This window comes from Barbus barbus, assembly GCF_936440315.1.
Source record: "Barbus barbus genome assembly, chromosome: 35".
Classification (NCBI taxonomy): Eukaryota; Metazoa; Chordata; class Actinopteri; order Cypriniformes; family Cyprinidae; genus Barbus; species Barbus barbus.
Window position 1 is genome coordinate 15,148,937 of NC_136763.1, and position 72,089 is coordinate 15,221,025.

General features: G+C 40.6%; 3 protein-coding genes and 1 pseudogene across 20 annotated transcripts in view; 2 read left to right on the forward strand and 2 right to left on the reverse strand.

Annotated features, from left to right (window-relative positions):
- The first annotated feature begins 4,546 nt into the window (after positions 1 to 4,546).
- LOC306855089 (opioid growth factor receptor-like) lies at positions 4,547 to 35,832 on the forward strand. 4 transcript variants are annotated; one of them, XR_013782898.1, is made up of 14 exons: positions 4,547 to 4,860; positions 5,059 to 5,136; positions 17,947 to 17,994; positions 18,192 to 18,246; positions 18,349 to 18,427; positions 18,535 to 18,601; positions 18,774 to 18,922; positions 24,471 to 24,614; positions 24,757 to 26,564; positions 34,355 to 34,390; positions 34,730 to 34,810; positions 34,909 to 34,975; positions 35,205 to 35,353; positions 35,463 to 35,832. XR_013782898.1 is itself a non-coding variant. In XM_079393537.1 (9 exons), exons 1-9 carry the CDS (start codon positions 4,678 to 4,680, stop codon positions 24,864 to 24,866), a joined length of 891 nt encoding a protein of 296 aa, XP_079249663.1. In that variant the 5' UTR covers positions 4,547 to 4,677; the 3' UTR covers positions 24,867 to 26,578. The 4 variants fall into 4 exon arrangements, 2 of the variants coding, with proteins under 2 accessions (XP_079249663.1, XP_079249662.1); XR_013782899.1 differs by having other exon boundaries at positions 24,471 to 24,592; positions 35,463 to 35,831; XM_079393537.1 differs by lacking the exons at positions 34,355 to 34,390; positions 34,730 to 34,810; positions 34,909 to 34,975; positions 35,205 to 35,353; positions 35,463 to 35,832 and having other exon boundaries at positions 24,471 to 24,592; positions 24,757 to 26,578.
- A 983-nt stretch (positions 35,833 to 36,815) lies between these two features.
- Positions 36,816 to 41,650, forward strand: LOC306854788 (centrosomal protein 15-like; annotated as a pseudogene). Its single transcript has 4 exons — positions 36,816 to 36,868; positions 36,981 to 37,104; positions 40,739 to 40,929; positions 41,637 to 41,650. The product of its transcript is annotated as a centrosomal protein 15-like (transcript).
- Positions 41,651 to 47,051: 5,401 nt separating this feature from the next.
- Positions 47,052 to 49,800, reverse strand: LOC306854816 (fez family zinc finger protein 2-like; the record flags this gene model as incomplete). Of its 3 annotated transcripts, none has more annotated exons than XM_079393045.1 (5): positions 47,052 to 47,619; positions 47,985 to 48,117; positions 48,229 to 48,363; positions 48,468 to 49,305; positions 49,703 to 49,800. In XM_079393045.1, the coding sequence occupies 5 exons, from the start codon at positions 49,798 to 49,800 to the stop codon at positions 47,366 to 47,368; spliced, it is 1,458 nt and encodes a 485-aa protein (XP_079249171.1). In that variant the 3' UTR covers positions 47,052 to 47,365. The 3 variants fall into 3 exon arrangements, with proteins under 3 accessions (XP_079249171.1, XP_079249169.1, XP_079249170.1); XM_079393043.1 differs by having other exon boundaries at positions 48,468 to 49,308; positions 49,579 to 49,744; XM_079393044.1 differs by having other exon boundaries at positions 48,468 to 49,308; positions 49,555 to 49,744.
- Positions 49,801 to 59,626: 9,826 nt separating this feature from the next.
- The window catches only part of LOC306854824 (calcium-dependent secretion activator 1-like), a gene marked incomplete at its 5' end in the record, with an annotated part of 117,350 nt that continues 104,887 nt past the window's right edge, over positions 59,627 to 72,089 (reverse strand). For 11 of the 12 annotated variants that reach the window (XM_079393058.1, XM_079393056.1, XM_079393060.1 and 8 more), the window contains 2 exons: positions 59,627 to 60,828; positions 62,422 to 62,526. In XM_079393058.1, the coding sequence (XP_079249184.1) occupies positions 60,661 to 60,828; positions 62,422 to 62,526 (273 nt within the window). In that variant the 3' untranslated portion in view covers positions 59,627 to 60,660. Of the gene's footprint in view, positions 60,829 to 62,421; positions 62,581 to 72,089 lie in introns of all 12 variants that reach the window. The other variant, XM_079393055.1, reaches the window with a different exon arrangement.

Consider the following 72,089-nt stretch of genomic DNA (forward strand, 5'->3'; position numbering starts at 1 on the left):
TTTTAGGAGTCATTCTTGTCTACATCTGCTCCGGTGGTGAAACAACTGATGACAGCTCACTCAGGCCGGGTCTGATGTAAGACACCAGTGCAGTCTGTGCTGAAACACTACTGTCAATCAAACTATTGTGAGAGGGCCTTTGTCCGTGTGAAAATTTTAAACATTTTAGTTGATTAAAAAAAAAAAAACACTGAGTGGATTTTTTTCATTATAGGGTGGTTGTGTACACACACTGCCAACACACATTTCAGTTCAAACAACTTGTAAAAGTGCATGTAGCATTATATGACCCCTTTAAGTAATCATGGGGCCCCCTTGGAAGTTTACTGAGCCACCTAGTGGGATCCGGCCCCCTGATTTAGAACCACTGCTATAGAAGTACATGCATGGAAGACTATCAAAAATAATAATTTTGCTCCCTCATTTGCTCTAAAAGTAAAAACACAAGTACAAATCTATGCACTTTTACTGCACAAAAGCGAGAGAAAAAAATTCTCACTCCGTCATATTTTTTATGAGTGTGTGTATATATATATATATATATATAGATATAGATATAGATATATATATAGATGGATCCCTGGAGAGGATTGTGAAACAAAACCCATTAAAAAATGTGGGGGAGATTCACAAAGAGTGGACTGCAGCTGGAGTCAGTGCTTCAAGAACCACCACACACAGACGTATGCAAGGCATGGGTTTCAACTGTCGCATTCCTTGTGTCAAGCCACTCTTGAACAAGAGACAGCATCAGAAGCGTCTTGCCTGGGCTAAAGACAAAAAGGACTGGACTACTGCTGAGTGGTCCAAAGTTATGTTCTCTGATGAAAGTAAATTTTGCATTTCCTTTGGAAATCAAGGTCCCAGAGTCTGGAGGAAGAGAGGAGAGGCACGTAATCCACGTTGCTTGAGGTCCAGTGTAAAGTTTCCACAGTCATTGATGGTTTGGGGTGCCATGTCATCTGCTGGTGTTGGTCCATTGTGTTTTCTGAGGTCCAAGGTCAACGCAGCCGTCTACCAGGAAGTTTTAGAGCACTTCATGCTTCCTGCTGCTGACCAACTTTATGGAGATTCCATTTTCCAACAGGACTTGGCACCTGCACACACTGCCAAAGCTACCAGTACCTGGTTTAAGGACCATGGTATCCCTGTTCTTGACTGGCCAGCAAACTCGCCTGACCTTAACCCCATAGAAAACCTATGGGGCATTGTGAAGAGGAAGATGCAATACGCCAGACCCAACAATTCAGAAGCGCTGAAGGCCACTATCAGAGCAACATGGGCTCTCATAACACCTGAGCAGTGCCACAGACTGATCGACTCCATGCCACGCCGCATTGCTGCAGTAATCCAGGCCAAAGGAGCCCCAACTAAATATTGAGTGCTGTATGCTCATACTTTTCATGTTCATACTTTTCAGTTGGCCAACATTTCTAAAAATCATTTTTTTTTGCATTGGTCTTAACTGATATTCTAATTTTCTGAGATACTGAATTTGGGACTTTCATTTGTTGTCAGTTATAATCATCAAAATGAAAGGAAATAAACATTTGAAATATATCAGTCTGTGTGTAATGAATGATTGTAATATACAAGTTTCACTTTTTGAATGGTACTGAAATCAACTTTCATGATATTCTAATTTTATGACCAGCACCTGTGTGTGTGTATATATATATATATATATATATATATATATATATATATGGCTGGATAGCTGCAAAGCCCTGTCTTGTGACTTTATTGCTTTTATTGCTCAGACTTTGCATAGAATCAAATGCACCATGAGATAGGAGATGAAAGCAATAGAGTACATGGTCAGGTTAGATAAAAGCAGAAGAGGTCTGACGGTTTCCTTTAGTGAACACAGTGTCGCTGTTAAACGACCACAGCTGAACGTTTCAAAATTTTAATCTGTGTCTTATATTGCTGATCAATTTAATGCAGTTAAACTGCTTTAACATGAATGCTGTTGGCCCTGGTATTTGGTGTTTAGCTTTTAAATAACAAAACTGGTAAAACACCACTCCTGTGCTGTATTAATTATTTCCAATTCAGCATGTGTTATTAAGCCAGCAAAACAGCTTGGAAAAGGTTTATAAAAATGGTAATGTTGTTTTGATGTCTAATTAAATATTTTAGTACACATTATTTTTTGATGAATATAAGAGGAAAACACTGTGTTAGAAATTTTATTAGTGCACATGTATTTACTTATAGCATTCTGGAATCTCATTGTCCAGCAGTGTAACGTGCCTCATACAAAATTAAAGAGCTAAAGATTTTTTTGGGAGCTGAAAACAATAACACTACACTAAGGTTGAACCTGCGTTCATGCTTTTCCGGTCTTCTACAGAGAAAAAAACATTGAAAATGCTCTGCTGTATGGACGTCTCTGAAGATATAACTGTTCAAAATCAAGCAAATTAATTATTAACACACCCACAAGGGACATGCTGTTACATAAAGCTGTCAAGAATAATCCATTACTACACATTAACTCAAAGGGAAAATTCTTCTGCATATGTGGACATGACTACAGAAATTAAGTATGGCAGCTAGTACGCATACTGTGTGCAGTGTATTCCTGATATACAAAAGATGGCTTTTGCCTGCAGAAAATGTGACTTGTTTTGAAATGCTGCATACCTTAGCTCAAAATGTGGCATATTTTTGTCTAGCACTTCTTGTAGTAAGCATATTTACTTCAAATGATACTGAAAACAGCTTTTTAAAATATTCACATAGCCTCTTTTTTGGGTGACAGACTTGATTAACTAACTAGCATTCGTAAACTGAGATAATATTTCATTCAGGTTTAATCCTGGTGTGAAATGGTTTTATATAAATTATGTTTTATCTGATTCCAAATGTGACGTTTGACAAGTGTATCAGCAGCAGTACTGAATAGCATAGAGAATGATGAGCCATAGGGATATTAGCTCTTAGGCAGAGACTGCTTTGAGAAAAGCTTTATGACACAGAGCCATCTGCTGTTCATACCACGCAATTGCAGCAAAATATATAATTCCCAATCATGACGTCCACAAAAAAAAAAAAAAAAAATCAAAACCTGCAGAACACGCGAGTCACCTGCGAGAACACGTATCGAGAAATTGGAAGGTTTTGAGAACGGAAAAATTAAAAACAAATGGCTTAATTTTAAATTAGCCATCCAATCATAATGAAAAACAAAAAGCAGGGAGTCGGGTAGGCTACTAACACAACATCATTTACTTTCCCTCTGGAACCAGGTTATCTTAAATGGCTATGTGTAGGCTACTGTAATTACATTAAGTGACTTTACTGACCTTTAATATGATGGCAGTGGCTCATGTTCTGATGTTCTAGGTAAGAGGAAAGGATTCAGTCTGCAGCGTGTCAAATTGCCTGAAACATCAATTTTAAATTGTTTGTATCAGGGTTGGATCAAATTGACTGATTCCAAAAAAATTCTGAATTTGAAAAAAAAAAAAAAAAAAATCAACAGTCACACACAAGTTTTGTGACAAAACCATAATAATTACATAGTCTACTACTAATGACCAAAAATAGGCATGATTAGTCATAATTAATTAGGCTAAGTAGTAGACATTTTCTCCAAAAATAACTTTTTTCTGTCTGCCGTTTCATCTGAAATGATGTGTATATAATAATAAGTAGGCCTAACTGATAAAACTGATGAAAAATGTAACAATTAAAAACTACAATAACAATAGTCAAGAATATGAAATTTTCTACATTTCAGTCAATTGTAGTTTTTGGTATTATACACCCCTGCATGGATTGAAGTTTAATAAGCATTCTCAATTTAATTCTGGAAGTTCTACTAAGCTGTAATCAACACTGGATTGTTACCACTTTAGATTGTTAATTTAATGACTACGCTATTTACTGAAGACATATATTTTGAGCAGAGGCTCTCACCTGCAATGCTTCTATCCCAGCATGTGGACTGAGGGGTTTTCTGGATTACGTTTTCCTGTAAACAATCGTTAAAATACATTTTACATAGTAAATAGGCATATTGTCCTGATTGTATGTTTGACTGATTATCTTAACCTCTTGTATACATGTCCTAAAACTATAAGTACAACACTAAAACGACAAGCTCGACAAGTTTGAATGGAAACCTAGCGTTGTTCCCAAATACATCCACTAGATGTCACTAAACATATTGACAGGCGCTCATAAAAATTAGCTGTAGGCCTATCAAAGAGTATAAGCCCTGAAAGGTCTTTTATAGCCTACTTTTTGCCTATATGAAACATCAAAGTATTAAACGTAAATTTGGTCGTTGCATAAAGTTTCACAAATAGTAGAAATTAATAGAATAATATTTTATAAATCGATACATCAGTGGAAGTGACTCCAATGGACACTAGTACACAAAAGCATTCAAGCTTCACCCCAGACAAGTTCTGAATCAATTAACAGAGAGAACAGCTCAGTGTTTAGAACACTGCACTGATATAAAGGCAATTTATTGTAAATGACTAACTCAGTGGTGTAGAACCTAGAAAATAAACAAGACCTGGCAACCCTTGAGTCAACTCGAGTCCTGTTTTTCCTTGAGCTAGAAATGCTTTCGGTTCACCACGAACGTTAACTTTCGTTTTCTCCTTTTCAACTAGTTATTCAGGTGCAACTAGTTATTTATGCTTGACGAGCTACAAAATGGCTCTGAGGGTTTTGTTCTTTGGGCTGTTAAGATTTTTTCGTACTTTGACTACTTTGGGTTGGCGTGCTCTTAGTAAACTTCGTTTGAGATACACTCCTCAGATTAACATGTCAGGAGATGAGTGTGAGTTTGACTCCACATGGGAGGATGGAGACGAAAAAAACACATACAGAAAGAAGGTAAGTTTGAACTACAAATATTTATTTTCCCCCGGTGTGGACTATGAAACATTTTATTCACTGAATCTTGTTTCACGTTAGGTAGGCTGTAGCCTATGGTATTATGTTATTTACTATCCTTTCCGCTTTCTATTTCTATGAATGTGAAACGATTTTACAAACAATTGTCTCATTTGGGATTTCTGTGTGTGTTTACAGGTGCTTTACAGCCACGGAAGGAGTCGCAGGAACATGTGTGCTGCAATGGACATGCAAGCCTTTCGACATAGTTGCCGAGTGAGTTTCATGGTCGCCGTGATTTTGCCAAGTAACATATGTTCCTGGATCAACATTACTGTCCAACATAGACTTAACTCAATTCTTACCCCTAAACCTAACCCTACCCATAATTTATTCCTAAAATAAATGGGAAATGATAGCTGCGTCATTCCATGAAACCGGTACGATTTGGACTTATACATTTTTTTTATTTTTTTTTACCAAAATGTATTACTTTTATGAACACCCCACAGCATTGATGAGACATTTAACTTCCTCAGAAACACATTTTCCAACCTCAGGCATCAAATCCCTATTATTATTGGTCATTATTTTAAGATATGAGCACTATTCATCTTCAACCCCGTTATGGACACTATGGGAGCTCTCTGAATATGATCATAAAATGTATTTGCAATGAATTCAACATTTTCTTATTAATCAGATGACCCTCACACTAATTCAGTATTTGCAAATGTAAAAGTTACATAAAATCTCACACTTTTGCTATACTAAAGCCTGAAATGGAACTTTTTGTGACAGCAACCTCATCATTTGGGTTAACTTCAGAATTTGAACTAAAATCAGTATTCTTATGATTGCTCTGAAAATTTCAGACTGAGTTCAACAAAAATGTAATTACTTTCATAAACTTAAAAAAATAATTCATAAAAATGTAGGTGTGACGGGGTTGAAGATGGTAACAGGGTTGAAGAGACAAATACAGCTTAACATATCAATAGTAGTATTTTACACAAATTCACTAAGATTTTCTATAAGAGCTGTATTTCATTATGTGACCAAGAAAGACAACAGATATAAATTGCAATTGAACTGAGTTTTATTAACCCAACTGAAGGAAAAACAACGATAGCATAGTATACATTAGAACATTTATAAACTGACTGAATAGGTCATCAAAATAAAATGTAAAACTTGTGTGGCAGCTTCGTGGCATTCAATATCTGGCCCACACATCTTTCAAGATCTCCACATGGAGATGGTGCTGAAGCATACAGGCTCTGGTTTTCCACCAACATACAACTCCCCTGTACAGTGCATCCGGAATGTATTCACAGCGCTTCACTTTTTCCACATTTTGTTATGTTACAGCCTTATTCCAAAACGGATTAAATTAATTATTTTCCACAAAATTCCAAAAACAATACCCCATAATGACAATGTGAAATAAGTTTGTTTGAAATCTTTGCTAATTTATAAAAAAAAAATTAAAATAAAAATGGGAAAAAAAATCACATGCACATAAGTATTCACAGCCTTTGCCATGACACTCAAAATTGAGCTCAGATGCATCCTGTTTCCACTGATCATCCTTGAGATGTTTCTAAAACTTGATTGGAGTCCACCTGTGGTAAATTGAGTTGATTGGACATGATTTGGACACCTGCCTATATAAGGTCACACGGTTAACAGTGCATGTCAGAGTCACAAACCAAGCCGTGAAGTCGAAGGAATTGTCTGTAGACCTCCGAGACAGGATTGTATCGAGGCACAGATCTGGGGAAGGGAACAGAAAAAATTCTGCAGCATTTCACAGAAGCATGTAGTCTCTGTTAACCTTAATGGAAGAAGTTTGAAACAACCAGGACTCTTCCTAGAGCTGGCCTCCTGGCCAAACTGAGCAACTGATGGAGAAGGGCCTTGGTTTGACTGGTGACCAAGAACCTGATCATCCTCCACCTCCATGATCATATGTGGAGATAGGAGAAACCTACAGATGAACAAACATCACTGCAACACTCCACCGATCTGGGCTTTATGACAATGTGGCAAGACTCAATCCTCTACTCAGTGAAGACACATGAAAACACACTTGGCATTTGCAAAAAAGCACCTAAAGAGCCCTCAGACTATGAGAAGCAAGATTCTCTGGTCTGATAAACCTCAATTTCAAGCATCATGCTTGAAGGAAACCAGGCACTGCTCATCACCTGCAAAGTACCATCCCAAAAGTAAAGTGTGCTGATAGCAGCCTTATGCTCGTATTTTTCAGCAGCAGGGACTGAGGGACTCGTCAGAGTAGAAAAAAAGCTCAGTGCACCAAAATATTGAGATAGCATTAATGATAATGATTCAGAATCTCAGACTGGGCAGAAGCTTCCAACAGGACAACAACCCTAAGCACACAGCCAAGATAACAAAGGAGTGGCTACAGGACAACTCTGTGAATGTCCTTGAGTGGCCCAGCCAGAGCCCAAACTTGAACCCGACTGAACAAATCTGGAGAGACCTGAAAACCGACGCTCCCCATCCAACCTGATGGAGCTTGAGAGGTCTTGCAAAGGAGAATGGGAGAAATCCTCTAAAAATAGATGTGCCAAGCTTGTAGCATCATACTCAAAAAGACTTGAGGCTGTAATTGCTGCCAAAGGTGCTTCAACAAAGTATTGAGCAAAGACTGTGAATACATGTGTACATGTGATTTTTTTTTTTTTTTCATAAATTTGCAAAGATTTTAAACAAACTTTATACACGTTGCCATTATGGGGTATTGTTTGTAGAATTTACTTAACACTGAGATGTGAAAATCAAGGCAGAACACACGTGTGCACCATAGACTGTAAAAAAAAAAAGATGAACGCGTCTCCGCTTCCACTATAGAAAAGTGAAGTGACTGCATCTCAGTATGGCTGTTGCCATCTTGAGAAAATTACGTAATTTGGAGCCAGAGTCTGCACAGTAGAGATTTGTTTGGAGCCCGAGTCTGCGCAGTAGTGTCGTGAGGTGGAGCCGTGGAATCAAACTCCCGCAGACCCAATCAACCATTACAACACGCCCCGTTTTTATAGCATCAAATTATTAGCTAAAATCAAACTTATCACAAAAACGAACAATTGAATGTATTATCAGCGTGATAACAACTACCTTAAATGACCAAAACCATATTTCGGAAAATTGTATTGAAAGTGTAATTTGTTTTATTTTGACTCAAGTCCCATTCGTTTACATCGGGAGGGCGGGGTTTATGACCTGTACTGCAGCCAGCCATCAGGGGGAGATCAAAGAGCATGCAGCTTCACTTTTCAGGACGAGTGAGACACACCCAGTGTGCACACACACACACAGCTTTAACAAGGACATTACTACATTCAACATATGCATGTGGTATAAGACTCTTGATCAAATATTATAATTCATGTAATTTACTGGTTAACTTCAGAACCAAAGTGATAAAACACAACCCCATCACAATCTCACAACCCTGTTATGATCAAATAAATAATCGGGTTGAGTGTGACGGGGTTGTGATTTTTTTTTTTTTTTTTTTTTTTGCTCCAAATAGCCATGGTATAACATGGTATGCATGATATTAAGAAATCATGTATATTGTTAAAATAACAAAGATCATTTTTGTAAGAAATAGTTTTCTATCTTTATTTGATGTAACGGGGTTGAGTTGTTAAGCTTCACAATCACCATGTCACAATATTAATAAGTTATAGTTATAAAAGAAGGTTGTAACTTGCCTATGTCTGCTCACAATGTTGTTCAGAAGAGTTATATGATGTCACTTTCTGTTAATGATGTCACACAAGGATCAGTTCTTTAGTTTTATGGGGTGGGGGAATGTTTTGTGTAACGGGGTTGAGGGGTTACTGAGGTACGGAACTAAATAATATGATTTTAATGAATAATCATGAATTACTTACAAAAAAAACATTACCAGCAAAAAAGCACAGATAGATATTTATGAGTATAGCAAAATGTATGGACTTTTTCTAATTTTATTATTCATATCCCAAGTACACTTTTTATTAATTTAATAATTATTTAATTAATACAAAAATATTTAAAAAATAGATTTTGGTGACCCAATAGATAAAATACACTTAAAAAGGTCAGAGGGACTCAAATCTTACCGGTTTCGTGGAATGACTCAGCTGATTAACAAGGGTGTAGAAGCACCTAACCCTGATCATAAGCCTAAAAAAGATATTTCCTGAAAAGTTATCCCTCAATTCTGATTGGTTGCTTGGAATTGTTGAACATGTTGTACTTGGTGAAATCACGTTCACTGAGTTTCATTACCTTCAAATAAGAAAGTGGGGTAAACTGAACCACTCTTTAATGCAGTTGTCCTTTTCTAGGCAAGGAGAAAGGAAGCAGGAATAAACCGAATACACCATATTATTTGTATCTCTAACCTAAAGTAGAAGAAAGCATGCAGTTATAGAAATTTAACTTCTCAAAAAGAAAGCTTCTAAATAGTGTCATGGCAACCCTTACATAAATTAACCACGGTTTTGCTACACTAACCATTGTTTAACCATGTTGTTTGTAGTAAAAGTGTGGTAGTAGAAATGGTACTCAATGGTACGCAAAATAAAAAAACATGGTAACTACACTTTTGCTATAATAAAACCGTGGTTAATTTTCATAATGGAAAATTGTGTGTTCAATTTCCTATATTAACCCACTGTCTTACCCATAGATATGTACAGAATATCTATGGTTCCCTTTCAGTCGGTCACTCAGAGTCACTTCGGTGACCAACGAATTGGGATCTCGCCAGAGAGACCAATCCACTTCGAGTGTAAATAAACTCTGCTGCGATCCAGTGTTCTTCCCGGCACCCGGGGCGGTGCTGTGTCCGGTGGAGTCAGAGGTGATTTGAGGATCACAGTGAGGGCTTCCCCAAGTGGAGTTCCTCACCCTTCAAGCACTCCGCAGATGGTGGAGCTGCCGACAGAGCGTGCTGGGCCCTCTGCTGGACAGAGTGCATCATGCGTTTCCTTCGTTGCCCCCTCTGACGACCAGATGTCGATCGCTGCATCGGAGGGCAAGCCCTCTCTCTCCGGGGATGACGACCCAGCTGCGTTGCCCCCTGCGTTGCGTTCCATCCTGTTCACTTCAGTCAAGGCCATCGATGCCCCTGTCTTGCGTTTGGGCTGTCCCTGTCGCCTCGTGCCTTCACCAAAGTAGTAGAGGCATCCCTTGTTCTCGACGACTGGCTCATAGTTGTGTGCACACAGGGACCTGGTGCTTAGACACCTCAGCCAGTTGGGTCTTCGGGTCAACTGGGAAAAGAGCAAGCTTGTGTCAACGCAGAGGATCTCTTTTCTCGGCATGGAGTTGGATTATGTCAGCCAGACAGCACGCCTCACCCAGGAACGTGCTCAGTCGGTGCTGAACTGCTTCAAGACTTTATCAGGCAGGATGGCAGTCCCACTGAAAATTTTTCAGAGGCTCCTGGGGCATATGGCGGTAGCTGCGGCAGTAGTTCAGAGGGCGCCTTTGGGGCAGGGACGTTCTGGTCCACACGGACAACACTACGATCGTTGCGTATATCAACCGGCAAGGCAGTTTACGCTCCCGTCGCATGTCGCAACTTGCCCGCCACCACCTCCTCTGGAGTCAGAAGCATCTGAGGTCCCTTCGTGCCATCCACATCCCAGGAGTGTTCAATCGGGCAGCCGATGAGCTGTCTCCAGCAGCACTTCCAGGGGAGTGGAGACTCCATCCATAGACGGTTCAACTGATTTGGAAGCGGTTCAGAGTAGCTCAGGTAGACCTGTTTGCATCTCCAGAAACCACCCACTGCCAGTGGTTCTACTCCCTAAGCGAAGCAACGCTTGGCACGGATTCACTGGCACACAGCTGGCCCGGCGGCCTGCACAAATATGTGTTCCCCCCCCAGTGAGCCTACTAGCACAGACACTGTGCAAAATCAGGGAGGACGAGGAGCAGGTCCTGTTAGTGGCTCCACGTTGTCCCAACAGGACCTGGTTCCTGGAACTCATGCTCCTCATGACAGCCCCTCTCTGGCTGATTCCTCTGAGGAAGGATCTGCTTCCTCAGAGACGGGGCACCCTCTGGCACCTGCGTCTAGACCCGTGGAAACTCCTCTTGTGGTCCCTGGACAAGACGCAGAGGTTCTAGGTGACCTACCCCAAGAGGTAGCACTTACTATCGCTTCAGCACGAGCACGGTCCGCTAGACGGGCCTATGCTCTGAAAGTGGAACCTGTTCGTCGAATGGTGTTCCTCTCACCATGAGGACCCCCGGGGATACAATACAATACAATTTTATTTATATAGCACATTTTAAAAACATCCGGAGTTGACCAAAGTTCTTTACAACACTATACAAACAATAGGCAAATTTAAAAAATGGCAACAGAGAGAGAGCGAGCGAGAGAGAGAGAGAAAAAAAACTTTTAAAACTAAATAATACTTACATTTTCACAGATTATGCACAAGCTGTAAAAATGTGTGGTGTTCCTAAGAACAAGGTCAGAGACAATTTGTCATGGGATATCAAATGCCATTGAGGAAAAAATAGGTCTTTAGAGTGGATTTAAAAACAGACAAGGTTGAGGGAGTTCTGATGTGAGGTGGGGAGACTATTCCAAAGTTTTGGGCCGACAACAGAAAAGGCACGGTCACGTCTCATTTTTAGCCTTGTCCTAGGAACATGCAGCAGGTCAGAATTAGTATCTGAGTGATCTCGACAAAGTACGAGGCTGTAACAACTCTGTTAAATACAGTGGGGCCAGATTGTGAAGAGATTTAAAAACAAGCAGTAGAATTTTAAAATCAATTCTGTACTTTACTGGAAGCCAATGAAGTGAGATTAAAACCGGTGTAATACTCTCATATTTGCGCTTTCCAGTAAGAAGCCGAGCTGCTGCATACTGGACTAACTGCAGACGAGAGACACGAGACCGAGAAACACCAACATATAGAGAATTACAGTAGCCAGCCTGGATGTAACACATGCGTGTATTGCGATTTCAAGCTTCTTTTCACTTTGGAGAGAAGCCGGATATAATAAAAACAGGTCTTAACAACGGTACTCATCTGCTTATCAAATTTGAGGATATTGTCAAACCAAACACCCAAGTTTCTGACACAAGTGGTACTGTAGGGTGACAGAGATATAGTTTCGAAATCATTTATACTTTGGTCATTGGGACCAAACATAATTAATTCAGTTTTACTCTCATTGAGGCATAAAAAAATTGTTGCAAGCCAAAGTATCACTTCCTCCAGGCAATCCAAAATGGGCTTAATGTCATGCTTATTACCACGCTTTAAGGGGATGTAAATTTGGGTGTCATCTGCATACAAATGGAAAGAGACCCCATGCCTGTTAAAAATAAACCCTAAAGGAAGCATATAAAGTGAGAATAATACTGGACCAAGAATCGATCCTTGAGGTACACCAGATCTTAAATGCATCTCAGAGGAGGAAAGATGCCCAATGTTGACGACATATCTCCTATTAGTAAGATATGACCTAAACCACTGTAATACTGTGCCACGTAAACGGAGGGACGGATCCCTCAGGAAAAATGTTGACAGTTGGATGGAGTGCAGACTCAATAGTGGAAAATAAAATATTTGGCTTATGGCTTTTTGTGTGATTAATTCTGAGAAGTATCTACAATTTGCAGCCTTGGCATCTCGCTGAAAGGCAGAGAGAGAGTCTCGTAACATTTCATATGAGCCTATCTTTTTTCCACTTACGTTCTGCCCTTCTACAAGTCTGCCAATGAGTGTTATCATTATGCCAAGGTATTGGATTATGCTTATGGTTTTTTTCATCTTTATTGGTGCAATAGAGCAATTATTGTTGAAAATACTAAGATGCTCATTAATACCTTGGTAAGAGTGTTCATATCCTGAGTGGCACCTAATAATTCATACTTGAGCAGTCTGTAAATTTACGAGTCCAGCGTGGCAGTGATGATTGACATGGAGTATTTCCATCAAGAGACACGGAGAACAATATGGGCAGATGATCGGATATGCCAGCATCCTCAATTTTTATATCCAGCACTGACACGCCATGAGATAAAATCAAGTCCAAAGTATGTCCCTGAGCATGAGTAGGTCCAGTTACCCATTGCACAAAGTCAAAAGAATCAAGTTGGCTAAGAAAGTCTTTGGATAGTGGTTTGGAATCACAACACGCATGGATGTTAAAGTCTCCCAGTATTAAAATCCTATCGTAACTCAAGTCAAGTCAAGTCAGCTTTATTGTCAATTCTTCCACATGTACGGCACATACATACAGAGAATTGAAATTGCATTACTCTCAGACCCTTGGTGCATACAGTTAACATTAAACACGTTCAGATACAGATAAATACAGTTTAAACATATGTACATACAACTATACAAATATACAAATGAGGATATTGTAGAAAAAAATAAGAATTAGATCGATAAGTGGCATAAGGCGCATGGCAGATAGAGTGCAAAACCAGTTAAATAAAAACAACACTGTGTAGATATATTTGTAGTGCAAAAGAGCTTATCAGTCTGAGGACATTGTAGAAAATAAAAAAAGAGAGATAGATAAAGTGCATAAGGCACATGGCAGAATAGATGGAGTGGAAACCAGTTGAATGTACAAAAACAAAACTGTGCAGATTTGTTTTGTTTTGTTATGAGTGTAGTGCAAGAAGAGCTTATCAGTCTGTTAAAGTGACAAGTTCGGATAGCTTTTTGTCAGACTATCCGAAGAGGTAATTTGCAGTCAATGTTGGATAGGTAGTGATCAGCCAATGCTGCACAAGTGACAGGTGCCGGTCACAGGTGCGGGTGAGACTGGTGCTGTAGATGTCCTGGAGGGAGGGGAGAGAGACACCAACGATCTTCTCAGCTGCTCTCACTATTCGTTGAAGTGACTTGCGGCAGGATGCGTTGCAAGCGCCATACCACACAGTGATGCAGCTGGTTAGGATGCTCTCGATGGTGCCTCTGTAGAAGGTGCACATGATGGGGGTCGGGGCTCTGGCTCTTCTGAGTTTGCGGAGGAAGTAGAGACGCTGCTGTGCTTTCTTGGCCAGTGCTACAGTGTTGTTAGTCCAGGAGAGGTCCTCTGTGATGTGCACACCCAGGAACTTGGTGCTGCTCACTCTCTCCACAGTCGCACCGTTGATGGTCAGAGGGGCATGCTGAGTGTGTACTCTCCTGAAGTCAACAACAATCTCCTTCGTCTTCACATTCAGAGAGAGATTGTTGTCACTGCACCACCCGGCCAGGCGGCTCACCTCGCTCCTGTAGTTTGTCTCATCTCTGTTGCTGATGAGACCCACCACAGTCGTGTCATCCGCAAACTTAATGAAAATGTTGGAGTTGTGTGATGGTGTGCAGTCGTGGGTCAGCAGAGTGAAGAGGAGGGGGCTCAGCACACATCCTTGGGGGGCCCCAGTGTTCAGTGTGATGGTGCTTGATGTGTTACTGCCGACCCGTACTGCTTGAGGTCTCCCGGTCAGGAAGTCCAACAGCCAGTTGCACAGAGAGGTATTGAGCCCCAGCTGGGCCAGTTTGTGAGTGAGCTGTTGAGGGATGATTGTGTTGAATGCTGAACTGAAGTCTATGAACAGCATCCTGACATATAAGTCTTTTTTCTCCAGATGTGTGAGGGCTGGGTGGAGGGCAGTGGTGATGGCATCATCGGTCGAGCGGTTGGACCTATATGCAAACTGGAAGGGGTCCAGGGAGGGGGGGAGGACAGACTTGATGTGCAAGACTAGCCGTTCAAAGCACTTCATGAGGATGGGAGTGAGTGCTATTGGACGGTAGTCATTGAAGCAGGATGGAGATGACTTCTTAGGGACTGGAATGATGGTGGTAGCTTTGAAGCATGTGGGGACAACAGCCTGATTTAGTGAGATGTTGAAGATGTCTGTGAAGACCTCAGTGAGTTCCACTGCACAGTCTCTCAGTACACGCCCAGGAATGTTGTCAGGACCCGGAGCTTTGCGTGCATTGATCCTGCTGAGGGATCTCCTCACACTGTCCGGGGAGGAGGTGGAGTCTTCTGTGCAGTGGTGCTGTTTTGTGCCTCAAAGCGAGCAAAGAAGGCATTCAGCTCGTTCAGCAGGGGGATGGTGTTGTCACAGGTCTGTGGTGGGGGCTTGTAATCCGTAATGGTCTGTATCCCCTGCCACAGGCTCCGCGTGTCTCTGCTGTCGCTGAAACGATGGGCTATCCTCCTGGAGTACTGTCTCTTGGCCTCTTTGATGCCGCGGGATAGGTTGGCCCTAGCTGTCTTCAGGCCCTCCTCATCTCCAGCTCTAAAGGCAGCGTTCCGAGCCTTCAGCAGTCTGTAGACCTCCCCTGTCATCCACGGCTTCTGGTTGGCCCGGACAGTGATGGACTTTGTGACTGTTACATCATCAATGCACTTGGAGATGTAGGCAGTAACAGTCTCTGAGTACTCTTGGAGGTCTGTAGTATTGTTGTATTTGGCAGCCTGTTTAAACATGTTCCAGTCAGTGGTGTCAAAGCAGTCTTGAAGTGCCTCTGACGACCCTTCCGGCCACACTTGAATCTGTTTGTGAACTGGTTTGGTGACTTTAACGAGCAGTCTGTATGCAGGCATTAGCATGACAGTGATGTGGTCTGAGGCTCCGAGGTGGGGGAGGGGGAGGGCCTTGTAAGCTCCTCTCTGGGTGGTGTAAACAAAGTCCAGGGTGTTTTTTCCCCTTGTTGGAAAGTCTATGTGTTGGTGAATTTTTGGGAACACACTCTTTAAGTCTGCGTGATTGAAATCCCCAGCCAAGATAAGAAAGGCATCTGGGTGGGCTGTCTGCTGCTCACTGGTGTGCTGGTACAGTTCATTTAGCGCCTCACTCCTGATGTTGTTGTTGGAGCTGGGAGGGATGTATACAGCAACAAGCAGTATGGCTGTATATTCCCTCGGTAGATAGAACAGCCGGCACTTAATAATCATAAACTCCACCAGGGGTGAGCAGTGTTTGCAGACCACAACAGGGTCGCGACACCACGCATCATTGATGTAAACACAAAGCCCGCCGCCGCGGATCTTACCTCCCTCGACGAGAGCTCTGTCAGCTCGATAGCATGTTAGCTGGTCGAGCTGTATGGCGCAGTCCGGTACGCTGTTGTTAAGCCATGTTTCCGTAAACACAAAAACACAACAGTCTCTTACAGTCCTCTGAGTAGAGCGGAGTAGTCGGATGTAGTCCAGTTTATTGTCCAAAGAGCGTACGTTCGCCAGTACGATGGTGGGGATAGCTGGCTTGTGTGGGTTGGCCGCTAGCCTAGCTCGGATACCTCCGCGCTTACCCCTCTTCTGCTTCCTCTCACGCCGCTTGTTGCGCCTCCGCTGTGGGCGAGATACAGTAGTGGGGGTCGGTGATGGAGAAGGCCTTCGGAGCAGACCGAGGTCCCGCAGCTCTTCAGCGTGCGCGGAGTTTAACTCTAAAAATGTGGTTCTGCCGACATCGAGCAGAAACTCACGACTGTATGCGCGCTTAAAGACAGATAGACGAGACGAAGATGTGCAAAAACATTGCGACTTACAAAACAAAAAACACGAAAACACCGGTTTGTCGGGAGAGAGAGAAGCTGCTGCGACTGCGCGCGCCGCCATCTTCACTCATAAATTGAGCAAATTCATTTTAGAAATTCCTTATTTACATTAGGTGGTCGATATATGACTTCCAAAAAAAAAACGTAGGGTTGACTAGTGAAAATTGAAACAGCAGAACTTCAAAACGACTATGAGTCCCAGTTGATAGCCAAGCCCCCACCACAGCCAAATAACCAAGGGGAATTTAAGAAGGTACAGCCCTGAGGCACCAGCTCAGTAAATGGCCTTAGATCTCCAGGTTTAATCCAAGTTTTAGTGATACATAGGGCGCCCAGAGCGTGCAGAGTAAAAAATTGTTTAATATAAATGTCTTATTTACCAGAGAGCGCGCGTTGATCAAAGCCACATAGAATGGTGACACCTCTCCCTGGGGTTGCGTAGATCTCTGGATCAGTCGAAGGTTGGAAGTGTCCACCACGGCGAACACACGGAAGGGGGCAGCGTGGAGAGACAGGGCCAGGGACAACAGGTCGAAGCCATCGATACGATGAGTCCAGCGAACACCAGGGAAGACGTAATCCGCGTATCATCCCAGGCCCTGTAGACAAGATGGCCTAAGCCAGCAGAGGATCTCAGCCGGACTGCAACTCCAGCACGCTTTCCTCTTTTTCTCCGACACTTCTTTTTCCAGGGCAAGTCTGTAACATGCCAGTACTGATATGAAGGGGAGTAGGAATAGGTAGGGACAAAAGTAAGAATAGAGAGGGACAAAACGTACAGGTGTCAATCCTGGCTGTTTCAAAAGCCACTCGAATGTCCATAAGTGTTTGGCGATAATACACCAACGCCATTTTACAGCCAGTGATAAAAACAGACGTAGATAAAAACAAATACTAAGAGAAGCAGAGGCAGAAACGGGGAGAACAGCAGGCGGCGTGCCAGACACAAAGGCGCCATCTTGACAATTTATAATTGTTCGATCAGAGCTGTGCTTTCCTTCTTGCAGCAAGGGTTGGAACATAGGCTGTCCCCCTCCACCCTTAAGGTTTAAGTTGCTGCTATTTTCACCCACCACGACCTCATAGACGGGAGGTCGGTGGGGAAGCACGATCTGGTCGTCAGGTTCCTCAGGGGGGCCAGGAGGTTAAATCCTCCTAGGCCCTCCCTCCCTACCCTCTTGGGATTTGGCATTGGTTCTAAGAGACCTTCAAACTTCAAACCAGATGCGATAAACCGAAGTGGAGTTCGTCTCTCTGGCGAGATCCCAATTCGTCGGTCACTGACGTGACGTCTCCTTTCCCTCCTTCAGGGAACAAGGGTTATATACGTAACAGAGATGTTTTACCCCTCTCTACTTACTCTACAAATTAACATGCCGACTCACATTACTCCATTGAAACAAATGTGAAAAACACATAGATGAGTATCTAAAGCACACAACAGGAAATGCCTAAATGTTGACCGAGCCTGCTGTAGGCTAAAATCTTTATGGATTGTGTTTGTTTCTGACTCAAGGGCTTGGATAATACTGGTGATGATGATGATGCTGATGAACAAGACAAAGTAAGTAATCTAATTATAAAATACGTTTCTACCATTACTCTCATAATTAGCCACTTCAAGCATGTAATTGTACAGTATTAGAGTATTATTTACACAAAACTTGTTTGATAGCTCACTAAGCAGTCTTGATTTGGAGAAGATACTTGATAATGGGTTTGTGTAGTGTTATTATTAATGTTGTTGTTATTGTTTCAAAGGGCTACTTCTATAACCTAGAATTTTACCGTGGTAAATTAAGATCTTCACCCGATGGTATGGCATTGCACTCATTCTATAGTAAAATCACACTATAAATGATTTTCATTTACCTGTTATTCAAGGAAGTGCTTTAACATATTACCTTTGTTTGTGCAGGACTTTCCATCAATGATTTTCACCAGACGTGGTTGGGTAAATATGACTGGCTGGAAGATGTTCACTCCTACATTCAATGGTTAGATACTGTTTCACTTCATCCATGAGTTCTAGTTAACACTGTTTTAATTATGATTTAAGTGTTTGAATGGCCATCATTCAACTAACCATTTTAAAACTTTGCAGGTTGTTTCCAATACAAGAGCCGGGGGTGAATTGGAGAGCACATGTGCTCTCAAAAAAGGAAATAAAGGTCAGTTTCAAACATTCACTTAGCTGGGTTTTTCAACTTTATTAATCAATCATCTTAAAAATTATTTGTTTGACAGGATTTCTCAGGAAATATTAGTCTCCGTTCAGAAGCTGGTTACAGCATATTGAAAAATAGAGATTGCTTAAATTAATCTGCTCCATTTTTTTTCCAGCTTTTCCGTAAAGATAAAGAAGCAAAGAGAAAATTGGTGCAATCATATAAGCTGATGTTGGATTTCTATGGTATATATTTGGTCGATGAATCAACAGGAGAGGTGGCTCGTGCTTCTAACTGGAAGGACCGCTTTAGAAACCTGAACAGGTTTTTACTGTCATATTTTATTCTATTTGTTGTATTTCAGTTGTTGTTGTTTCAAGACTTTTAGGCTTTTCCCATAGCTAGATTGTTTTTCCTTTGATTTTGCAGGCATACACATAACAACTTGCGCATCACACGCATCGTGAAGTGTTTGGGGACTCTAGGATTGAAGCACTACCAGGCCCCACTGGTCAAGTTTTTCCTCAATGAAACTCTTTTCATGGGACAGCTTCAAAATGTGAAGCAAAGTGCACTAGATTACTTTATGTTTGCTGTATTGGACAAGTCAGAGAGAAGGGAGCTGGTTAAATTTGCCTATAAGCATTTCAAGCCCCAAGAACACTTTGTCTGGGGCCCAAGGAAGATTCTGTCAGGTCAGGCGGCTCACTGCAAAAACAAAAACGTGGACCAGCCAACAGATAATAATAGTAGTAGTGCAGAAGGTCAGCAGAACAGGGTGAATCTTCATGAAAGCAAACATAAAATGAACAAAATAGATGCCAGTCATCCTCCTAAAGATGAGCTAGTAACTCCAAACAAGTTCACAGAAACAAACAGTGAAAATGAAAATGAGGTTGTAGTAAAAAAAAAAAACAATATTTGAGTGCTGGTGTCAGTGATGGTGATGATAATGAAAACATAGCACCAGCAAACAAGTCTCATGGTCATGGTTCTGTTAGTGGTTCTCACCAAACTGAAGAGAAGAGAAAAAAAGATCACCAAAATAAGGATGAGCCAGTTATTCCAAACAAATTGACAGCAAAAAAAATATGACTTATTAAAGAGCAAATGACAGCACTTAGTGCAGCTCAAAAAATGAAAGTGTAGTAAAGCAACATCAAGAGATGAGTGATTGTGATGATATCACCAGCAAACATGTCTCATGGTGACGATGTTAGTGGTCCTCGCCAAACTAAAGAGTCTTCATGTGAGATGTCTGACACCTCATGGTGATGATTAGGGTTGTCTTCTTCACCAGTTTAAAGAAGGGGCTTTTTCTGACATAAAAATGAGGGAGATCAATGAAACGTAATAGGAAAACTAACAAGCACTGTAAATGATAGTCTCATGAGTTTACATATTTGTTTCTCTAAATTAAATTACAGAAAATATATTGGGATGTTCTTTATGGTTTAAGTTAAAGCACTATCGTTAAAGAATAATATTTGTTTTTTATTGTTTAGCAGATTGTCAGAAGGAAAAAGAAATAGCATCATAAAATAATTTCTTTGATTTTTCTTTTTTTTTTAATTGTACTGATGAATTGTTAATGTACTCATAAATTGTTCATTGTTAACTGCTAAAAAAGCTTCACTGTCAAAACATCTTTGACTAAAGCCTGGCTGCTGTACAGGAAATGGAGTAATGAAATTGTGAAAATTTTCACTGGAAATTGGAAATATTTAAAATTTCTTTATGCCTCAAGTTGAAGTGTGAGCTTTGAAAAGTTAAATAGTTTATCGCATAATTTACCTGATTGATAACTTGTGATTAGAAACTACTATTAAATTAAATGTGTATGTTTTGCATTAATGTAATACAGTGGTAGGTGATTCTGTTGAAGTATGTAAAAACTATGCTGTTTTGGTTTATTGAGGTTTATACTGTTAAAGCAAATAAATGTCTTCCCACTGATACAATTATTCCTTTACAAATAAAATGCTAATATAAAGCCTGTTAAACTACAATAAACATATAATGGAAATCAAATTAATATTAAAGCTGTTTAAAAAGTTTTGTTTAAGAATATTGTTGTCAAGATCATTATTACAGTTTAGAGTTAAAGATAATTAAGAGTAGCACTGCAGAAGAGCAGAAAAGGGTGGATTTCCATGAGAGCAAACATGAAATGAACAAAATAGTTGCAAGTCATCCTCCCAAGGAGATGCAACTTCATAACTTTTAAGTTGAGATTTTATTCTTAAAATCTTTTTTTTTTGAGCTGCAGTCTGTAACGGTTTTTTTTGGGGGGGGGGGGTAAAAATGATAACCAGCCAGTGTTCAAAACTATTGCCCGATTCACAACGGTTAGCTTATAATAATGTTTTCTAATATGAGTGGTACGGGTAGGTTTTCGTGGGAAATTCGAGCATGGCACTGGGTCTTTACATCACGTCTATAAACATAGAGAAGTTTTCCCAGCTAGTAGGCTATCGCATGTGCGGATCCTGCAGGTGACGGATCGTTTATAGCCTTTTCTCACAGCAGCTAGAATCATTAAACATATCATTTTGATGGCGGATTGTATTCTGTGTTTATGAAATGCATGAATTAAATTATATTCCAGTTTTAAACAGCCTGGGATTACACAAGATTTGTATTCTAAAGAAAACCATTTGGAAGGTTGCATAGTTTGCTTTTGGGGTTAAAAGAATTTCTTAATATGCAAGTCGAATGGTATGACAATTAGAGATTAGACTGTACAGAAATTTAAATCTACACGTTAATACACTATACACAGTCACGCAATGCTGATGTTGTTAACATTAATAATTTGAGAATAAACAATAATTTGCACGGTTTAATGTGATATGAGCTAACCGATCATTAGCTTTAATCACCGTTGGTAGCGTGATTTATTGTAATGCTTTTTTCCTCAGTTGGGCAGAATAAATGTGGTAGACTTGTTACTTCCCTGCTGGAAAAACCAGCATAAACCAGCATGGGAATTATGCTGGTCTATGCTGGTTTTTCCAGCAGGGTTACTTGTTCAGATGACAATATCCGGTGAAAATTCTGATTTGGGTCATATATTCCAAGACGTGGGCTAGAATCTGTGATTACTAAGTGTTTGATTCACACCGGTATGGTGACTGACAGCCACACATTCACCTCAAAACATTAGATTCATCCGCGCTGAAACCGTGCCAGAGTACAGCCCACATAATAAAGATAATTCCGCACACAGCTGCAATTCCAGGTTTTCAACAGAGATGGCGACAAAGAGGCAAAACTTACGGACTGCAGCTTTAACAAATTGACGAAAAGAAAACAGAAATAGTATAGAAAGTTATTATTATGAAGGTTTCTACTGCTGAAGCAAATACATGTCTTCCCACTTATAAAATGCTGCTTTTACTGATGCAAATATGATGCTGAAATAGAACATGATATAAACCATATTGCAAAGATGAGTAGGCCTACATGTAATCGAGTGGTGGAACTATGATGTCACTTTGTAGGCGAAAACCCGGAAGCGAGTTAACATTTTAGCAATTCCGGTTCCATTGTCCCAGAGTCTTTGGGTTTTTTGAATGGGATTTTTGGTTAAATCCCTTAAATAAGGTCCGTGGTTAACACAAGCTCAAGATACTTTCACGTTTTATTCTACGACATAAAGCACACCAGTTACACCACATTAAATTAATTATTCAAAAATCATACAATGTGATTTTCTGGATTTTTTTTATATTCTGTCTCTCACAGTTGAGGTGTACCTACGATGAAAATTACAGATCTTTCCATTCCTTGTAAGTGGGAAAACTTGAAAAATTGGCAGTGTATCAAATACTTATTTGCCCCACTGTATGTATGTGTGTGTGTGTGTGTATGTGTGTATGTGTGTGTGTATATATATATATATATATATATATATATATATATATATATATATATATATATATATATATATATATATATATATATATATATATATATATATATACTTCAACTAGGGGCACTTTTAGCCTTGTGAAGAAAAAAAAAACTTCAAAAGTCACATAACAGTCTCATAAGTTTAAATAATTTGTCTAGTTTTAAGGTCTGTAAGAGGACAAACTTAGATTACAACATCTCAATATACAGCTGTTATTTAAAAACAGAATAACTTATGCCACTCAAGAATTGTCTAATATCTTTTTTTTTTAACTAGTTTTGAAGAGACTGTAGATGGTTCGCACTCTGAAAAACTAGACAAAGTCTTTTACAAAAAGAATCAATCAAATCAAGATTTGATTCTTTTTGTAAAAGACTTTGTCTAGTTTTTCAGAGTGCGAACCATCTACAGTCTCTTCTATACTCTATTGGTTTCCACGCACCTGGACTTACCATTAGCCTTCATCTGAGCGCAACAGTATTTCCTTGTCTTTTTAAGTAGTTTTACCAGTTTTTCCACAATGTACAATAATTATACATTTTTCAATGAGATAAATTCACTGCCCTAAGGACCAAATGCTGAACTGTACACGTCACACGCTGAAATTTAATTTTGGTTTGGGTAAGAGCTCATTAGAAAATAAATATAACTTGAATAACTTAAATTTTTATATTAAGTAGAGCATGATCTCATAAATTCTGGATATATTTTTAATGTGTGATGAGAACTTAAAAAAAAAAATTAAATGTATGTGGTGATGGAAATGACAGGGTGTTGTGGAAATGACAATGAATTAACGTGAATGTAGAGAAACGGTAGAGATATTTATTAGAAAAAGTGAGAAAGTCTTAAGCTCATCACACTCATTAAACTCAATTTACGAAGTCATTAAACATATCAATTGTACTTTGTAACCATAAATGTCATTTCCACCACAGAGGCAGTGTGGTTGAAATGACTGTGGTGGAAATGACATTTCTGTAGTTTTTTGGGAAAAAATGGAAGATAGCTTCACTGATTAGCTTTGAATTAATATTTAGCATTTCATGTATGCGAAATACTCCTATTTAACTTAAAATGTTTAGCTTTTTAAAAACACCCTTGAAGGTACAGCACGTTTGGAAATGACGTAGAATAAATATATTAACTGATCAAGCAATATTTACCATGATTTTTCTTAATTTGTTGTTGATGAAAATTTTAATTCCCTCCATGTCTAACATGTGCTCTGATGTCATGGAACATTTCCATAGAAACCACCTAAACAATCTTTCACACAAACCTTTTAAAGGGACATTACAGTGTTGTGGTGGAAATGACACCAATACTGTGCGACAGCTATATTTTGTATAGAAAGTAATATTTATAGTGGTCTCACATTAAATAATATAATGTATTTTAATTATTTTACTAGTGCTTAATTCAGGTACATTAATAGTTACCAGATATGTCATTTTTAAACTGTATTTTCATTGTTGAAGTTTAAAAGTCATGGTGTGCGACAAGGAGAAAACAGTGATTTTGACACACATAAGGAGGTTGAAAAGTATGAAAAAATCATAATAGAAAGTTAGTAAAAAGTTTTTAAAGTAGTTTTATTGTTAGTTTGACAAAGAGAGAGGAATTTGTCCAAAATTATATGTATTTTTAAAAATATGACCAAAGAACATAAAAGTGTCCATAGTCTAAGAATCACCCAGAGATATATATATATATATATATATATATATATATATATATATATATATATATATATACTGTGGCGAGCATCCCAAACCCTCATCAGCATTGCCCTGGAGACGGACGATAAAACACCTGCACCCGCTCATCACGGGCTGATCGGCCACAGCTGAAACATGTTTGCCTGCGGCCAGATAAGCCGTGCGAGGCTGGCTGGAAGTGAGTCTGAACTCCCTTATGCTGAGAACTAAAGTACCGTCTCCTCTTGATTTCCAGAAGCCAGTGTGTGACGGATCAGCACTGCCAAGAGCACCGCACGGAATCACCACTCACAGGAAACCCTCACAGAGAGCACGTATCCACCTCAGCGACCCACTCTGCACCTTACCACCCCTATTGTGAATAAATCCACCCTCCGGGGTATTTATTTTGAGCTCTCCTTGTCGTGTGATTCTTCCACCCCGTCACAGTGGTGGAGAATGCGGGCATGAGTAGTGGAAGTTTTCACCGACAAAGCGATCTCCGTTTGTTCACTCACCCCTCTCTTCGTTTTACCCGACAGGCAGCCGCTCCTCCCCACGAGATGGACGAACTCCTCCAACGATTAGCGGAGGTCAGCCTTCGCCAACAACAAATCGTGGAGCACCTTGCCACACGGCAGGGCCAGGCTGATCAGGAGATCGCCGCCCTCTGCACGGAGTGTTCTCCACGGTCCCCAGGCAAACTCACCTTCTCCAACATAACATCAAAACGCCACCAGGAGTCGTCGTTAAGCAATGGCCCTACCAAATCCCTGAGGCTCGCCGGCAGGCTATTGAAGAGCAAATTCAACAAATGCTGAAGTTAGGGGTGATCGAACCATCACGCAGCCCATGGTCCAGCCCAATCGTCCTGGTCCCCAAGCCAGATCGCACCCTCCGCTTCTGCAATGACTTTCGTCACCTCAACGAAGTCTCGGATTTCGACGGGTATCCAATGCCTCGAGTGGATGAGCTCCTGGATCGCCTGGGAAGGGCCCGGTACATTTCCACACTCGACCTCACCAAGGGCTACTGGCAAGTACCACTCTCTGAAGAGGCCAAACCCAAGACAGCATTCTCAACTCCTAGTGGCCACTAGCAATACCGGACCCTTCCCTTCTGGCTACACGGGGCTCCAGCCACATTCCAGCTTCTAATGAACATTCTCCTACGGCCACACCAGCAGTATGCTGCCGCCTACCTTGATGTGGTCATCATTGGGAAGACCACCTGGATCGGCTGCGGAGGGTGCTGATGGAACTTCGAAAGGCTGGACTCACCGCCAACCCTCGTAAATGTCATCTGGCGCTCTTTGAGGCAAAGTACCTGGGTTTTCAGGTGGGACGGGGCCTTATCAAGCCCCAGGAGAAAAAGTAGAAGCTGTCTGTGCCGCCCTGAGACCCGGCACGAAAACTCTGGTACGAGCGTTCTTAGGGTTGACAGGGTATTATCGCTGCTTCATCCCTAAATTCTCCTCTTTAGCCGCCCCCCTGACAGATCTGACCAGGAAGGGGCAGCCCGAGCGTGTGATCTGGAGCCCGGAGGCAGGAGACTCGTTCAACGAGATCATACAGGCGCTCACCGCGGAACCGGTCCTGCGCACCCCGGACTTCAGCTGCCTCTTCCTGCTGCAAACGGACGCTTCGGAGACGGGATTGGGAGCCGTCCTGTCTCAAATCCAGGAGGGTGAGGAACATCCCGTCTTGTTCATTAGCTAACAGCAGCTGAGAAGAACTATGCCACGGTGGAAAGGGAAGCTCTGGCCATAAAATGAGCAGTCCTGGAGCTGCGGTACTATCTGCTGGGCCGTAAGTTCACTCTCGTTACAGATCACACGCCCCTACAGTGGATGGCCAGGGCGAAGGATACCAACGCCAGGGTGACGCGGTGGTTCCTCGTGCTCCAGGACTTACATTTCGTGGTCCGTCATCGCGCCGGAGCGGCCAACGCGGACGGACTTTCTCGGATCTGGTCAGCTTTCGCAGGTCTGTCAGGGGTCACCCCCCCCCCCCCCACCAGGGAGTGTGGCAAGCGTCCCGAACCCTCATCAGCATTACCCTGGAGACGGACGATAAACACCTGCACCCGCTCATCACGGGCTGATCGGCCACAGCTGAAACCTGTTTGCCTGCGGCCAGATAAGCCGTGCGAGGCTGGCTAGAAGTGAGTCTGAACTCCCTTATGCTGAGAACTAACGTACCTTCTCCTCTTGATTTCCAGAAGCCAGTGTGTGACCGATCAGCACTGCACGGAATCACCACTCAACCGGAAACCCTCACGGAGAGCACGTATCCACCTCAGCGACCCACTCTGCACCTTACCACCCTTGTGAATAAATCCACCCTCAGGGGTATTTATTTTGAGTTCTCCTTGTCGTGTGATTCTTCCACCCCGTCACAATACATACAGTTGAAGTTAAAAGTTTACATACACCTTGCAGAATCTGCAAAATGTTGATTATTTTACCAAAATAAGAGGGCTCATACAAAATGCATGCTATTGTTTATTTAGTACTGACCTGAATAAGATATTTCCCATAAAAGATGTTCACGTGTAGTCCACAAGGGAAAATAGTTGAATTTATAAAAATGATCCCGTTCATGTGATATTTTTGCCTAAATATATTTTTTCATTTAGTACTGCCCTTCAGAAGCTACAGATACTTACATGATTTCCAGAAGACAAATTAAGTTAAATTTACCTTAATTAAAATTACCAAATTAAGTCAAATTCAAAAAGTTTTCACGCCCCGGCTCTTAATGCATGGCTTTTCCTTCTGGAGCCTGGATTCACAAAACACTTTTTAAAATAAAATCTGCATAGATCTGCAGACAGTGCAAAAAAGACGGTGTTTTTCATTGAGCGGATCGGTATATTCAGCAAGAACGTCTCGGGTTACGTATGTAACCCTGGTTCCCTGAAGGGAACGAGACGCTGCGTCGAACGCTACGGGGAACGCCCTCAGCGTGACCGCGCTCTGAACCAGAGTGTAAAATGTCCAATGAAAGGGCGAGACGTCATAGGCGGTGACGTCACTGACCGGAAAGCATATAAGCACGTGCGGTGGAGCCGGCGTTTGCTTCCAGGAATGAAGCAACCGCTCGCAGGGATACAGGAAGTATGGCCTAGAGACGCAGCGTCTCGTTCCCTTCAGGGAACCAGGGTTACATACGTAACCCGAGACGTTCCCTTCCAGGAACTCGAGCTGCGTCGAACGCTACGGGGAACGAGATGCCAACGCCACCAGACTTCCAAATACCTGCCCTGTGTGTATCACTGGGAGCACAGCGAGGGCGAGAAGAAGAGCCGGGAGTGGCCATACGATCAAGGTGATAGAACCGAACAAAGGTGAGGGGCGTGGACCAACCCTCAGCATTGCAGATATCCTGCATAGAAACCCCTGCCAGAAAGGCCTTGGAGGCCGCCATACTCCTAGTTGAATGGGCCTTAAGCCCCAGAGGCGAAGGGATGCCTGAAGATTCATAGGCCAAGGAAATAGTATCCACAATCCACCTGCTAAGGGTCTGCCTAGAAGCAGGCAGACCCCGCTTAGGAGGACCGAAGCAAACTAGCAATTGGTCCGTCCTTCTCCACAGGGCAGCTCTGTGGACGTATGCGTCCAGTGCTCGCACTGGACACACACAGTTATGCTTTCGCTGGTCAGGCTCCCGAAAGGGAGGAGGACTGAGGGCCTGCAGCACGACAGGCCGTGGTATAGAAGAGGGGATCTAGGAAATAACCCGCTCGAGGGTAGAAAAACGCTTTGGCCAGACCAGGGGCAAAGACGAGATAAGAAGGGGCCATGAAAGGCCTACAAATCCCCACTCTCTTAAGAGACCACAGCAAGGTCCCCGTAGGGACACGTCGTACAGGAGGCCTCAGCCTCAGCGCACCGTGGAGGAAACCTGTAACCAGGGGGTGTCGACCCACTGTAAGGCCACCGAGAAGGGCGTGGTAGGCCGATAAAGCCGCCACGTAAACCTTCAGGGTGGAGTGAGTTACCCCTGCGGAGAAACGGGCCTGCAGGACCTGCAGCACTGTACCAAACGGGCAGTTAACTGGGTCAAGGTGGCGGTCTCCGCACCAAGAAGTGAAATATTTTCACTTCAGGGCATACAGTTTCCTTGTAGAGGGAGTTCTGGATTGGAAGATGGTCTCAGCAACCTCGGTTGAGAGACCGGAAGCTATGAGCTGCGCCCCCTCAGAGGCCAGAACTTCCACACGTAATGTGCGCGTCGCCTCGGCAACGTGCGCTGCAACAGCGAGCACTCACTCAGAGGGGGAAGAACCGCACACGCGGGCTTCCACGAACGAGAGCGCTAGATCTGGGGAATGCAGGAGGAGATAGGGCGAACCCGTCTCCAACCTGTTCACCAGATCCCTGTTGCCATCCAGAACTCCCGGGAGCAGAGCGATCGGGGAAAAACCGTACAGACGAAGCCTCGGCCAGGTCTGTACCAAGCGTCCAGTCCAAAGGAGCTGGAGGAACTAGAGGGGCATAGCGCTGACTCTCGAGTCGCACAGCCAAAAACCTCCATATCTGCTTCACCACCTCGGGGTGAAGCATCCATTCCCCGGGCCTCAGCCCCTGCCTCGACAGGATGTCTGCTCCCACATTGAGATACCCAGGGATATCGATGGCTCTGAGCGAGCGAAGTTGGCCTGGGACCACACAAGGATCTGGTGCGCCAGCTTGTACAAGGGGCGCGAACGCAGACCTCCCTGGTGGTTGATGTAAGAGACCACCGCTGTGCTGTCGGTGCGCACCAACACATGGTGATCTCTTAGGTCCGGGAGAAAGTGCTTGAGTGCACGAAACACGGCCAACATTTCCAAACAATTGATATGCCACGTTAGATGGCGACCGCTCCACAGACCGCGGGCAGGGTGGCCACTCATGACCGCTCCCCAACCGGTGAGGGATGCGTCCGTCACTAGCATTACGCGGCGACAAGAGGCTCCCAGCACCGGGCCCTGAGACAAGAACCAAGCTTGGCTCCACATGTCTAAGGCACGTAGGCATCGCCGCGTGACCTTGATCATGCGAAGCGGGTTTCCCCTCGGGGAGAACCCCTTGGTCTTGAGCCACCCCTGTAGGGGTCTCATGTACAGCAGGCCAAAAGTAATCACGTTGGACGCAGCTGCCATGAGCCCCAGCAGTTTCTGAAACTGCCTGACAGTGAGTGACTGGCCCTCTTTCACTCTCTTGACTGAGGTGAGGATCGACTCGCTCCGAGCAGGAGACATACGTGCCTGCATCGTGGTCGAATCCCACACCACGCCTAGATAAGTGGTTCTCGTTACTGGAGAAAATCACACTTTCTTGACGTTCAGTCTCAACCCCTTCATGTGCGCGAGATCGACATCTCGATGCCGAGTCGCCACCTGCTCTGATCGAGCCAGAATCAACCAATCGTTGATGTAAAATGCGGGGTACGAGTGCAGGGCCAACGAGAAGAACCCAATATCGGTAAGCTTTGCCCCTAAAAGCAAACCTGAGGGACTTCCCGTGAGAGGGAAGGATGGAGACGTGAAATATGCGTCCTTAGATCCATCGTGACAAACCAGTCCTCGGACTTGGTCTGAGACACGACTGATGAGTGTAAGCACCCTGAACTTCAGTCACATGACTGAGCGGTTCAACTGACGCAGATCTACCATCCTTCCTTGGAACAATGAAGTACCGGCTGTAGAACCCGGACTCTCTTCCGTGAGGAGGGACCACCTCGATGGCCTCCTTCCCCAAGAGAGTGTCTACTTCCTGTTCCATGATCAGAGCCTGCTGGGGGACCACGCACGTGGGAATCACCCCATTGAAAGGCGGTGGCGGAGCGCCGAACTGAATACAAAAGGCCTTTCTCTACAGTACGCAGGACCCAATGAGATCCAATTGGCAGTAGTTTCCACGCTGCCTAAATGGTCTACTAAGGGAACCAGTCTCTCGAGACTGGCCTCTGATGTACCCAGAGCTGCTGGCACGGTGCCCTGAAGCGGAGGACCGGCAGGGGACGGCCGAACCAGGAGCTCTAGGGACCCCCGCAGGGGTGGCGAGCTTCTCAGCTCCGCTACACTTCGGGGCGGAAGAAACTGAGAACACCGCTCGCTGGAGCCAGCTGCGCCCTGGAACTCTGGCAGGGTTGGCAGACTGCTCTCCCGAGGGCACTGGGGGAGACGGACACCCGATCTGCCCCAGAGGGGTCTGCCCTCGTAAGTCCTAGGCACAGCACCAGGACTGCCTCAGCCTCAGCCCCCTAATGAATGACGGTCCTCAGACCCGCGTCATTCCTAGGAAGACCAAGCTGAAGAACCAGACCCTGCAAGGCAGGACCCAAAGAGACACATCGGCAGTAGTTCCCACGCTGCCTGATGGTCTCCTAAGGGAACCAGTCTCTCGAGACTGGCCTCTGGCGTGCCTAGAGCTGCTGGCTCGGTGCCCTGAAGCGGAGGACCGGCAGGAGACGGCCGAACCAGGAGCTCTAGGGACCCCCGCAGGGGTGGCGAGCTTCCCAGCTCCGCTACACTTCGGGGCGGAAGAACTGAGAACATTGCTCGCTGGAGCCAGCTGCGCCCTGGAACTCTGGCAGGGTTGGCAGACTGATCTCCCACGCCCGTAGGCTTCTTGGCCGAGAACCCCCTTAGACTTAAGAACGGTCCGCAGATCCGGCTTAGCCTTAGAGGTCCCCGACCCAGAGCGTTAGCTGCCACGGCCCCACCTCGGTGGGGTGTGAGTAGCCACGCTCTGTTTTGCGCCTCTCTAAAGAGGGGCTGGCACGCGGCGAGGGCTGCTCCCGCCTAGCAGCCCCCTGAGCTGGAGAAAGGCGAGGGAGAAACCGCTGAAACGCCGCCGCTTGTCTACGAGCCTCCTGGTACCTGTCGACGACGTAATTGACGTAGTCGCCGAACAGGCCAGAAGGCGCAAGCGGGGCGTCCATGAGGAAAACCCTATCTTCTCCTTCATGTCAGATAGGGTCGACCACAGACAGCGTTTCTAGGGAGCTCAGAGACCAACTTATAATTCAATCAAGTTGAGCCCAATCCCTCATCCAGCTCTCTAAGCAGGTACGTCAGCTTGGTGCGCCTGCAACACTCTCTCTTTTTTTTTTTTTTTTTTCGGTGTGCAGACACGCACCAGCCTGACCTGCAGCCGCGAGCCTTCAGAGACAACGCCACGCAAGGGGACAGATAGCTCGCGAGCGTCTGTTCCACCCGGGGCATCGCTCTGATATGAATGAGAATAACGCACGCGTCGCCTCGGCAACGCGCGCTGCGATCCCCGCACTCACACTCGCCGCCGTGCCTCAGCAGCGGCGGGAATGTGAGATGTACAGCGGAGAGAAACACAACCAGCCCCCTTTTTTTTTTTTTAGAGCTGACTGCGCGCCGTTCTCATTCATAATATGCTTGTGCAAGCACTGTTTCATTGACGCGTCCACCTCCTCGGAGGAAGACAGGTCTAGGAAAGGAAGAAGACACGGGCTCGCCCGTCTTCATTCAAGGCTAGTGAAACTCACTCCTCTCTTTTTCTTTTTCAAAGAGAGCCTTCAGAGAGCAGGCGTAAGAAATGAAAAAGCTCTCAAACGGGCAGTCAGCTCCCTCGAGAGCTGAATCTGCGCGCTCTGCTCTGAAGCAGACCACACACAGACTGCGTGCATCCCAAGCAGTGATATAATGTTGTGTAGGGAGGAACACACAGCCCAGAATGCGATCTGCTATCGCCCCAGTGCTTGCACATATTGCTGGAGCCTACTTAAGTGATTGTGCAGGACAAACAACACTAAATAAGACTCACAACATGCAAAGACAATACACACAGACCAGGGCTGGACTGGGACAAAAAAAGGGCCCTGGCATTTTTGCTCAGACCGGCCCATCACAATCGGTCGGACACAACCAACAAGTACACCATCCTTGCGGTCCCTGTAGATATGCATATCTACGGTTCCATTCCCAAAAACCCCTACAAAGCTGAGAACTAAGTGCCATGGACCAGTGTACTCACTCTCTCTTTACTCCCTGGTGGTGATCAAAGGTGACAGTGGAGTAGGGCCTACACAAAGTGAGGGCATCCTGAGAGAGAGAGAGAGCGAGAGAGAGGGACAAGAATGATAACTGAATGAGTAAAATGATCACCATACAAGTATCTTTAATATATACCAATGTAGAGAGATGGTTGCACATATTTTATACTTACTTGGTGGAAATGGCTCCATGGTGCTCTGAACATCCTCAAAAACAATGAACTACAAAAGTGAGGACATCCTAAAAGAGAGAGAGAGAGAGAGGGAGAGGGAGATAGGGGAATAATGAGTCACATTTTCAGTCTACAATATTATGAATATTTTTTTTAATAATAATATCAATAATCTCATCTCACCTTACAATTGCAGCAGTTTCCTCAGTAGCTTGCTCTTCTCTGCAACTCTGTCTATTACAGAGAGATGATTTAATAATTAAAATAATCAAATGGCATCATCTAAGTTTTTCTAGAGAAGGGCCGTCGACGGCCGTTATGGGTTTTAAAGGGTTAACATTAGAATAATCATCCGAAGTTGCAATTGAATAAGTTAACTCTGCTAACCTAGCTACAAAAACAATGCAAAATAGCTTATGCGGTGTTTGACTTTAGCTGACTGAGTGGCTAGTGCAGTAACTTAGATGACAAGCTGACAGTCTTTATAATAGCGACAACGATTATGTTGTCTTATTATAATATTCATTAATTTAGGTAAATCATCATCATCTTCGTCGTGGCCCAGCTAGGCCCACACACACTATCCTCCTGCATCCGCCCTGATTAACACTCCCTCCCTGTTAAATCATGTAGCTACCATGCTTACCGTTTCAATTACACTCTCCTGCTCACTCTGTCCCTCCTTGACTTCACTGTCAGACACCTGCTCCTCTGCCTGGGTGCCGCCGGCGCCGCCATGGCTAGTCACCTCTCCTCCATGTGTCGTCAGGTACTGTTGGCTTGGAAACTGAAGCTACAGCACTAAACATGTCGGTTATTTTTGCACATGTTGAGGCATCAACCTCTAGAATTTTTATTTTTTTGGCCGCAACTTCTCCGCACCCCCCTTGCCCTTGCGCTTTTGCTTCTCCATCCTAAATCCACTGATTTCTGGCTCTGAGCCACTGACTGCATCTGACACAAGAAACAGAGGGGGAGGGGTGGAGCTTGCTAAGAGATGATTGGGCCAGCCCAGTGTCAGTACGGAAAATGAACCAATGGGCCGCTGCCCCTGCTTTATGGGCCGGTCGTTGGCCAATTAAAAAAAAAAAAAAAAAAAAACATATTATATGGACCAGCCCCCAAGTGCGTCGGCCCACCGGGCATTTGCCCGGTATGCCAGATTACCAGTCCAGCCCTGACACAGACAGAGAAGCGGTTGCTGAATGACAAAAAGCAAACGCCGGCTCCACCGCACGTGCTTATATGCTTTCCGGTCAGTGACGTCACCGCCTATGACGTCTCGCCCTTTCATTGGACATTTTACACTCTGGTTCAGAGCGCGGTCACGCTGAGGGCGTTCCCCGTAGCGTTCGACGCAGCTCGAGTTCCTGGAAGGGAACCACCCTTACCAGATAACTGCCATTCTATTCTTGAGAAAAATAAGATTGAAGTTCATAGGAAAATATTTCAGAACTTTCTTGAGAATTGCACTTTTCGATTTTCGAGAAACAGGCCCCTGACTTTCCCAATATACTTAACATGGAGTCAGATGATGAGTTCGAATTTAACTCCACATGGGAAGACGAATACAAACATAAAGCACCCAGAAAGAAGGCCTATGTTTGGATTTCAGTGCTATGCAATTTTGATTGTCCCGTGGTAGTCTCTTTTGTTGTTTTAATTAATCCTACAACAGGGCGCAGTCACATGCACACAGCAGTAACATCCTTGCATTTGTTAGTAGTTAATGTTTATCCATCGGTTTATTTAGTTCTTGTTTATCCATCTATTTTTGATTTTATTTATTAACTAAATAAACAAATAAACATGCCAGCTTGCATTCATTCATTGACATTGTACGAGAAAAATGTAGGTGAGAATCTAAAAGTAAATGTTTCAATTTTGTGACTGTCTTCTGTCAAAACTCAGTTTGACATTATTTCACATTGTATTTGTTCTGATTATAGAACTTTGATGATGATGAGGGTGATGAACCATTTGAAGTAAGAAATCCACTATATATACCATTACACCATTCTCTATTTGAAAACTCTATTTGGTTTCACAGCCCACTATATTTGAATTGGAGAAGATGATTGGCAATAGTGTTCAGTATATATATATATATATATATATATATACATTTTATTTTTATTTCTTTATTTATTTTTGTTCTCGAGGGCCGTTTTTATAACCTAGAATTGTATATGGTCAAATAAAATCTTCACCTGACGGTATGGCATTGTGCTCATTCTGTAGTTAAATCATACATTTTTGTTATCTAATACAAAGTTATGTTCAAAGAAAGCATGCTCTTAAACATATCACATTTGTTTGTGCAGATGTTCACATTGATGAATTTCACCAGCAGTGGGGGGGGGTGAATATAAGAAGCTGGAAATAGTTTTGACCTACATTCATTGGTTAGATCCTGTTGCAACATCCATGAGCTCTGGATTTAATTATTATATATAAGTGTTTTGAATCGTGTCATTCAGCTAACCATTTCAAACCTTTGCAGGCTGTTTCCATTACAAGAGCCAGGGATGAATTGGAGTGCACATGAGCTCACAAAAAAGGAAATAAAGGTCAGTTTAAGACATGCATTTTTATGTTTTTGTTTGTTTGTTTGTTTTTTTCCGACATGAGGGTGATAAATAATCACAGAATGTTAATTTTGGGTGAACTTTTCCTATGAAGTACTTGTCTGCAGGACTTGTCATATTCTGGAAGAAACATCAGTCTCAGTTCAAGCTGGGTAAGGCCTTTAGAAAAATAGACAAAAATTAAATTAATCTGCTTCGTTTTTTCCCCCAGCGTTTCCATAAAGATAAACAAGTGAAGAGTAAATTGGTGAAATCATATAAGCTCATGTTGGATTTCTACGGTATACGTTCGGTCGATGAATCAGCAGGAGAGGTGGAACCTGCTCCTAACTGGAAGAACAGCTTTAGAAACCTGAACAGGTTTATGTTGTCATATTTTTCCTTTTTGTTTAATTTCACTGATGGTGTTTCAATACTTCTAGGCATTTGCAGTGATCAGAGTCTTTTTTTTTTTTCTTTGATTTTGCAGATATTCACACAACCTTCGCATCACACACCTCCTGAAGTGTTTGGGGACTCTAGGATTGAAGCATTACCAGGCCCCACTGGTCAAGTTTTTCCTCAATGAATCATTGAAAACATCAAATGTAGTAACAATAGATGGACGAAAACAAGTTTGTTATTGTTTTCATCCTTTCATTATTTCTGCCATGAACAGACCAATTCCCTGTTGGCATATTTCCTTGTTGGCATATTTTCTCTCCATTTCCCCCTGTTGTAAAAACTATTGTACCGATTTTCTGTCTAGGGATTTTGTGTGTATGTGTGTGTGCTTGTTTATGCTATATTTTGGGGACCAAATATGCCCATCACATGGATAGTAAAACTTGAAATTGTTGACATTGTGGGGCTGGCCTGTGTTTTTTTCACAAACTGAAAAAATTCAGTTTAAAAGTAATAGAAGTCTATGTAAATTCCCTACAATTCACAAAAACTTAATGTGTGTGTGTGTGTGACGATATCATACGTTATCTTTAACCTTTGGTATATTCCCTGTGTTTTGCTTAGTTTGTTTGTTTTGGTTTCATTTATTGGTATGAATGTTTGTTTTCTATTGTTTGTTTAAATACAATTTTTAAGGTGCACATTAGGTCAAGAAAAAAGAGACACCAAGAAGTTTCTTTCTTGCAATTCCTTTTATTTATTTAAAGTTTATCAATTTCATTTCCTTACCTTTCTTCCTCTGGGTTCATGACTACAGCATGATTCTGGGGGTGGGGGTTTAAGAGAAAGTGCGGCCTTTGTGTTTCCTATTTTATATCATCATATAGAAAGCTGGGTAGTGTAGGCATAGTCTGCCTCTCAGGAGGTTCTGGTTGTTGTTTTTTTTTTGTTTGTTTTTTACTAAAATGCAATATGCTTCATTAATTGAAAGATTAAATTGTTTATTAGATAATTTTTTTATCTTTGAAGCTATTTAATAGAACTTATTGCTTTAAGTGTGTGCATTTAAGCTATAATTGACATATCAAAATAGGGAAAGGATAATTTAAGTAAAATAAAATATCAATTTATTTCAACTTTGAAACATTTTAAAATGTAACTTTAAACTACTCTATATTCATTTAACTCTTCCCAACAATAGAGGGCGCACTTGTCCTAATCTTTTGCTCACCAGCTGTCATTTCCGCCCACATGGCTGTTGGTAGTTATGGTTAAAGCAGGCTTTAGTTTGACGCTTTGCTTCTGGATACTATAGTCGCAGAGTAACAGCCATGGTTGTTGACCTCACAGTATGAGATTTTTTAATGTATATAGTAGTGAGCTTTTGATAAAGTGACAGAGTTTGAGTTTTCTTTCCATGTCTTTAAAACTACATTAAATGGCCTCTTATACACACAAAGAGTTTGAACTCAGCCAGAAACATGAAGATATGTGAGTCCTTTCAGTTGTACTGAAGCTAAAAGCTTCTTTTAGTCCTATTTTTAATTATTCATTCCTTGTTATGAAACTAAACGGCTTAATGAATGTAATTTTTCTCATGTAGACTGGGGAAAAGAGCATTACTGCTGCAGCAGATGGAAGCGCATTATGAACAGCAGAAGGCTAAGAAGAAACAGCAGTGTCTGATGTCTCAAGCAGCGAAGGAGAGGAATGCTCAGATCCTTAAGGTTTCTCTACTGTGTGCTTTCTGTTATACATACACTGTGCTATATATATTTATATGATACAATTCTGTATTCTAGACTAGGTGCTTCACACCAGAGCTCTCTATTATAGTACTGTAGAATATCAGAGACTGAATCAGACAAATTTAAGATGCATCAGAACATTGAAACCTGAGGAGCTGGAATTCAGAGAGGCCCCAAGGAAACAGGACAATGTCATAAATTAGATTCTGGCACCACTAGTCTGAAGCAAGCAAACTAACCAACTTTTTCACAGAACAGCTTACAACCTTGAGACAAAATAACACTTATTGATAATTCCAATTCACGAAGGAGACCGTCAAATTTGGGGCAAATAATCAGTGATAATCAGACTGATGGCCATCACGTGTTCCACGATTGAATTCACGAGCTTCCTTAGACTGACTTCTCCCCCACATAGAAGACAGTCCAAACCAAAATTCCTTTGTCTAAAGAACATGCCTTTGTTCTCCATAGAACTATACAAAGACTTTCTTTTTCATATGCACATAAAATCATCCTAAAAGGACATTTCTATGTAGAACCCCATATTATGGTTGTAACCGACACACTAGACTATCATGTTTTAATCAAATATTATGTATGTCTTTTTAATCATTATTAAATAGCGGTATGTATGAGTTTGAAAAATCATGCTTTAAATGTTTCTTCCAATCAATTCTTTGTCAGATGTATCATAGTCTTGTTATAGAAACCATGTTCAAAAGTATACTTTGCAAGGGCCTGTAAAGTTCGGACCGCTGACTGAACAGATAACATGTTGATTTATTGATGGGGTGGAGAAACAAAGCAATACCCCGAGCAAGGACAGTATCTAATTGATCAAGACGTCCAGATGGGACGGTCTGAAAGCCAAGTTTAAAAACTCAGGACACCATCAAACGCTCTCTTCTTAAAAATGCTCTCTTGGTCCTCTTGGTCCTCTCCCTTCTCCTCTTCTCTTTTGCCACCGCGTTTTGACGCTGCTCTTTGAGCGTGCTCTGGCCCACGTGCCAGCTGCTACCATAATGAGAAGAAAACCAACCTAGTCTTTACATCCTTTTATTCTTTTACTTTATTTTCTTTTCCATTGTGAGTTTCGTGTACTTGTTTAAGTTTTGCCGCCATGCCTCGTCTCCGAGTTCAACTGGAGTCTGTGACCGCCTCAAAACTTCTACCAGCCACAACCAAGACATCACTTCACAACTACTCAACCAATCAGACACTTTGGGGAACCCCCCTGTCTGCAAGGACTACAACACAAAGGAAACCTCTTAACACAGGCAAAGCAAGCAAGTAACACCTCCAGGTTCTAACTGAATCAGGTGCATTTAATATAAATCTTAGCCTCATTGAGAAACTCAAAGCGAGGGTTAAATAAGTGATTGATGGTTGTTCAGGTCTATGCAATTGAACATATTGCTGTAAACTAGTGATTTCACATTTCCATTCTCTTAAACTCATCCTTTCCTCACTTTCTCTCTTTCTGCAACGTGTGAATGTGTTAGATTAGTTTACATGTCTTAGGTTTATATAAATAAAATCTTATTTATATTGAAAAGAGAAGCATCTTGTGTTTTGTGCTCACAAGTTAGTCTTATCTGCCGATCTTGTTACTGTGCTATTAAAGTGTTTTCACTATATTTTGGATTTTAATATCAAGTGCAGAGTTTGTTATAGATGCTGAATGACTACAAAAGCACTGCACAAAACAAAAGTCGCAATAATGGTAATCAGTAGGCTATTCAATTCACTTATATTTATGTATGATATCCTACACTATTTACTATTTGATGAACCTCTCATAGTTAATGAAGCCCAGGTGCCACCTACAGGCCTATTATGTGAAGTGTAGGCTGACGAAATGGTGACGTGAAAGGACTTTATTATATTGCCATTTTTGATAATTATGCAGCATTATGAAAGTGTCTTATGCTCATCAAACCTACATTTATATGATCAAAAATACAGAAAAACTGTAATATTGTGAAATATTACAATTTAAAAGAATGTTTTTTTCTATTTTAATATACTTTAAAATATAATTTATTTCTGTGTTCAAAGCTGAATTTTCAGCATCATTACTCCAGTCTTCAATGCATGGTCCTTCAGGAATCATTCTAATATGCTGATTTATTATCAATGTTGGAAACAGTTGTGCTGCTTAATGTTTTGCTTTTTATTTGAATTTAATTAATTTATTTTGGAACCCGTGATACTTTTTTGGGGTTTATTGATAAATACAAAGGTAAAAAGAACAGCATTTATTCAAAATAGAGATGTTTTCTAACAATATCGATCTTTACTATCACCGTTTCTATTAATTTAACAAATCCTTGCTGAATAAAAACTATTTTCTTTAAAAAAAAAAAAAAATTAAAAATACTGACCGAAAGCTTTTGAACGGTAGTGTATATTGTTACAAAAGTTTTATTTGAAATAAATGCTGTTCTCATTTAACTTTTTATTCATCAAAGAATCCTGAAAAAAGTATGACAGGTTTCCAACATTGGTAATAAATCAACATCGCATAAAATGTATTTTAAAGTATATTAAAATTTTGATCAAATAAATGCAGGCTAGATGACCATAAGTGACTTATTGCAAAATATAATATATTAATGTATCCAAACTTTTGACCTATATATTTGTTTCACATTGTCCCTTTTTTTTTAGCCCCTGCCCCCGATTATCTCTCTGCACGTCTCTGTTCACGTGCCACGGAACACGCGCTATTTTACGGATTAAAATTAAAAGAGTAATAAAATATAAGGTTAGGTAGTAGGCTAAGTGTAGAATAGCACTGTCTGTTTGCTTATGTGCATCAATCCAAGTGTAAAAAGTGAGAGATGTTGAGGCAGGTGAAAAGGTTTGGTTAACGGTGAATATTGACCTATCGTGCGTCATGTTGACGAGCCCCTCCTTAATGTAATGACTGACAACTAGGGGGCGTGCTCGGCTCGGAATGCATTTTCAAATCCACAGTGACTTGAACTATATTCATCGCGGGTATTTAATGAAAATGCAATTGAAACGCCATATATGTAAGTGTCAATGCATTTAAGAACAATAAAAGACATTTAAATCACCATTTTGCTACCCTTTTGCTGCACCTTTGGCTCAGAATGCATTTTGAAACTCTCATTGCATTTTGCAAATTATCATGCGGGATCACGATGAAAATGCAATCCCAAGTGTCTTACCCCCAAGTCTAAGTCTAAATTTATTTTGCTACAGTTTTTGCTTGGACACGTTAAACATATCTAATAATTTTGGGTGATATATTTTCATTTTAATTTTGCAACTTAAAAAGCTTTAAAATTTCAATATGCATATTAAAACTAGTGTAGAAAATGGCATTTAAATGATGTAATTGAATTTTCATTTTCATTTTGCACAAAATTTTACACACGTATGGGAAAATGTAAATTTAAATACAGAAATAAATTACCATTTTACGCATTGCATTGCCTTTTTGCATATTACATTGTAAATAGAATTTTGCTACACATATGCTTCCATATTTGACCTGCTTCAGATTTAAGAATATGATACAGAAGTAAATATGAGTTATAGGCTCCTTTAACAAAGTTGATCTTTTGTTGTCTTGTCATAGACTCATTATTGGGCCTCAGTTGAACGCAAACTACCAGAATGGGAGCAGTATTTGCTTGGGAAAGGGCAACCGCTCGGTGAGTGAGACTGGGAGATTGCTTAGAAAACAGAAATTGAAAAATAGACAAAAATATTCCTCCCCTGCACAATGCAAGGGTAAACCCCCTCGACCCAAAGATGAGCTGTCTGTGTGTAAGTTATTTATATTTTTTGCCCAAAATTGTTATTTTTATTTATTTATTTTTATGTGTTATATATTTGATTTAAATATTATATATGCAAATACAGAATAAATGTTCATTCAATACTGCATTAACATTTTCACTTACACAAGTACATCCACATGGGGGCAATACTGACTACATTTTCTGTAACTGCACCACTGCCTTTTCTTCTGTGTATTGAAAAATTAATGACTGAATCACTTGTAAAAATCAGCTGTGATTTACAAAGTAATAAAACTATTATATTTGCTGTTAGATATCAAATTGAATGGTATTATTGAAGTTACTTTAAAATTAGTTCAGATTAGCGTACAAGTAAAAAAGAACTATCTATTTAGTGTGTCAAATAATAAACATGTTTTGAAGAAAAACTAATTTATCATTCTGTTTCCTGACCCACTATTTCCCTCCAAATTTATATAACAGAATCTTGTTGCATTAGGCACTGCTAAGCATTACATTTTCTGATGTCCAGCTTAAATCAAAAATCTTGTCTCAAGACGAACAAATGCAAATTGTGAGGAAAATTTGTGTGCAAAAATGCTGCTTTTAAATGCACCCCTAAACCTCATTGCCTCCTACCTGAACCCTCAACAATGAGGTCATCACACAAGCCTTTCTGAGCACTTGGACTGTGCATGCGATAATTGCTCTTGTATTGCCTGTCTGTTGAAGGGTCAGCCACTTGAGTTGAGAGTTAAGTTGTCTATAACTCTGAAAATGATGCATTTGATTTGTTCTTTGATCAGGTTTGTTGTTTAACTAGCGTTTTCCCATTTAGATACAAGCTACTCTAGAGCTTGTATCTAAATGGGTATATATAACAAACAGAATTTTTTTTTTAATGACTTTGAGTGCATATACTATTTAATCCTGAATTTATTTTTCTCATACTCGTTCACTGTCTTGTCTATCGTCCCTCCATGGAGGGAGAGATTGCAGACCATGACCTAGCCTAATTGGATGATCAAACCAGTTCAGGGTGACACGGAGTGGCGGCTTGACAAACGCGATCATCTGGATGTTCATGGTTGAAGTGGTGGTGGTTGGCAGCTGCCCTTCCTCCTCAGCTGGGACTCCTGCCCCTGAGGTCAGGGCACCAGTCGAGGCTTCCAAATTGGCAGGGGGGTTGGTTGGCTGTGGAGGGGTGGAGAATTCTGGGTGTGGGTGGAGGGCACGACAGCAAATTATCTAAAAGGGTTTTGAAGAGCACGATCTGGAGCCCTTCCAAATGACTAGTTCTGCATTATGTATTCTAATGGGGAAAGCCCTGAGGTGGTTTGGCTACGGATACCACTGCCAACTGAGGCTGTCAGAGCCCAGGCCAAGGCCAAATGTTGTAGATCAGCTCTGGGCTTCAGACACCTGGCCATCAGCCAGATCTTCAGAACACTATCGTATGATGATAGAACAAAGTTGTGTGTTACTGAATAACTTGTGTCTGTAAAAATGCCATAGTTGCAGTTACATTAAAGCCTGATTATGTTGGGGATTATGGCACTTTGATTGAATAATCGTAAAAATTACTACATAAAAATACATAATGACATTTCTGAGTATTTTCATTAATCTTTGATCATTATATCTCTGGAATGGTATAAATATATATAGATAAAAAAATCCCTTAGCGAAACAAGCTCGTGTTCCATCAGAAACGTACCACCCATTGCTCTCAAAGGAGCTTTTCACAACTAAAGATCTTTGTCAATGTAGTGCACTTAAAGACAAATAGCTTTTTGGGAATTCTCTCCATTCTTGAAACTATTATTTCAGCACTAGTGCTGGTCATAAGGGGGCTTCTGTTGTGTTTTTGTTCTGGCTAACTTATACGTCATTCTGTGTTGTATTGATTTTGGGTTTCAGTAGTGTTATTTTCCCCATTTACCTCACTGGATCCCATTAATCCAAGTAGTCAAAACATCCACTCCATCCCAGCATTTGTGGCAGTAGTTTGAGTGTGCATTGCATGTTTTTGTAAATGTTTGTATGTAGTCATGTATTTATGTTTTGCACTCTTAAAAATAAAGGTTCTAAAGATTTTCTCAGTAATGCCCTTGGGGGTTTCTTTTGTGTAAAGAACTTTTGGAACCCTTTTCCACTAAAAAGAACAATGGAAAATTTCCATGGATGTTCAAGCTTCATCGTGGAACCATAGATGCTAGTAAAATTGTATATGGATTGGACAATATTTTGTTCAGAAACCCACCACAGACTGGGCGTAAAATCAGAGCCTAAGGGATCAGTGAGTGACACATCGCTTCATATCAAATCTCCTGCATTCTAACTTGGTGAACTGAAGAGAGTACCTGCTTAACAGCAGGGTTTTTGGTCTGAGTTAATTAAGACCCATCCATTGGGAAACAGGGAGTGGAGATTGTCCTGAAAGGGCATCCTGGGTCAAAAGATTAGCACCGGACATCCCAGATTTACTGATCCTGGCAAACAATGAGACTGGTTACAGGTCACTCCTCTACAGAAGCAATTTAAACAGATAACTATTGGAGATCTGCTGATAAGCCTTAGATTTCATTTAGCAGTTTCCTTTAGCCTATATCCCTTATTTCCTAACACAATGCATCACTTGCATTCATATTTATATAATGGGGCGCTGAGATTGTTGAATGTGGAACAGATTGTTTTGAGGTCAGACCTTCGTCTCTTTTAAGACATTGTGGGTAAAGAGTTGGACGAGGGGACAGAAGGTCCCCTTCAGCTGCGTGGCCTGAAGCCCTCAAGACTGCTTCTGAATGGAGGTCATACCCGAGACTGACATTGATGTAATTCCGGCGAGGCAGAGTCCCCGCGCTCCGCGACCATGCGGCTGCCTCAACACCTTAGAGCAATAAAGCTCCTTCTCTGAGCTTGCCCTTGACGAGCAGGCCGAACGCAGCGAAGGGGGCACCGCTGCCTGCCACTCAAGGCCCTGCGTGGGTAATGCATGATCCCGCTCATTTAGGAATGGGAATGTGAACACTCAAAGCATGTTTCATTTCTCTTTTTGTAGGTGATACTGTTTCAGACATCCATGTGTTAATCTTTTTTTTTTTTTCAACTTTTTTTAAGTGTGGTTTCTATCAGTTAAAAAAGTACATTGGTTGTGTGTGGTACACAACATATAATAATAATAATTATATATATATATATATATATATATATATATATATATATATATATATATATATATATATATATAATTATTATTATTATTATTTTTTTCCCCATTTCGTTTTCTTGCTTTCTGGCTGTTACTTGCATTTGACTTGAACTAGCCTACCTATGCCTTTTCATAAAAAGTATGAAATATATGTGATATATATTATATAATATAATATATAGGCCTATATATTTTGAAAAAAAAAATCTTTGTTAAATTTCTTATGGCTTTCTTCATTTTGGTTACACCACTTTAATTTGGCGGATAAATGATTTTCAAATATTTAAAATATTTTAGAAGAAAAAGCTGCTTTACTACTATTTTTTAAGTAATTTAATTAGTATCATGCATTTGAGCTTTTAATGAGACTTTTTACGTTTTTGGTTCCCCCCCTGCCTTCTCTGTTACACTCCCGAGTTCCGAGACATTTTCGACTTTATAAGCCCTTGTAAATCACATATTTTCATCACAGTAGATATGTATTCAATCATTTTTGTAAAAATTTTATTTTTTACGTATTTTTATTTGTGAATGCCTACCTTAATTTTATTTGTGAATAGCCTCGGCTGTCTCGGTTATTCGTTGAATGAATGTTCACAGCCTGCGAAACTGGATTAAACAACATATAGTCAGGTTGACCTTCCTTATCATCATCTTTTTGGGCATAAATACGTGTACAGAACACCATGCGGTCGCTTGGCTGAGTCCATTTTTTCAACACCGATCTGTAGGAACGGATCCAAAGAGCGCGCGCCTGACGGTCATTAACTTTCCCCTTGGCGCGCTACAATGCTCCTCGCGAGCGCTTTGTGCCAAGAAGCAATGCTTCTCTTAACAAGTACTACAACTAGTCCGCTCTTCTCCAACTGGGAGATAAATTCCTTTCCAAAATGATGGAAGGAGGACGGTTTAATTAGAATTTCATTTGGGCTAAACTGAGAGAAACGATGTAGTTAACATTTGGTGGACTTAATTGGGGCCTTTTCTTCCGCGCCCCCTTAAAAATGCTGACGCTACCCCCGTTAATCTTCCATTTACAATCAATTGAGTTGGCCAAACAAAAGTCTGGGTCTTTTTTTCTTCCTGTCTCAGCCGGGCTTTTGTCGCTTGTAAATGCCTCAATTTCGGCTGATCTCTGTCGTGTACATGCTCTCCGCTGTTGACAGTTAATTAATGCGCTCTTGTCCCTATAATCCCTCTCGCCGAGTTACATGTGCATGCAGTAATGAGCTCCGTTGTCAATTAACATGTTTCTAGAAGCAAAGCTGGTTGCTCAGATGTGTGAGAGGTAAGTGCAGAAAAAGGCCAACGAGACTGCCTTTAGGTTGTTTTCTTCTCTGCAATCTTTTTAGGCACTAGGCAAGATAGGCAGCTTTGCACAAAAGGGATTTTTTTATACCCCACACAAACATGTCTTTTGGTGAGACCCGCCCCCACTGGTATTTTCCCAGACCTCTTCACCACCAGAAATGCTCTAATCTTTTAGTTCACCTTTTTGATTTTTTTCATGTTATATTGATCCACTCAATAGGCAAATTAAAGTTACAACTTGTAGTGATCATCGCATTTTTAGACCACCTTGAATGTAGTTAGGCTAATGGTCAATAAAATCGAGCTAAAACCAAAAACTTTAATTAAATGATGCATTTTGATTCAAATCAAAATAGACAGTTTTTGCTACTTTTTTTCGATTGAAAATTTTATTTTATTATATATTATTTCGATTGCAAAAATAATATGGATTATCTTTAGTCTTCTAAATTATTATTTTACTAGTTTTTATAGCCTTTTTCAGTAGGCCTAAATGCGCATTATAAAGTCTGTAGACTGACTATATCAAATATGCAATGTAGCTCTCGAGACCCGGTTATCCCTCGTGAAATCATGTCGTGATTTATGTTTTTTAAAAATCACGCCTATATTCCACATGGGAAGACATTCGAATGCAGTTGAATGAAATAAAGACACTTCTGTTTAAACACATTTTAGAACCTCTGCCTCTGAGGAGGTGAATATGCCATTCAACTAGTAATATTAGTCTTCTTCGTGGTCCCAAGACGTGGGCATAATTGCTAATTGGGCTGTAATTGGGAGAGCGAGATTTGGGATCACGCGCTTGCCTCTCATCAGAATTTCTGTTAGCGTGTAAGAATAATATTGTTCCAGGATCCGTGCGCGGAATACATTATTGTTTATTAAAGCTGTGGGGATGAGGAGAAGTGCAGTCCATTTTACACCTTCTGATGAACACGACTTGATGCGCTGAAGCTTCCCCTGAGGCTCTTTAGTTGATTAACGTAATAGGCTTTCAAGAGTCCATGTTTTATCTGATAATTTGAGCCATTAAACTGAAGTCAAGTGCACGGTCACAGAGGCAGAGTCGTGTATCAAATGTCTGAGTGAAACTACAGGCTTTGAACTCCACCAGATATGTCATTATGAGCTTTAAATTTAACTGTGCACTGAATGCCTGCAAGGCAATAGATCGATAGTTATTATATTTGATAGATTAATGAGTCTTGTTTGCCCCCCTTTTTTAAACTGTAAAATCCCTCTTGCTTGTGAGGTTTGAAATTTACTGTTATGTGGCTAATTATAGGCCTAGTTTATTTCTTTAAAAAAATCGCAGTTAACTTCTTTCCAATTGTAGGCTATGTAAATAAGTATAAATATAGTCCCTTTTTTGTTTGTTTGTTTTTTCTTTCTTTTTACAATGGCAAATAATCACGTTTCTATTAATTTACAACTGACCTTAAATTCTGTGCACGGTTCCTAAATCATACAAATACAAAGACCCACAAAATATAAACAATTACTCTTCATGTGAAACACACACACAAATGGTGAAATTGGGTATTTTTTTCTACAAATGAAAAATTAACCTAGGCTATAAATAAATAAGACATTATTGAATTCATGTTTTTTATTATTATTTTAGCATATTCGCTTAACTGTGTCAACAACTGTCAACAAATGAACACATTTATTAAACATTTCTTTTACACATAAGTTGCATTTATTTATAAAACGCTTTTCCTTCGTCTAGTCTACAAATAATTGCTTGGTAGCCCCGTATGGCAGTGTTTTCATTAAATAATATTTTATTCTGTTTTATGTACAATTCCTCGATGATGTGATGATTTTCTCTCGTCCCGTTCATCTTCGTTCATGTCGGTGGAAGATGTTAAAGCACCACAAAAAATCGTGCTGTTCATCAGTTGTCCAAGTTCAGTCAAAATCTGGTCGCGTTTCAGTTTTGGTGTCCTCTGGAAGAATCGTTTCCGCTGGATAAAACGGCGTTATCGTGCAGTTTCCGTATGTGCTTTTTCAAATCAAAGTTCCTACAAAAGCCTTTCCCGCAGGTCCCACAAATGAAAGGCTTCTTGTCGTTGTGCGTGTGCATGTGAAACGTGAGGTTATAGATCTGATGGAAGGCTTTGCTACAGATTGAACACTTGTACTGTTTCTCGCCGCTGTGGGTGAGTTTGTGATTCTTGTAATTCCCTGAAAAAATAATAAAAACGAATTATGTCATTTTTTCCCAGCAGGTCCACAGTTCATAATTGAGTAACATTTAGCTGAAGAGTTTCATTTCCAAGCCTTCCCTAATCAGCACTTTGCATGTTGAAGTCAAGAAGTTGTCAAACTTAGTTAATGTCACGTCGAGAACTGTCGACGTACAAAGGATTTAAAGGTCTGTGTTTTGACCCATATCAATTGTAAAAATCTTGTAATTGTAAGTTGTTAGCGGAGTGACAAATTGATCTTATTTAAAATTGATAAAGGCTTAAACTTAAAAAACAACAACAATCGAATGAAATATGTCTGGTTTTATTTTAAGCGAAAAAAATAATTCAGAAGTTGCTAACCTTTTTGATGAAAGCCCTTTCCACAAAATTCGCAGACGAATGGTTTGTAGCCTGCGTGAATTCGGATATGCGTGTTTAAAGTCGAGCTTCTGTTGAAAGCTTTTCCACACTGGTTACATTTATGAGGTTTCTCCTGTGAATGAATTCACAACATCTGGGTAAGTAAATCTCCCTCGTGCATTTTATTCAAAATATATATTAAATGATTAAGAATTTAAAATTGCATTTATTTATTTTTACTCACCTGTGTGTGAATAATTTTATGTCTACATAATGTGCTGGCCTGTCGGAAACCTTTCCCACATACTTTACACACGAACGGCCTCGCGCCTGTGTGTACCGGCATGTGACGAGTCAGGTTATAGTGCGCGTTGAAGACCTATGAAAGAAAAACGAAAGATCTTAATAAATCATCTGCAATTTATTCCGTGTGAGCATAATTTTACTTTACTTCAAACCAACTTGACAAAATCCGTCATTTACCTTTCCACAGACTTCACACGTGAAGTTCTTGGGTTTTCCGTCAGCGGAACAGTTATTCGTTTTGCTGTGCGCTTTCACTCCGTTCTTCTCAGTCAAACTGTGGTTCTCCCGCACTATCTGGTCCAGCTGCCCGGGGAGATGCTCTTTATGTGGGTACTGAGGTGTGGGGAACTTCTCGGGTGAAACGCACGCAAGTTTGGCGTTCTCCAAAAAGAGGAGCTTCTGATGCGCGCTTATGGCTTGTGCTTGAGAGTTCGCGATTGCTGAGGAAAATAAATGTCCGCTCAACAGCTCGGATTGATGATAAGCCGAGTCCAGGTAATTGAAATAGCACAATGATCCGTTAGTGGGCATGGCCAGCGCTTGGTGTATCACCTGCGGCTTGATGACCCTGCTTCCCGGCAACACCGAGTGCTTGATTCCCGCGTCTGCTTTACCGCAGACGCAGCAGTTGGATTTACACATGGCCGCTGAAGTGCATAGTGCTCCCCTGAAATTAACTTTCCAAAACTCTGAATAGTTCATTAAAGCCTTGGCCTGCAGGTCGTAGCTGAACGGCTGGATCGGTATCATGCAGGGAATCGGGGTGCACAAGCCGAGCGTCCTCTTCCCCTCGGACCCCTCAAGTGCAGCGCGGCGCTCCTCCTCCGCGGCGGCGGCTTTTGGTTCCGACGTCTTGGACATGATTCTGTCGATGGAAAAGGCCAGGGACTTGGGTGCCGCCGTGGCCCCGCTCCTATCGTCTAGTCTCGGGCAGGACATCGCTGTTTCCAGAGGGAGAGAGCTCGCCATTTCTACCCAACTTGGTGTGAGCATCGACCAGCCGCCCCGTCCTCTCCTGCTGAATTCCAGAGAAGCCAGGACACGCACCAGTTTAATAAGCACCTTGCCTTTACACTGTCACCCATTTGCATTCAAATGGCCATCCCCAGAACAATAGCGTCCAGGGGTACCCGATTAATGCTCATTAACTAGTACACACAAAATTAACAGGACATTACATAGCTCGTTAAGCAGAGAATAAGACAAAACCCCTCCCAGAGTCGATTCCTATACAGCACTTGCGAAAATCTTACAGCAAACTTACGCCAGAGTCGATGTTGTAGTTTACCTTTTTCCTCCAAAGCGCACAGCAGATGTATTCAACGATAACGGCGTGACTGCACTGTCACATTTTACTCGCAGTCGTCCTCATCAGCGCGAGATCACTGTCTGGAGCACTTAGCTGACATCACTTGCTCTTGCTCTTATCAGGGTGACAAGGAAACGCCATCACCAGAACTGTCCCCTCTCCTACCGCTCCTTTATACACGGCCACGGGGGTGGTATGCATGACAGATACTACAGATTATTATTTAAGTTTCTTGCCTCAAATGGTCTGTCGCGCATCCACGCGCAGTTCTTATGATCCGCGAGGTGCAGGTGCAGAGCAGTAAGACAAATAGAAATAGTCTGCAAATGACATTATTTTAGTGGCTTTTCTTCAACTTCCTTTTTATAACAAATTATGTTTTTATTGCTGTATTTAAATAGTTGATATTCATGATTTATTTTTACTAAATTGTGTACTTCATTGTTTTGGTGTTATTTATTGGTGTTATAGTTTTATTTAATTATTTATTTAAACGTGTGCTCAGTTTCACAGGAAATGTGCAGCTCAGATCGGTTTAATAAGAAGGATTTGTGAACCGTCAGACCAGTTTCAATTTTCATTGCAAGTTGCTAATCCTTGTCGCTGAAAATTGCTTTTCCATGCTGGTTTATACTTACTATTTGTCCAATTGAGAATGTTCCATTTCCACCTGTTTAGAGAGCAGATTGCCAGAGCAGAACCTCCCTCGGATCCTATTAAACGTTTTTCCTCCTTCACCTATTCAGAGGAACCAATTTCCAGCGCGATTCAGAGTTCAGCCTCCAAAGAAGCAGCTCTTTCACTTTTAGCCACTAAAGCACTGCGTGGAACCTGGTTTTGTGTTTTCCTGAAATAAAGGGAAGGATTAAAGCAGGGAAGAAAAGACTTAGCCTGGACAGAGGTATAGCAAGAAATGGGGAAAAAAGAGAGACCCTTTAAAGCTGTATAAAAAGTTTGCTGGAATCCAGAGTTTTGTGTGCTTGCTACAATGACCAGTCGCCCTCTCGTCTTTTAAGAATGCCAGCTTGAATTCATTTGTTTGCAGACGATTTCACCTGAGACTCACAACAAATTATTACAAAAAGTCCGAAACGGAGCTTTTCAAGTTCAAACACTGTGGTTATCTTTACTGCGAGGAGAATATGGTTGAAGTTGAAGATACTCAAACAGTGTCGTCGGAAGATGTTAATGTAATTAGTTTGTTAGGTTTTTACTGGAATATCATTTGTTCGTGAATTGGAATCACTTGAATCTAGTTTTATATGAAGCCTACATATTTCTGTAGTTTGGCTTTGCAACTTAATTGCACTTTTTGTTGTAGCTTTGAGCTTATTTAATTAATATCCTATATTTCAACGAAATAAAACAAGCAAAAGAATCCCATTCCCCACACCTGCAGCCGCAACAGAGATGATTTTAAACAGATTCCACTAATTCTACTCGTATATAAATGATCGAACTCTAATTAGAGTTTATTCAGCCACAATTAGCGGCTTGTCCACACAATAAACATTGATCCTATTGCTGCAACTTCACTCTCAGCCCACGAACACGTTGTGAAATGAGCTCAAATTCCCATTCAACGGACGCGCTCCTCTTTAGAAGGACTGAGCGCGATTTACATGACAAATTGATTGTGTATTAAGGCGGGTTTAATTGTCGTATAGAAAATACTGAACTTCAAATACATTTTGAGAATAAATAGGCAATGCAAACCACTATTAATTCGCACACTATATTAAGAATTTAACGTTTTGGCACTTTTTTTTTTTTTTTTTTTGCTAGGCTATATTATATACTAGGCCTATTGTAATGGTTTTGGAACTTAATCGAAATAATTAGCACATCTTAATTAATAGCCTATTCTAGTCGAATGACAACTCTTCCAAAAATGAGTTACAGAATCTTGGAAGCATTTCTTAATTGATTTCTTAAAAGTGATTTCTTAAAAGTGATCACAATGAGTTTTTTCCTTGGCAATACATGTCATTGAGTGTGTAGAATGAACAGTGAAGATGCTTATACAGGCATCCGTTTTCATGGTCAATCAACATATACACTGTCACTGGCTGTTATTTTCAGCAGGGCTTCTTTTTCTTTGTCCACTGTACAGTATAATTAAACCAAGTTTGGTTCTTTAATAAATGAGTTCATCTTTGCAACAGCAATGACAGCTTGTAAATGGTAACAAGTTACATTAAGAGAAGAACTGAAAAGCTTGCATCCAACACAAATGTGTTGCACTTACTGATAATGATGATACCTGTGAATTTAGAAGCTTTTGATTCCAGGTGCTCTAAGGAAAGTGTGTAACAGCTTAATTGTAAGAATTGCAGGATAGGAGAGACAAACAGAGAGGAAGCGAGACACAAGCACACCCCCAGAGACACATTGTGCCACACTTTATGGCAGGGATCCCACCCTTAGGTGCATTTAGAGACCAGTGCTTCCAATCCATCTGTTCTCAGATCAGTCAAAGAGTCTTGATAAAGAAAAGTATGGATTTAAATTTAAATCTGATCTGTGATTTGAGGATACAGCGGTAGGAGAAGACAAACAATGATCAATTCACTTTTCATCAATGATTTGAGTGAAATGGTTCGATTAATGTTCTCTCTGTATAACAAGTTTTTTTTTCATTCATGTGTAACAATTAATGGAGTTCAAAGCTGTACATTATAGGTTACAATCTGTACACAGCCAATATAAGGTAAGATGTTTTTTATGCAAATAAGGTGTGAAACACTGTCCCGTTTTGCATTTTCTTGAAATGGATCCTTATACTTAATGTTGGATTAAATTAAATTATGTTTAATATAAACAATTCAAATGGCAGGGATTAAAAATATCTTCATTACCATTCTGAAGGAGATGGCTTGTCAGAGAGGAGGGAGTGTGGATGTGTCTAGGGTTGCAAGTTGACAATATGCCAGACTTGCTTGAATATGCCAGGTTCTGTGATGAACACACACACACACACACATACAAACCTACATACACACCCAAACACATATAAACTTAAAGCTGCAGTCCGTAACTTTTTTTGGTTAAAAATGATCCGAAATCAACATTTGAACAAGTACTTAACCAGCCAGTGTTCAAAACTATCGCCTTACTTTAACCCGATTCACAACAGTTAGCTTATAATAATGTTTTCTAATTTGAAAGTTACGGGTAAATTTTCGCGGGAAATTCGAGCATGGCATTGCGTCATTACATCACGTCTGTAAACAAAGAAGTTTTCCGGCTACTAGCTATATCACTTGTGAGGATCCTGCAGGTGGCGACTCATAGTCTTTTCTCACAGCAGCTAGAATAATTAAATGTATCATTTTGATGACGGATCGTGATCCAGAAAGGATTGTGATTTATGAAACGTGAATGAAATGAAATTATATTCCAGTTTTAAATATGCTTCTGATTACAGATAGCCTTGGATTACACAATATTTGTATTCTAAAGAAAACCAGTTCGAAGGGAGTATAGTTTGCTTTTGGGGCTAAAATAATTTCTTAATATGAAATTCGAATGGCATGACAATTTAGACTGTACAGAAATTGAAATCTACACGTTAATACACACTATACCCATAGTCACGCACTGCTGATGTTGTTAACATTAATAATTTGAGAATAAAGTATACCAATAATAATAATTTGCACGGTTAGATGTGATATAAGATAAACCATTGTAAGATTTAATCACCATTGGTAGCGCGATTTATTGTAATGCTTTTTTCCTCACTTGGTCAGAACAAGCGTGGCAGACTTGTTACTTACTTGTGCATATGACAATATACAGTGGAAACTCAGATTTGGGTCATATATTCCAAGACGTTGAATCTGTGATTACTAAGTGTTTGATTCACAACCGTGCGGTGACTGACAGCTACACATTCACCTCAAAACATTAGATTCATCCGCAGTGGAGCCTTGCCAGAGTACAGCCCACTAATAAAGATAATTCCGCACACAGCTGCAATACCAGGTTTTCAACAGAGATGGCGACAAAGAGGCAAAACTTAAGGACTGCAGCTTTAAATTAATTGATTTTCCATACAAAAATAAAAATAAAAATAAATAAATCTGTTGAAATCCAACCACTTCAAATGCAATATTCAGATGTTATTGATATGACAAAGTATGCACTCTTAGATTTTTTTTTAGATCTTTTAAAAATCTTTTAGATTCTTTTCAGTTTTTAAAAAAGTGAGTTTATTTTTTTTTCCCCAACAGTCAATGGGGTTAAAGAGGTAGTTTACCCAAAAATAAAAATTCGGTCATTATTCTGAACACACGTGTTTCTTTCTTGTGTTCAAAACAAAAGAAGACATTTTGAAAAATATGGTAGCCATTGATCTTTTTTTTTTCATACTATGGAAGTCACTGGCTACCGTTAATTGTTTCATTACTGGTGTATCCCAATAATCAATGTTGTTATATTTTCCTTGATTTTCATAACCATGTATTCATTTATGATTTATTATTTATTGATTTATACATCTTATATTAATCCTCATCATACATTCATATTCAAGTATTTACTCATTAATGTTAATCATTTATGTGTCTTTGGTTTAGTTTTATTTATGTTAATATACTGTATGTAATATTTTGTAGTATTCTCAAAACATATGCACATTTCATATATGTTTGAAAGATGGGTTTTGTTAGATATTGGACATCTTTGAACTATTGCCTGAGTAATAATGTTTCTCAGAATTTGTCATTAATGGTACTAGATGTTCTTTTCCAGAAACTGTGTTTTTGTAATATGATATTTCTTCTAAAGGTCTGAAGGCCATGTCTAGCCACACATCTATTTTTTTTTTAACCACAACATCTAACTGGTCACGATGACCTCTGACCTGATCTGACCTACAGTCATTATAACAACATGGATACATCTATTTGAACTTTTCTTATTAGACATAAAACACAAGTTTGGGAGGATGTAAGTTTTCTCCATATATATTCCTTGTGCCTATTCTGATTACTTACCTAACTCTACTTTTTACTCTTTCTTCTCCTACTTCTTTTGCTTTCCCCTTCTCCTTATATCTTATTCTTTTGGGCTTTTCTTTTGATATTCACGGCTTCATCCCTTAGATATAATAATTGTAATACTGTGTATAGTTTTTCGGATTTCTACAAAAATGCTTACCTCAAGCAAACATACAGACTAAACAAAAACACTCATATAGCAATAGTAAGAGAAAAAGAAAGTAACTGTCGAAGTTGCAAGAAAACGGTGACCAAGGTGAAAAGCTGTGTTGTCAGGCAATTGCTGCGGATTGCAAAAAAATGGCTGTTTTAACGCAGACTTGAGTGAGTCCTTTTGTCAGCCAAGACATTCCAGCAGCCCGTCAGAGTTTCTCACCTGCGCCTCATTGCCTGTCTGTTCAGCTCTCTTCAGCATCCCAGAATCACTCAGATGTGCACATATGGCAAACATTTGCATGGTCACAGTACTTCCAATAGCTATTTTTGATTGTGTGGTTTTGTCCATACACTGCTCCCTATCTAGTGCATGCTCTCTTAGCCAGCTCTTTTCTGTTTTAAATGGTCTTTCAGTGCACTTTTCTTCTCTATTTTCCTTTTCAAGTCCTAGCGTTCTTTCAAGTGCTGAGTGAACCACTTTTGCTCCTGCCTCTATTTTTCTGACCCCTGTCTGTGTGCAGTATGTTCTCTATAATGTCAGCTCTGAATGGTGCAGTGGTCTCCAAAGCATGGGGGGGGGGGGACTCCACCACACCTTTGATGCTCCGAGCAAAAGGTTTGAATGCTTTTTTCAGAACAATGGCGTGAAAGTCTGACAAAGCCGCGGGTGCAGGGCAACCTGAGTAACCCTACTTCACCTTCCTATTCACCATTCACATCCCTCATCTGTCCACCAAATTAAATATGGTCCACAAAATGGACAAGGGAATGTCCCCTCCGGTGTTATGGGGTCAGAGGAGACTGCGGGATGCAGACGATGCGTCTTGTGAGTAAGGCCGGGCATTAACATATTCACTTCAGGCTGCAGAACAGGTGGATGAGGGAAGGATGGGAATTAGAATGAGCGAGGGATGGCATTCGAGCCATTTGATTGGCTGCGGAGAATGTGAGCTCATTGCTCTCAAGGGCCTGATTATGCACTTTAAATTTATTTCAAGCATATTTGTGTTTCTTTGAGGAGATGTCTCAAGTTATCCGACTCTCACATGACATCACCGTTGAGAGGCCATGCTGCACAGCACAACACTGTGCAATTGTAATTCTTTAGAAATTGTTTTATTAGAACTGTTTTTCATACAAGTACTTTATATAATGAATTGCCATGAATCGTTTATACTATATAAAGTAAGTATTCACACATATTTGTGATCCTGGGCCACAAAATCAGTCTCGCATCGCACGGGTATATTTGTAGCAATAGCCAACAATATATTGTATGGGCCAAATTACTGATTTTTCTTTTATGCCAAAAATCAGTTGTGAGTTAAAATCATGTTCCATGAATATATTTTGTAAATATATTTACCGTATATATATCAAAACTTAATTTTTCTAACTAATTAGTGATATGCATTGCTAAGGACTTCATTTGGACAACTTTAAAGGCAATTTTTTACATTTTTTCAATATTTTTTCAAAATATTGCACCCTCAGATTCCAGATATTCAAACAGTTGTATCTTGGCCAAATATTGTCCTATTTTAACAAACCATATATCAATGGTAAGTTAATTTATTCAACTTTCAGATCTCAGTTTCAAACAAATGTACCCTTATGACTGGTTTTGTGGTCCAGGGTCACATTTATTTTGTGGCATTAAATACATTTATAATTTTTTAAAAGATGTATATTTCAAATAAATTCCATTACTTATTCATCAAAGAATCCTAAAAATGCATCATATTATTGAAATAGTATTATAAAATATAAATCAGCATATTAGAACGATTTCTGAAATATTTTATTTAAAAAAATAATCATTTTAAAACATATTATAATAGAAAATAGTTATTTAAAATCATAATATTTCACAGTATTTCTTGTAATCAAATAGCCTAAATTGGGCTTAAGAGACTTCTACAGTTTAAATGAAATTTTCCTTAATATTTATATATTGCAGAATTTATTTTTCTGTAAAGGATGTGCTATGTTGAATATTGTCACTTTACTGTGGGTTGTATTAACCTGTCAGCCATGCCTTAATACTATAGGACCTCTCCAATAAATCCTTATGACGACTTGAAATACTGATTATTAAGAAGCACAACTGCATCTTTATTCAAAAGTTTCCCAGATAAAGTGATTTGAAAAGGTCAAAAACAGTCAAAGATTTGAATTCCTAATTTACTGCCAATTGTAAAATTAATAAGCTAACACGGGTGATTGCGACATGTAATGGAGTCTTGATTTATCGTATAGCTCGCTTGAAGGGCGGATATTAGGTGGAAAGGCACAGTAAGCTCTCAGCATAAGCCCATTCACAGGGCCAGATATGACACACTTTATCCTCTGAGCCATTTCTGATTAAAGCAGGATGATGATTGTCATCTTCATCTCTCTTTGTCTCTCATTGACTCTCAACCTGACGGGGCTCCCATGAGCTGAACATATAATGTGAGATTACTTCAAACATTAAGCTATTTATTTCACGGAAAAAAAATAAAATAATAATAATCAGGTCCGTTGTAGCCCCGTCCTAATGCGGAGATAAGATGGTTGCAGCTTGGCTTAAAAAAAATTGAAAAAAAAAAAAAAACACATAAGAGGCTTTGAATTGTCCTTGTTGAAGGGATCTGACATCTACCTGTTTACTTAGAGGGTTTACTTAGAGACGCAAGCTGGCATCCAATCGCTGCACGCGCTACTGAGAACCGTCATCGCACAATAACATCTGCTCGAGCAGGCAGGGTGAAATACGCACGCTGTGGGCCTCGAATCGAAACGTTTAAGTCTAACCAAACGTTGGCACACAAATGTAATCGTGTGCTACTTTGTGTTTGTGTCTGCGGTTTCTGTTTTTCATTTGTTCCGGAGGTCACACGCTGCGCTCTGAGCCGGGCCTCGCCTCGCCTCGCGTCCGCGTCTCATCCTCACCCGCACAGATGCGAGTGCGAACCTGGGGCCAGTTCTTGTTGCGCCGGTCAATTGGAGAATCTTTTATTTGGATACACTTATCTTTCCTATTTCCTAACCTGATTGAGGCTTAAAAGCCAAAGCAGCTCAGATCGTGCCGGAATAAATCTCCTTGCCCATTAATCTGTCGCCGGGTCCTCTCCCTCTCAAAATTGTTGTATTGCGGCAGGATTTATGAGGAAATTAAATGTATGATATCCGAGCCTCCTCTTACGGCGCTCCGCGCTTGGCGACCTAGCATTTCTGTCCTCCTCTGTTGATTACAGTGAAATCAGCGCGAGAGTGGCGCCTCGGAGGAAGCGTACATTCCCACAATTAGGTCACAGCGCCGGGCCACGGGAACATATTCTAGCGGTGGGCCTCTCTCATTTGTCTTTCCCTGCCCTGTGCCCCCGCGCCGAGCAACACACCAAATTGTATCCGTGGGTTCAAATCAGAAAGAGTAAGGAGATGAAAAGGCAATTTCCATCTGCTAGTTAATGCTCCTCCGTTCCTTTCTCTGGGTCTGAGTGCTGTATTATTGCCCATAGTCTGTGCTCCAGGGGGTTAAAAGAAACACTTCACCTCAGTTATACTTAGCAATTATGTGCCAGTGGACACTACGCGGTGTTATTCAGCAAGATGACGTGTAAATGCTGAATGATGCATTATTATATCTAGGCCACTGTACGATCATCACTGGACAATTATAGATCATAAAGTAGAGCAAAATGTCATTTTCCAGCACACCAAAACACACCGTTCTAAAATTAGATCGTTGTAAAGATATAAAAGCATTTTCAACCTCATTATTTTTTACACAGATATATGAAGCAACGCAACTGTTGATCATAGTAAGAAATGTGTGTTTAGCAAAATCAGTATATTAAAATCATTTTTGAAGACCGGTGACTGGCTGCTGAAAATTATTTTTTTTTGCGTCAAAAGGAATAAAATACATTTTAAAATATATTAAAATAGAAAACAGATATTTTAAATTGTAATGAAATTTCTCAATATTACTGTATTTTTTTACCAAATAATTGCAGCCTTGTCGGCGCTGACTGCCTTGTGGTTTGTGCGCTTCAGTGCTTCTGGCGACCCGAGTTCGATCCCGACTTGTGGTCCTTTGCCAATAACGTTTCCCTTTCTCTCTGACCTATGCTTTCCCATATCTCCTCTGTCCTATAAACAATAAAGGTATAAAATCCCCACAAATATAACTTCAGAAAAATAAATAAATATATGCAGCCTTGGTGAGCATAAGATACTTCTTTCAAATCATAATAAAATTCACTTAACATTTGTTGTGATTGTTGTCTAAAATATTATCTCTTTTTTAATATAAATGTATAGAATTTTGGAATTTGTGAGTGATGTTCAAATATTAAGAGGTTTGGTACCAAAATGCCATCTTGGTTGTTTTTTCTCATCCTTAAGGACTTATTTTCAAGCAATCTATGTTCTAATTAAGATATTCCATCTTCATTTAATATGCCACGTTCATAATATCTAATCCTGAATTTATACTTAATGTCTTGAAGACCAGACTGATTTGTTTTGAAAATCTTATATGAAAAATGTTAATCTGGTTGAGAAGATCTGCCTTGGGACTGGTCTGTGTCATCTTTGGTCAGTCAATCTCCTTCTGTCCTGCAATACAGGCACTGAAGATGAGCTATGTCTTAATCTTAAAATGTTAATCTCAGACTTTTTCTTTTTGGTGGAAGTGGGTGGGTGTGGGGAGAGGTTAAATCACGGTTGTGCTTTACTTGTACTGTAAACACCAAATGAAGCCTGTGCTGTATGTAGGTGCTGCTTTTGAGTGGGCGTAACTTTATGTATAAAGACTTCTAAGTTGAATAAAACATTGTGACCTTCACTGTTACTCATTTAAAAGCAAAAAAACAAGTTCTGAGTTTGAATTCTTTTATTTTTATAAGCCCAGAGTCTTGCATTCCAACTGTGGGTGTACATAAGGCCGACGCAAGATGAATCCACCAGTTACTTTCCACAAAATCAAAAGCTTTCAGATAAGATTTCTGACAATTGGGACATGCAGCTACTGCACAGGGGGGAATATAAAACGCTCTATACACAAAACAACAGTGGCAATGATGAAAACCTGCAAGCGTTTACAGGCTAGAATGATCAGAAATGCTTTGTTGCAAAGAAACAAAAAGGATACAAACAAAATGCCTCCTTGTGATCCCACCCCCAAAATACAGAATAAATATATTTATTTATTTATTTTTTTAAATTATGCATGGCTTAAAAACATAAAAAATACTGATATCAGTTTAAGCATTTGACTAATAAGCAATGGGAATATATTGTGTCTCTAAAATACAGCTACAAACATATCACCTTAACTATCTCGTTAAAAAAGGTCTCAAAACATTTTGGGTGTAAAACACATTGTGGATTTTTGACATGTTGAAGTCAGCTGAATATATAAACAACTGAACAAGTTAATAGAATCATGTCAGTTGGCCTACACTCCAAAAGAAACAAGGTCTATGCACAGTTATGTACCATTAATGTATTTACAATACATTGAAGCAGCGCCATATGGATTTGCATTGAACAGGGACACGACGAGCATTATTCCTTACCATCTCACACAACATCTTTTACATATGGTACTCCATATTGCTTAGAAACATTTAGAAATGAATTTCAGACATTCCATTTATCCCCCCAGTAAAACATCAAACTGTGTCAATTAATTTTAAGTTTGGTTAATATACGCTTTTGTTTTTGTCATCTGAATAGAGATTCATATTTTTAGTTTAATCTTAATTAAAGTTGGTCCTTTATTTGTCATAGAACATGAGGTTAACAACATCCAGACATGTGCGAGCGATGGACAGTGGTGTACATGCATCATTTTAGGGCACGTTTAACGTGTCTGACCAAATTGTCCACACCTAATTGTCTCCAGCAGAATCTAGTCGTCTTCCTCATCGCTGTCCTTCATGGATATGCCTTGCATCCCTCCCTCTCTTACAGATGCTGTAGCCTCTTCTAGAATCAGCCTGTTTCTCACTGTCTCATACATCTTGCTGTTCAGAGTGGTGTCCAACACACCTTGTAGTCGGAAATCACGATACTTTTTCTGCAAAAAAAAGAGAGCATTGTGGGAATAGGTACGGGGCATGAAGCAAAATGACATGAAGTGGATCTAGCATGCGTGTTTAGTTATATAAACATGGAAGAAAAAATATTTTTGTCTCTTTTCATGAATATAGGTACAGAACTTTGATGTCCCATTAGCATTTGAAGCAGTAAGCATGTTTGTTTTGTATATGTACACCCTATTAAACTACAATTTATCTTAACTTTGCATAAAAAGTAGGTACATTTAAACAATTGCCAGCTCAACCTTCAACCCTATTACTACTGTTATTGGAAGAAAAAAAGATCAATCAGATATTTTCTTCAGTTATTTAAAAAGGTACACTACAGTTCAAATTTTCATTTATTTATGGGGCAGTCGTGGCCTAATGGATAGAGAGTCAGACTTGTAACCCGAAGGTTGCGGGTTCGAGTCAGGTCTGGCAGGAATTGTTGGTGGGGGGGTGAATAACCAGCGCTCTCTCCACCCTCAACATGATTGAGGTGAGACCCTTGAGCAAGGCACCGAACCCCGAACTGCTCCCAGGGCGCTGTAGCATTGACTGCCCACTGCTCCGGGTGTGTTTTCGCTGCTGTGTGTGTGCACTTGGATGGGTTAAATGCAGAGCACAATTTTTTTTTAAAATCAAAATAGTTGTTTTCAATTTGAATATACCGTAAAATGTCATTTTATACCTACATGGCAAAGCTAAATTTTCAGCAGCATTACTACAGTCTTCAGTGTCACATAATCCTTCAGAAATCATTCTAATATGCTGGTGTGCTGCTCAAAATACATTTCTTATCAATGTTGAAAAAAGTAGTTCTGCTAATTTTTTTCCAGGTCTCTTTGAAATAGTCTCTTGTAATATACCAAATGTCTTTATTGTCTTTTGATCAACTGAATACATTCTTGCTGAATAAAAGTATTAATTTCTTAATAAATAAATAAATTACTGACCCCAAGCTAGTCCTATTGAGTGAAAAATAAATCTGCAGCCCTGTTGCCTATAGGTTTCATTTAATCTTGCCAATATTTTTATTTAATTCTTATTCCTAAAAATAAAAACCATTCACATGCATGTCACTGATTTTGGTAACAGATATTGTACTCTATTTGTGGAAAGTTGCATCCAGTTATTATTCTGGTTTTCTTGGAAACTGTAGATGAGAAAAACATGACAATGAGGTCTTCTTTATCCAGTACTAAACCTAATCTAAAATGGGGAAAATGAAGGGGAAAAAATCTGATATAGATCTAAAGAGAAACCTGCATATGTGAGATATATCCATACACAGAGAGAGACACACCATATGAGTGCACAGAAATAAATGTGTAATGTCATACTATGAAATCCTGTAGATCTTGCTGTTGTAAAATCAAGCACAAGCGGAGGCTGCAGAGGAAAACCGCCTTTACTTGACTGATCCACCCTGTAATCTGACTTTGATTGGACGGCATGTGCATATTTTTATAGCGTGTGTTTACAAGTACATTTGGTGCAAAGCTGTGCTACGATTACTTCCTGCACATACTTGGGCAGTTTTGCACAACTACCCATACTTTAGTGGTCAATGATGCTGTAGTGTTTACCTTTACAATTCTGATGAGGATTTTCAGCTGATACACATGCAACTGCAGGTCCATACGGTCTGTCAGCCAGGTGCCCAGGAGATTCATTGTGCTGGTGTACCATTGCTGAAACACAAATACATTGTTCTCCAGCAAAGACAGACACACATACAAATGCTGCTACACACAAACACATAGGAAAACACATCTACAAAAACACAACAAACACAAGTGTAGGCAGTAGATTTATAGCAAGAGAGCAGATTATGTGAATGAAAATCCTTTTAGTACAAGATCTAAAAATACTCACCAATCTGATATAGCACAACTTTAAATCAGCAATTACAAAGATAAACAATCTTTATACTACCAGTCAAAAGTTTGGTATGATTAAGATTTTGGGCTCAAGAAACGTTTTTTTTTTTACTATTTATTATCACTATTTATTATTACGGTAATTAAGATTTAAAAAAAAAAACTAAACAAAAAAACTAATAAAATAACAACACTTTTATTCAGCAAGGACAAATTAAAATAATCAAAAGTGACAGTACAGATGTTTATAATGTTACAACAGATTTATATTTCAAATAAATGCTGACCTTTTGAACTTTCTATTCATCAAAGAATCCTAGAAAAAAATGCCTCATGGTTTTCAAAAATATATTTAACAGCAAACAAAACCTGTTTTCTACATTGATAATAATAAGAAATGTTTCTTGAGCAGCAAATTTGCATATTAGAATGATTTCTAAAGGATCATGTGACACTGAAGTAAATCAATTATATTTTAAAATATATTCAAATATAAAACAGCTATTTTAAATCATAATAATATTTCACTATATTACTGTCTATACTGTATTTTTAATCAAATGAATGCAGCATTGGTGAGCACAAATGACTTCTTTCAAAAACATGAATTAACACCCATAATCTTAATTATTAATTTTTGACTGGTAGGAGTTTTCTACTAAATTTGGCGTTAAGTAAACTAGTTTCACTTGTAGAGGGATATGGAGGAAAATGACTGGCAGAACAGAGCTTAAAGAGGCACTGCGGGCAAACTGGTGAAATTATAAGGAGGGCTATTCATAAAAGAGGTCCCAACAAGCTCTGTCTTGGAGAAAGTCCTTCTGTCACAGCCATGATCCTCACCCAAAACCTCTCCCTGTCTCCACAGCTCCACCCAGGAACTGCTAATTGACAGTTTCGAATCCCATCAGCTGTCTCCTGTGCTGCTTTTGGACACTGATCATGAGAGATGTTGCCCATGTTAAGCCAGCCACAATCCTGCCCTCAGCCTGCGTTTCAGACGGTGGCACTTTCTGTCACATTGAGGGAGAAAGATCCATCATTCCCAGCGGACATGTTGTCTTTACCGCAGTCACAATGAGCTCACTAATGTAACAGTGGCTCAGGGTCTTATTTTTTACGAGACTTCCTCTCTCTTAGTCTCAGAGTGTTGCTCTCTATTTCTACTCAGTGGAACTCACTGAACTCAAAGCACCTCCTAAATAGCAAGTGCACTTAGCTTTTGGGCTACAGATGTTGGGCCGTGGGGAAGATCTCGTTTGAAGTCTAATTGATTAGTTATGATCGAGCTGGTCTGATGGTAATCTGAGCTGACTGAGTCTCAACGGTTTAGGAGCTGAGCAAATCGAGCCAAAGACACAGGAGATGTGTCTTGAGTAACTGCAGCACACTTGACAGTTTACTTTTTATAGATCTTGCATGCAAAATCCACTTTGCACCCACAGTTTAAAAAAGCATTACGGTTCTGTTGGTGATGATCAAAAAAAAAAGGAAATTTTCACCTTGTCAAAAGACTTGAGTAGTAAACATAAGTTGCTAAGCCAATTGATCCAGTGGTTCCACCAGTTTAACACACAATGAAAGAAGTGCAATCCATTGGCGTTTAAGTGGTACACTGGTAAAATTATGCTACTAAGGTGTGTCCGAATAATCAAATGGGCGTTTTAGGATTTAATCTAAGCGGCTGAGCTCAGCGGCTCGTCCCTGCAGTGAATCAGAGCTTGGTGTTGCTCTGTGAGGGCTGGTGCTCTGTGCCTGTGAAAGATTGGGCAGCCGGGCCGCGATGGACCCCCACAGGGAGGCCAGACCTGGAGCAACTGCTCTCGCTCACACTCAGTCTTTCTCTCATGCTCACTCTATTGCTTCCTCATTTGTTCCTATAATAGTGTGGCCTCTCCGTCCTCTATCATTTTAAAGGAATGAGTCACCCACAAATCAAAAACTGTCATCATTTACTAAAATCACGTCAATCTAAACCTGTATGATTGACTTTCTTCTGTGGAGCACAAAAGAAGACCGTTTTGAATATTTTGATGAATGTTTTGAAGAATGAAAACTGGTTTTGTCTGTACTATGAAAGTCAATAGTCTGAAAACATCACTGGACCCCCACTGACTTTCACTGTATAGACAAAAAACTGTTGTTTTTTTTTTCTTTAAACAACATCTTTTATGTTCCAAAGAATAAAGAATGTTTGGAATGACTTGTAAATGATAACAATGTACACGTAAATGATGATCGTTTTAATTTTTGGATGAACTGTTTCTTTAAACCCATTACTAGCAAACCATCAATTCACTTAATGACACTTGATATTTACAAATTGAAATTGCCATAATAATAATGTAGGAGTTCCACTTTATAGTCCCTGCTGTGGGTGCCAAATCTGAATCAAATGATGCACAAGGCCAAGAAAGACATATTCATATAGTACATTCTGCTAAATCAGTTTTTAAACTTGTGAGAGACTCGTCCAGTAAGACCGCGTCCTCTATGGTCTTGGTTGTGAAATGAACAGTGCTGGCAGTGGGACATTGTTCTGCTGTCAGCAGAGAAACAGAAGACTCTCCGAGAGCATATTATGTACTGTGGCACTTTTTGGATATTGAGCAGCGGGAAGCTGGCAATAGCTGCTAGCCAAAACAGGAGTATCATGACTCTGAATGCATAATGAAAGAAGCGGATATGGGAGAGAAAAAAATCTGTGATCATCTAACGAGTTCCATCTGATATTGGAAAGCATGAGGGCTGCGTGTACACGTGCGTGTGTGTTGGATGCGTACGTTATGGTTACCGATACAACACACATGAACATCTGCAGGGCCCCCACACCTCTAGCGGGGAGCGCTGAAAGGCTGAGCGACCTCCTGCCCCCTGCCACACCATGCACATGCACAAGCCGCACTCCTAAGCTTGCGTTCACACTCTCGTCTTTGACATGTTACAAGAAGCCATAGCGCCTAGCAGGGGGGCAGCAAGCAGAATTCAGTGTAAGGTTGCACATCCATCCACCCCCGTCACAGACGCACGCATACACATACACACGCGTTCACGACTTGCTTTTAATCAAGTCCTGAAGCACCTGAAGGCTAGCGGCATCTATGTGAGGAGGACCAGAAAGAAGAAAGAGCTGGTAAGGGCTGAGCTCGGATTAGAAAAAACACACTCTTACAAAAGCAGGAATGCCGAGGAGGGGGCGGGGGCTCGGTGGGGGGTAATGGGGGGATTACAAGCAACCTGTGACTCTGCCTCTTTCTGCCCTTGCTGGTGGTAGTGGCTCTGTAAATGTGTGTGTGTGCCACTCGGCCTGCTCTCGGAGGCCTAGGCTGTTTGAGAAGCGCTCCTGCTGGGACCCAGCTGTGTCTGCAATTAGCAGTAGGGATGGAATGATGATGGTTGTTAGCGCTGATGTTAATGCAAAGCGACAGGCCAGTGGAGATGAAAACTGGAGAACGGTGCCTCCCCGTGCTCCCTGTCCTCTCTGCGCTCCTCGTGAATCAAAATCGAGAAAATACCCCAAACAAAAAACACGAAAATCGAACGTCCAACCTTTCTCCTGGTACACTTTGCGTCTTTGTCTGCACTAAATAGAGCCGTCTCTCTCAGGCCAGTGGGTCGTAGGGCATTCGTCCTTCTTGCTGGCCAGTGAGTGAATCGGGCCCCTTACCGGGCCAGAGAGGGAGGCCCCGGGGACCAAGGAGTCTTTAAATCTGACTACAAGACATTATGCACTTAGGACAAAAGCTTGGGGTAATCCTACCTGCTTGCTGTTCACGGCTGCCACCGGCCAGTTATTGTATGCCTCATCCCTCCTGAGAGGAGGTCCATTGATGACTGAACTCAATTACCATGGTAACTCACACCGGTGACCTCACGCCTCCCGCCACTCGCTATCTCTCCGCCACAGGACCCCGCGACATTGCGGAAAAAAAGTTGTGTAGGAAGTACGTGACCCCAAACATGGTCCTCCAACGCGCTGCTGCGTTAGAACTCTCTCTTTCTCTCATGCTTTCTCTCCAGAAATAGGTGCTTCTGAATGACGGGATTGAAAATAAAATTTCAGGCTCAGCAAGCAAAAGGGCTTCAAACTGCTCGCGATTGTGTTGTGGATACAAAGAGAACCCTGCTCGGGATTTGCACGCCTCACTGGATCCTTAAGTGGAACAAGCCCTTACTGTTTCTGAGCAAGCTCTGCTACAATTTTAAGTGTCTATAATGCTGTTTTTTTTGCGTTATTGAAGGAATAACCAACTGAACGGAACAGTGTCTGGAGCAATTTCTTGGAACAAACGAGCCGATCAAAAACGTATAATTGCAGGGAATGCATTTCTGCTACTGAAACCGGTGCTTGTGCTTGACAGTGTCCAAACAGGGCCTTTCTTTAGAAAAGAAGGAGCTGGTAGAGATGAACTAAATGGCGGGAATTACAGCCTGTGATCGTGTCATTGAGTAAACACACAATGAAGAAAAAGAGGTGAGGGATAAAAAAAAAGGAACGGGAGAGAGAGAGAGTTTGGTCTCAGGGCAAAGTGAGCCATTCTGCTCACAAAGGAACGCTTAGGGGAGGATTGAGCCGAGCAGGAATGAGGAGCATAACACTTGTGGGGTTCGGCCTCAATGGGGGGAACGAAATGGAATAAACCAGCGAGCACTTGAGAGCCCCGCAGTGCACCTGAATGGCTAAGGGCTGGGAGGGGGGCGGAGGGGGTAGCACAGAAGGTGAATGGGCTGCTTTTTGGGACCAATTTGTTTCTTTTCACCCTTTTCCCCTGCCTCTGTGCTGACAGATGTACAAAGGCGGACCCGCGCTGAGCCTCTCGTATACATGAACCCGCTAGCAGATGTCACTTTTGTCAGACAAGTTAATCAAACAAATGCCACCATACCTCACTTATATGTCACGGGGAGAGCAAGAGACGGAGACAGAGCCAATAGACGGCTAATCGAGGCAGTTGATAGCCACGGCGCTCGAATGCACTTCCTCTGCTGCATGTTTACTTTGCTAAAATCTCTAGCCATTAGTGTTGTTGCTGCTGGTTTATTCAAATCAGCCTCGGTTCACAGTAAGTGACAAAGAAAGCACCTCGGCCTCCGTAATTATCAGAAACCTGAACCGCTAACATCTGCCCTGCATTTTGAAAGAGCCAAACCCCTTTAACATGTTTTGAACAGTATCCGTGAAAGGACCTGTTGGGTCGCTTTTAGTCGTTTTTTTTTCATACTGACCTACTAGCATTCATATTATACATCTAAAGCTCCATTTTGAATTGGTTTACCTCTAGGATTAACTGGGGAGAAAAACAATAAGCACACATCCGCCTCCCATATCGCATGATTATCTAAATGCAATCAGAGCCTTCAGTGAAATAAATAAATAAAATAAAAGCACATTTTTGGTTGTTGTTGTTCAGGATATCATAATCAAGAATCAAAAAACATTTTCATAACAAAATTGTTGTGATGGGGTTAAATTGGATAAAAAATGTTTAGGAAAATGTGCCTTTTCTTTTCCAAAACATGTTTTGTGTATGTTTCTAGATAACAGTGTTCTTTTGCAAAACAACAAAATAAAACTAAAAAACAAAACAAAATGCAAAGTAAAAAAAAAGAAAAAAAAAGTAGTGCTGTCAAACGATTAACCGTATCTAAAATAAAAGTTTTTTTTACATAATATATGTGTGCACTATGTACATTTATTATGTACTGTATGTATAAATGCACACATACAGTGTATATGTCGAAAATATTTACATGTATTCACGTATATTTATATTCATATAATTTGTTATATAAAATAAATAAATGTATTTTTATATTTTTCTTAAATATATACATGCATGTGTGTGTATTTATATACACATAATAAATGTACACAGTACACACACATATATTATGTAAACAAAAACCTTTTTATTTTTAATAAAATTAATCGTTTGACAGCACTAGAAAAAATACAAAACACAAAACAAAAAATTTAACAATAAAAAGGAAATTAGCATTTATAATTACAAACTTGTTTCCTTGATTCATTTTTTCTTTTTTCTTGGACCACAGAATGCACAGCATTAAGTGTGGGTGCTAGCTAAAGTTGATTAAACTGTTCACTTGGGTCAGTTGGACCTACAAAGTGGTTAAGTGTCCCAGACAGTGAAGTGGTATTACAGGTCTGTGAAATGCGACACAAGCAGCAGCTCAGTCTAAACCCGCCTTGTTTTCCAGTATCTCTAACCCTTCATGTGCTCCTTGCAGTATCCAGCATCAAACCGATTAAACCGCATTAACTGTCACCATAAAGTGCAATCTTGACAATCTGATAACTGCCAAGGTCAACGGGAATACTTCAAATCAATCAATGAGGGTAGGCCGCAATCTCTTCCAGAAGCAGATTAAGTGTATAATTGACGTGTGTAATCTGCCGTGTATCTGAGTCTCTCTGCTGGCACTCAGACACGCATGCACACACACACACACACACACACTGAAGAGCCCGAGCAGGACGGTGGTGTCAGTGAAGCACTGGATTTGGAGATGGCTTTTTTTAATCAATGATCTATGCGCTCCGCCCCAATCTGACAGATGAGCCCTCACGTTAAGCACAGCTGCCTTAATCCTGCTCTCCTCAGCTGTTCTTTCAAGAACTGGCAGGCTGGCGGAGTAAAATAAATTAATTCACCCCCCCCTCCCTTCCTATCCCTCTCTCTTTTCCTCTTTCCTGGATTTAACAAACTTTATCCATCCACTGGCAAATAATTTGGCTCTTAGGCAGCTTGTATCTGGTTTTTGGCCTTCTTACAAATCAGCATCTTCTCAGAACTCATGAATATTACAGCAGACATTTGTTGCAACAAGCCACTTGCAAGTAAAATTCACCACTGAAATATTTTTATGAACTAAATCTTCTTTTGTAAGAACTTTGTCTGAATATATGAATTCACATGAATGTTTTTTTTATTAATATTTAATTAAGTTTAATAAATTTATCTTTATTTACTACAAAATGTAAACCTCAGAAATGTCTTATTTCAAATAACAAAGTAATACGCTTATAAACCTAATAATTACTAGTATTATTTTACACATCATCCTTTTATACATATCACTGGACTAATATTTCATCCATTTTTCGTTGTTTTCATTTTTTCATACCTAATCCCATATGGTCGCTTTTTCTGCATTATGAAACACTGTTATGAAAGCAGAGCACATCCATATTTTGAATTAGTCAAACAGCAAGTATAATCTTCTTACTCCAGCCAATGTAACATCTCTGTCTGTGAGAAATCAGCATCCTTGACCCCAATTAACCCAAGCTTAGTGTGGGCCACATATACTTCAATATGACAACCAGCCAAGAACAACTAAGCAATTATACTACACCCACCAAACAGATCATTTCAAAGCGGATTACTTAAAACAATCAAAAAATGAAAAAGTGTAAAAGGGGAGGAGGCCATCAAGAATATTATGACTACTGGAGTCAAAATAACAAGTGAAAGCAATATTTAAAAACTATTTAAAGACTGATTTAAAAACAAAAAAGATTAGAAATTAGAAACTACAATTATAGCATGAATAATGAAGAAAACAGCCCTTGTAATGATTGCAAGTGCAACTCCATCCAAACTAAATTATGTGGCTCTTTCATTATCAGTCAAATTTTGGAGAAATTCAAAATTATTTCACTTATAGTGACCCCTGCAAAACATCTAGAACAGCATCTAAGAATCTTAGCTATAGCCATTAATAATAAAAAAATGTTTTGCTAAGGTTAAGACAAATCCATTTTTTCATTCTTTTCATATTTTTTTAAATGTATTTGTATTGTAAATTTCCTAACATCAAATACAGTTTTCCAAATCAGCAAAAATGGGTAGAGTTAAAAAAAAAAGTGAAAGTGGGGGAGGGGCTGCTGTTCTTTTAAACCCATTTAATTAGTGCCGTCGGTACTATAATCTCCTCATGTCTTTTTTTCATAACGAACTTAATGTCATTTTTTAAATAGGGTGAGTGTAGCAGGTTTAAAACAACAGCATGTGGTGTTATGGCTCATTGTGGAGGATGTTATGACATCTTTAACAAATGAAATGACAAAGTAACAAGAAAACATTTGAGCAGGTTGCCTGGAGCCCCCGATAAAGAGCGGTGCTATTTCAATGGCTTTTTAGCATAACAGTGAGGACCAGAGTGTGCATGTTAGCGTGTGTGAGACGGAGTGTGCGTGCATGTGTGTATGCATGCACACATGTTGTCTTTTTCAACTAACTACAGAGGCCCGACCACTTGAGCGAGTGGAGAGGGGAGATGTGTGCCATGCGTGCCCATCTGGGGTTGACGGTGGTGGGGTGGGAGGTTGGGGAGGGTGGGTTGGTTGGCTGGCTGTGTGGATGGATGCGTGTAAGTGCATGTAGGAGCTGAGTCTCTGAGGACATGGGCCATGCTAGTAGATGTACAAAGGAAGATTATTTGACTCTGAATAACGCCACTTGGCATAATGTGACAAAAACAACTTGACAGGAAGGATAAGTTTCATTTCGGTTCAGGTGCATAGAGAGAGAGCAAGAAAAGAGGTGGGAAAATAAGAAAAGAAAATGGAGAAATGGAATGAGAGGGTAGGAAAGACAAGGCAGATGGGATATTTTCCTTGTTTGCATTCGAGGAAATGAACGCAAATGCACAATGCAGATGGAAAATAAGCGACGTCATCTCATTCCAAGCAAATGAACAAAGAAACGAACACAGGATCTTTTCAGACACCCTCCAGGCGGGGAGAAAGTAGTAAGTAAAGTAAAACCAGGACAAGCTAGCATACAGCAGCAGATTCAAGCAGCCTTTTTGTAGGACACTCAAAAAACCAGAGCTCATATGTTTCAAGCATCTCATAGTAAGACTACTGATCCCGGGTCAGTGAAAGTCAACAACGAACTGAGATCAGGATTCTTACTTGAATTGTTCACATATGACACGAAGAGCCATATTCACAAAGCTTTTCAGAGTGGGAGTGATGTTTTCAGATCAGTTTGTCCTGAGTTCGCAAGGAGCGACGTCAAGCAAACTGACAGGAAATTTGATCCCAGATCAGAGCTCCCTTTCTGGCTTTCTTTCTGAATATAAACACAAGTCTTTAGCCACACAATGCAAACATACTTCTCCAACAACACACACTTAACAAACTGGTCTACACACAGCACAAAAGGATTATAACCAACATGATGGCCCTGGCCATCCCTTAAGACGGTGTTCTCCATTGTGTGCCCCTTCAGTGTAACTTATTCAACTCCTCTTTCTTGCCCTCAGTGTTTTCCCTCATTCTTTCCTTTTCTTTAAGCCTTTATCACAATAAGCCCAAGGTTTGGAGGGCTTCTTTCTATTTGGAT

What these genes read in the sequence shown, in the direction of transcription:
- LOC306855089 (XM_079393536.1), top strand. Translation starts at nt 4,678, where the DNA reads ATGGCTCTGAGGGTTTTGTTCTTTGGGCTGTTAAGATTTTTTCGTACT. An exon ending in CCTTTCGACATAGTTGCCGA is followed by an intron (nt 5,137 to 17,946) that starts GTGAGTTTCATG and finishes TTCTGACTCAAG; the next exon opens with GGCTTGGATAATACTGGTGA. An exon ending in TCTCAAAAAAGGAAATAAAG is followed by an intron (nt 18,602 to 18,773) that starts GTCAGTTTCAAA and finishes TTTTTTTTCCAG; the next exon opens with CTTTTCCGTAAAGATAAAGA.